The sequence below is a fragment of the Nicotiana sylvestris genome, chromosome 6, assembly GCF_000393655.2.
Source record: "Nicotiana sylvestris chromosome 6, ASM39365v2, whole genome shotgun sequence".
NCBI classification, from domain to species: Eukaryota; Viridiplantae; Streptophyta; class Magnoliopsida; order Solanales; family Solanaceae; genus Nicotiana; species Nicotiana sylvestris.
The window spans coordinates 79,076,190-79,148,278 of NC_091062.1; the positions used below are offsets into that span (position 1 = coordinate 79,076,190).

At 40.6% G+C, this 72,089-nt stretch overlaps 3 protein-coding genes, 1 long non-coding RNA gene and 1 other non-coding gene across 7 annotated transcripts; 4 read left to right on the forward strand and 1 right to left on the reverse strand.

Moving 5' to 3' along the window:
* The first annotated feature begins 7,477 nt into the window (after window positions 1-7,477).
* On the forward strand, window positions 7,478-8,341 carry LOC138870819 (uncharacterized). The gene has a single exon (XM_070148659.1). The coding sequence runs from the start codon at window positions 7,478-7,480 to the stop codon at window positions 8,339-8,341; it is 864 nt and encodes a 287-aa protein (XP_070004760.1).
* A 20,593-nt stretch (window positions 8,342-28,934) lies between these two features.
* On the forward strand, window positions 28,935-35,893 carry LOC104240010 (CBS domain-containing protein CBSCBSPB5-like). Of its 2 annotated transcripts, none has more exons than XM_009794788.2 (14): window positions 28,935-29,219; window positions 31,195-31,363; window positions 31,526-31,658; window positions 31,735-31,905; window positions 32,061-32,142; window positions 32,234-32,347; window positions 32,456-32,522; window positions 32,729-32,834; window positions 32,919-32,977; window positions 33,967-34,073; window positions 34,161-34,294; window positions 34,867-34,952; window positions 35,061-35,150; window positions 35,323-35,893. In XM_009794788.2, exons 1-14 carry the CDS (start codon window positions 29,068-29,070, stop codon window positions 35,503-35,505), a joined length of 1,653 nt encoding a protein of 550 aa, XP_009793090.1. In that variant the 5' UTR covers window positions 28,935-29,067; the 3' UTR covers window positions 35,506-35,893. The 2 variants fall into 2 exon arrangements, with proteins under 2 accessions (XP_009793090.1, XP_009793091.1); XM_009794789.2 differs by lacking the exon at window positions 28,935-29,219 and adding an exon at window positions 30,804-30,908.
* A 2,227-nt stretch (window positions 35,894-38,120) lies between these two features.
* On the forward strand, window positions 38,121-39,080 carry LOC138870820 (uncharacterized). The gene has a single exon (XM_070148661.1). It carries the CDS (start codon window positions 38,121-38,123, stop codon window positions 39,078-39,080), a length of 960 nt encoding a protein of 319 aa, XP_070004762.1.
* A 3,059-nt stretch (window positions 39,081-42,139) lies between these two features.
* LOC104240011 (uncharacterized) lies at window positions 42,140-47,006 on the forward strand. 2 transcript variants are annotated; one of them, XR_714283.2, is made up of 2 exons: window positions 42,140-42,657; window positions 42,838-43,300. It is a non-coding gene; the product is annotated as an uncharacterized lncRNA (long non-coding RNA). The 2 variants fall into 2 exon arrangements; XR_011400403.1 differs by lacking the exon at window positions 42,838-43,300 and adding an exon at window positions 46,730-47,006 and having other exon boundaries at window positions 42,146-42,657.
* An 18,930-nt stretch (window positions 47,007-65,936) lies between these two features.
* Window positions 65,937-66,018, reverse strand: TRNAS-UGA (transfer RNA serine (anticodon UGA)). The gene has a single exon. It is a non-coding gene; the product is annotated as a tRNA-Ser (tRNA).
* Window positions 66,019-72,089: the final 6,071 nt, after the last annotated feature.

Sequence of the window (72,089 nt, forward strand, 5' to 3'; positions counted from 1 at the left end):
TATCTGAACTGTATATAAACTGTGCCGAAACCCATCTCTTCTTTCCTCCGGGGAAAGGCTCGCTGGTCGAGACTCCCTATTCTGTTAGTGTCAATACCCGAAATAAGAAAGAGGACGGATAAGTTACGAAGCCGGACGGCCTTTTGGTTCCCGGTAAGTTGCCCCTCCTCGGCTCGAGTTGTCCGCTCGGGTACACTGTCTAGAACACTGACCCAGGTTTTGAACATAGAATAACGTGACTTCATGCCGGATCCCTAGTAGGAACGCTTATTTGCATCATGTTGCATATGACTTAGGGGACTCAACACAGGGGTTGGGTCCGTCTAGGACTAGCAACCTGATATGAAAGGACCATCCTAATGCATCCCATTTGTTTTCCGTGCATTTATTTGTCTCGAGCCCGCATGCTGACCAGTGTTTGAATAATGTGAAATTGAAAAAAAAAAGAAAAAAAAGGAAGGAATAGCGGTTAAGGAGTTAATTGTTTATTTTTGAAAAAAAGGCCAATGCCAAAATACCGTCAAAACTCTGCCGAAATTTTGAGAAAATGAAAAGAAAATGTCTTATTAGTTTTGTTTTATTAAATGCAAAGGAAAAATAGAAAAGAAGAGAAAAAAAGGGGTCGTCGTTCTGCTTTTATATACTTTTTATAAAAATATATATATATATATATATATATATATATATATATATATATATAGTTTGTCCTGTCACAAAAATGAAGATGGAAAAGAGTCTTATTTTTGATATATACATATATATATATAAATATATGTCTTTATTTGTGGCAAAAAATACTTGTTTTGCCAAAAGTCATGAAAGTTTTTAGACCCTTAATTTTCAAAAAAAAAAGTAATAAATGTGCAGGATGAGCACAGTAATAAATGTGCAGGGTTTTTCATAAAGTTTTATAAAAAGTATACGTCTAAATAAAGTTTTATTTTTTATTCACTTGGCATAATCACCCTAATAAATGTGCAGGATGAGCACGGTACAAAACGAACCTTTTTCAGTAATGACCAAGATCCCGTTTGAGTTGCGGTTATGGTGGAACGACTTAGGCAAAGAAGGGCAAGACAAAGTAAGGAAATATCTGAAAGGTCTCCCGGACCTACTAAACGTTCAGCCTCGGGGTGATATCATCAGATCATTGGTCACTTGTTGGGATTCCGCACACAACGTGTTCCATTTTTCGGACTTCGAGCTCACCCCGACGTTGGAAGAAATAGCAGGGTACATCGGGATTGATGAAGCCCCTTTTAGGTTCAAATACTTGATTGCACCTAGAGCTGTCACGGTACACAGGTTTCTGGATTTCCTAAAAATACCTCGGACATTCCACCATCCAGATCTTGCCAAAGGATTCTGCAGTCTCCACCTCATATATGCTAGATACGGCCACGTGGGCGGGTTCAATAAGCCGGATTTCAAACTATGCAGTAGAGGCAACCGACAAAAGTGGGACGAACACAGGCTAGTGGCTTTTATGACAGCCTTTCTGGGTCTTATAGTGTTCCCTAGGAAAGATGGAAACATTGATCTAAAGATAACCGGGGTCGTCAATACTTTGCTTACCCAAGATAAAAGTACTCTGGCGCCTATGATTATGGCTGACATTTTCCGGGCTCTCACTGCTTGTCGAGCCAGGGGCGACTTTTTCGAAGGATGTAACCTACTGTTGCAAATGTGGATGACCGATCATTTATGCCATCGCTCCTCACTTTTGGGTTATGGTTCGCCAGAGAAAACTTGTATTGGAGAATTCTACACGAGAATCAAAGGGCTCAATTTACCTGAGGGAGTCACATCATGGACCGCATTTCTCCGAACTCTCACTGCCAGCCAAATCCAATGGACACTCGGATGGTCACCTATCGAGGAAATCATATACATGCCGGCAACCCGGCCTCACTTTCTGTTGATGGGACTGAAAAGTATCCAACCCTATGCACCGTATCGGGTTTTGAGGCAACTTGGGAGGTACCAAGTGGTACCGAAAGATGAAGATTTGAGTACCCAAGTGATTGAAATCAGTCCGAACGGTCATTTCCCTGAAGAAGAAGTTCGCCAAATCTGGAGTGAATGCCAACATCTGACAGCAAACACTTGTGTGATTAATACGGCACAAGGGGAAGTCGCCCCAGAATATCACGCTTGGTTTAGAGGTAGCCTGTCCTACGAAAGACCGGCTAAGAGGCCGCATCTCAAAGATTTCGTAGAATCATCCCAAGGGCAATGGAACTGGTTAGCAAAAGAGAAGGGTTATCGGGCAGAGATTGGCGATTTGAAGCTACAAATGGACAGTCTGAAATTCGATAACAGCGTACAAATCGCGGCGGATCGAAGCGAAAAGAATAGATTGATCCAAGAGAATGAAGAGCTTAAGGCCCAAGTCCAAAAATTGAGATTGTCTCTCGATGAGCAGCCCAGAAGTCGATCAGACCAGCGGTTGATAAAGGGTTTGAAAAGAGAGATCACGGAATGGCGAGACAGGTTAGAAGAATCCGAAAAGGTCATGACAGAGTTCAAGGCACGGTGGGGAACAAGAGTAGATAAGCATCGCCGATGTTTGAACCAATTGAAACGTGACCACGAGAAGACTGTGGCCAAAATAAAGAGGGAGATGGCTACACTTGAGTTTAAAGCAGTTAAGCAGGCCGGGGATTTCCAATCGGAGAGTAGATACTGTTACGACTTGTTGGCCCAAATGAAGGAAGAAGTGCGGCAGCTGAGGGATCAGCATATACAGGACTCACAGGTATTCAAGACGTGCAGTGATCAGATAAGACACCTACTCATAGAGAAGAAAAAAACCAGAGACAAGATCAGGGCCATTGCCCATGCCATCATCAGAAGGTGTCGACGGTGTGAAAACATGACCTGCGTTACCGTTCTCCCAGTAGTGATGGGTTATGTCAAACAGACCATGCACGAGTTGGAGCAGCTCGAAAGGGATCTCGCACCTAGAACCGCGAAAAGGCCGAACGATGCCTCGCGGGTCCCTAAGTTGGAAAATTAACCTCTGGTCGAGTCTTGTTTTAGTTGAGCTTTGATGTTTTCCCATATGTTGTTTTCCATTTTTCCTTCAATCAAATAGGGTCAAAGAACCGTGGAGTCTGTACTGTTGCTATTTTGTTTGAAGCAATGTGTAATAGCAAATTTTGATAATGAAATTAAGTGACTCCGGAAGAATTTCTATGTGTCTTTACTTTGAGGCAGAACTACGCCTGGTCTGATTCACGCGGGGACGTGATACGTAGGCAATCCCCATAAGATTCGACCGCTTTTAATAAATAAAGAAAAGAAAATGTAAATAAAATAAAACGCAGAGTTTCGCAAAATACTTTAAAAGAGACGAATGAACAAGCCGGGATGACGCATGTGGTTTGAAGCAAAGCATGTAGAAACGGTTAACTGCCTAGGTGCATTGCATCCTCTATGTGTTATGATCAAATCTGTTAAGCTCTAACACTAACAAAGTTTATGGTTGTCTGATACCAGACAGTTAGTTGTTAAAGAATTCTGGCAACACATTCATACCAAACCAGATCCAAAGGACCGATAGCATCAAGCATGACTACTTCGGAGAATAGCAATGAAGAAGAAAGGCCGATGAGCCAATTGCTAAAACTTCATACCTATCAGTGAGTCTTATTCCAGCATTTTCCCAAACTTGTTTAGATGGGTTTGTTGCAGCTTGTACCCCAAACCAGGTAGAACCCAGCATCACCCGCTTACAGAGCTGGTACTCGATGTGCCTACCATTCAGGGGCAGAAGGGCATGATACAGACGACTGTTGGACCCTGAAGAGGACTGTGGAAAATTTGATAGAAGAAAAAAGAATAGTGTTAAAGTACGAAGACGTTCCTAATGTAACCAACAATCCATTACCGGCCCACAACAACGGACTAGTTATTGGAATGATCTGTGAAGACAGAGAGTTTGACCCAGCTCTAAAATCCATCATTGCCATAGCTGATGTGGAAAAGAAGCCAAGGGCTGTCACAAAACAAGACAAGGGGAATAAGAAGAGCAAATCTACCCCCTGGAATACAGAAAAGAAAATGGAAATTGAAACTGAGGCAGCGCCCTCCAAAGATACCGTTCTCTATGTTCCTCGAGGCCACAAGAAAGAGCATATGTCATTGAGTCCTCCTAGAATATTTGAGCTAAACAAGGGAGCTAAAATGTATGTGCCCAAGGGGACCTACGTGGTGCGGGGGTCAATAATTCCACCAAGGCTGAGTGGGCCCGTGGTTATTGGTCGCGCACCGCAAAGGCCCATGACAGATCCCACTGTCATTCCATGGAACTATAATAAAGCGGTAGTAACTTACAAAGGCAAAGAAATCTCGGGAGAAGTTAAGAAATATAACCATGTCCGAGAAGTACCTCAATCTAGAGGAAGTGAATAATGCCACAAAGAAGCGTTTCTCGCCTAAGAAGCGAGTGAGTGCTGAAGAAGCGGAAATATTCTTCTAGAAAATGAAAATGGCAGACTACAAGATAATCGACCAGCTCCGAAAGTCTCCTGCCAAAGTTTCCCTACTGTCTTTGCTAATTGAATTCAACTGAACATCAAAAAGTGTTGATCAAAACTCTCAACGAAGCATATGTACCCATTGAAACCACTGTAGAACAGTTGGAGAGGATGGCAGAAAGGTTTTTTGCAATCAATCAAATCTCTTTCAGCAAGAATGATTTGCCCTCGGAAGGAGCCATACATAACAAAGCTCTTCACCTGATAGTTTAATGCGAAGGGTATTATGTGAAAAGGGTCATGCTAGATGGTGGTTCTGGGGTAGATATTTGCCCACTCTCAACTCTGCAACGTATGGAAATTGGTACTATGAGAATAAGACCCAACAACGTCTGTGTGCGTGCTTTTGACGGCATAAAGAGAGATACAATAGGCGAGATTGATCTGATTTTGACTATCGGTCTGGTGGACTTCGAAGTGACCTTCCAGGTTTTGGTCATGGATACTTCCTATAATTTCCTCTTAGGAAGGTCGTGGATTCACGCAGCAGGGGCTGTGCCTTCTACTCTCCACCAGATAGTGAAGTTCGAACATGAAGATCAGGAGATTGTAGTTCACGGGGAAGATGAGCAGTCGATTTATCAAGACCCGTCAGTATCTTGTCTTGAAGCTAGAGAAGGAAGTGAACATATTGTCTATCAAGCTTTCGAGATTGTGGTTGTGGACCAATGTGAAGAAGGAAACCCTTGCCCTCAACTCTTTCTTTCAAATGCATCGATTATGGTGGCCATAGAAATGATCAGGCATGGTTACAAACCCAGGAAGGGGCTCGGGAAGTCATTGCAAGGGATCGCCGAACCTATCACTCTGGCTGCTAGTGAGAAGTTCTTTGGGGTAGGTTTCCAACCCACCTCAACTGATGGAAAATGGGCGGACGAAAGAAAGAACAATGGTTGGGTCTTGCCTCAACTGATTCCACATCTTTATAGAACATTTGTCAAGCCTAAATACAATGAGGAAGAGGAAGATGAGGCCTTCACGGCCGAAAAAATCGAAGAAATTTGTGGGACCGTGAGGCAGATGTTGTATGAAACCCACATGGTCCAACCAGGGGAAAGCTCAAGCACCGCTGAGGTGCTATACATAGGACCTAGTGCCAAACTACAAAATTGGAAGGCTACTCCATTCCCAATCAGGAGGGAGTCCCGGTAGACCAGTTCTTCCACTTTCTCTGCATCACGAGTTATTCCAGGGTGTAATTCGGATGTTTTCTTTAGTTTTCTATCTTTAATTTCCAATGTAAACCCTGATATCTTCAAATTCAATGAAATAAAATCAATATTTCATCATTTATCTCTCTATTCTTTCTAATTTTGTTACTTTTTCTTATTTTCTTCTTTTCAATTCTAATAATGAGGCTTTAAATAACATGACATACTTGCGGACTTCATGCTCAGATCCAAACATGTTGTATAACTGTGAAATAATGAACCAAGAACCGGAATATGATAAAGAAGAGGCTTTTAGGGAAATAAATCGAGAATTGGAGAAATTTAAGAATAAACCTAAGCCAAACTTAAATGAAACCGAGCTGGTAAATTTGGGTAATTCAGAAGAGGCCCAAGAGACCATGATAAGCATTCACATAGATGAAAGAACTAGGGATGCTTTGGTCCAACTTTTGTTTGAGTTCAAAGATGTGTTTGCTTGGTCCTACAATGACATGCCAGGATTGAGTGTTGATTTGGTGGTCCACAAGTGGCCGACTTACCCTGATTATCCTCCTGTCCAGCAAAAGCAAAGAAAGTTCAAAATTGATATTAGTGATAAGATCAAAGAAGAAGTTACAAAACAGTTGAAAGCAGGGGTAATCCGAGTAGTCTGATACACCACATGGCTGGCTAATGTGGTGCCCGTACCAAAGAAAGATGGGAAAACTCGGGTGTGAATTGATTATCGAGACCTGAACAAAGCAAGTCCCAAAGATAGTTTCCCTTTGCCAAACATCCACATCCTCGTTGACAACTGCGCCAAACATGAGATACAGTCTTTTGTGGATTGTTATGCTGGGTATCATCAGGTCTTAATGGACAAGGAAGATGCAGAAAAGACAGCTTTTACCACACTCTGGGGCACGTACTGTTATAGGGTCATGCCTTTTGGTCTGAAGAATACCGAGGCAACCTACATAATGGCCATGACTACCATTTTTTATGATATGATGCACCAAGAGATAGAGGTGTATGTGGACGATGTGATCATCAAGTCCAAGACCTAGGATGACCATGTTCGGGATTTGAGAAAATTCTTTGAGCGACAGCGTAAATATGATATGAAGCTAAACCCAGCCAAATGTGCATTTGGGGTTCCATCTGGCAAACCTTTGGGATTCATAGTTAGTCAGAGGGGCATCGAGTTAGACCCAACAAAGATAAAGTCCATTCAAGATCTGCCTTCTCCAAGAAAGATGTTATGAGTTTGCTGGGAAGATTGAACAACATCAGCCGATTCATTGCCCAGTTGACATCTACATGTGAACCCATTTTCAAGCTGTTAAATAAAGACGCAGCAATTAAATGGACAGACGAGTGCTAAGAAGCTTTTGAGAAAATCAAAGAATATCTGTCGAATCCGCCAGTTTTGGTCCCACCTGAACCGGGAAGGCCTCTGTAACTGTATTTGACAGTCTTGGAAAACTCTTTTGGCTGTGTCCTCAGACAACATGACGTGATCGGGAGGAAAGAGCAGGCAATCTACTATTTGAGTAAAAAGTTCACAAGCTATGAAGCCAAACATACCCTGTTGGAAAAACTTATTGCGCTTTAACTTGGGCTGCTCAGAAGCTGAGGCATTACTTGTTGGCCTACACCACATACCTCATTACCAGGTTGGACCCTTTAAAGTACATATTCCAGAAGCCAATGTCCACAGGGAGGTTAGCAAAGTGGAAGATCCTGCTCACAGAATTTGACATAGTCTACGTCACTCACACGGCAATGAAAGCCCAAGCGCTAGCAGATCATTTGGCTGAAAATCCGGTCGACGATGAATACCAACCTTTGAGCACCTACTTCCCGAATAAAGAGGTAAATTCAGTTGAGGCAATATCTGAAGACACCAATGCTTGGAAAATGTTCTTTAATGGAGCGGTAAATGCAAAAGGTGTTGGAATTAGGGCAATCTTGATCTCACCCACTGGTCAGCATTATCCAGCCACAACCCGACTTCGATTTTTCTGCACAAACAACACTGCTGAGTATGAAGCCTGCATTATGGGTATGAACATGGCAATTGACCAAGATATCGAGGAATTGTTAATCATGGGAGATTCGGATCTGATTATCCAACAAGCCCAAGGAGAATGGGAGACTCGAGATGTCAAACTTATTCCCTACAGGAAGCATGTGAAATATCTTAGCAAACGGTTCAAGTCAATAGAGTTCAGGTACATCCCTCGTTGTCATAATGAACTGGCCGATGCACTTGCTACTTTGGCCTCGATGCTGCCATACCCAGGCAATGCCCATATTGACCCTTTGGAAATTCAAATTCGGGAAAGGCACGGGTATTGTAATACGGTTGGGGTAGAACCGAATATTCAACCATGGTATCATGACATCAAAAGATTTCTGAAAACTAAAGAATACCCTGAGCAAGCCAGTGGGGACCAAAAGAGAACCATTAGACGCCACGCAAGTGGTTTCTTCATGAGCGGTGATGTCTTGTACAAAAGGACTCTGGACCTCAATTTGTTAAGATGTATTGACGCCGAAGAGGCCGGAAGAATCATGTATGAAGTGCATGCGGGAGTGTGTGGACCCCACATGAACGGGTATGTTTTGGCAAATAAAATCCTTTGAGCATGCTATTACTGGATGACTATGGAGAAAGATTGCTTCAGTTTCGTCCGGAAATGTCATCAATATCAGGTGCACGGTGATTTGATTCATGCACCGCCTACAGAACTATATCCCATGTCAGCACCTTGGCCATTTGTTGCCTGGGGCATGGACATCATTGGGCCGATCGAGCCGAAAGCTTCAAATGGGCATAGATTATATTGGTCGCTATCGACTACTTCACAAAGTGGGTTGAAGCAATTACTCTCAAGTCTGTCACCAAGAAAGCTGTAGTAGACTTTGTGCATTCTAATCTCATCTGCCGTTTTGGTATTCCTGCAACTATCATTACGGATAATGCGGCAAATTTGAATAGTCATTTGATGAGGGATATATGCGAACAATTCCAGATAACGCATCGGAACTCTACCCCTTATCGTCCCAAAGCCAACGGTGCCGTTGAAGCAGCAAATAATAACATCAAAAAGATTTTGAGAAAGATGATTCAAAGTTCCAGGCAGTGGCAGAAAAAGTTGTCGTTTGCATTATTGGGGTATCGCACTACTATGTGCACATCGGTCGGAGCAACCCCGTACCTTTTGGTTTATGGCACTGAAGTTATAATACCCGCGGAAGTTGAAATCCCTTCTCTCCGGATCATTGTTGAAACTGAAATTGAAGCCAGTGAGTGGGTCAAAACCCGTCTGGAACAGTTAACCCTAATTGATGAAACCAAATGGCCGCAGTCTGCTACGGGCAGTTGTACCAACAAAGAATGGCCCGGCCTACAACAAGAAAGTACGGCCCAGAAATTTTGAAGTGGGGCAACTTGTTTTAAGGCGTATTCTTCCCCATCATCAAGAAGCAAAAGGGAAATTTGCTCCTAACTGGAAAGTCCCATACATTATCCGAAAGATATTACCAAGAGGAGCGTTATATCTGGGAGATATCGAAGGAAATGACCCCGAGGCAGCTGTGAACGCAGACGCGGTCAAACGGTACTATGTCTAGTCCTTCTACAGCAATAGCACTATCTGATTGGGATGACGAAGGCTTTCATTCTCGCTACCCCAAACACTCCAATCCTTTTGCTAACCCTTTGAGCCAGTTACCTTTCTTTCATTACCCTCTTTGGAACTCGAAGATGTTTGTAATAAAAAAATGAAATGATAAAAAAAATGTTTTCCTGAACTACGTTCGACTTGATTACAAAAGGATACGTAGGCAGCCTCTCTCTAGGGTTCAGTCACACCAAAATAAAAATTCAATTTCCCCCAAAAATGAAACTAGGGTAGATATTATAATGGTTCGGCGATGATCCCGCCCGAACGGCTCCAAAGTTGTAATTCGATCCAATTCTTTTTACCCAAACCTTGTTCAAGTCCTTCCGACCAATCGGCAAAACGTGTTCAAAATTGGAGAACGCAGTTGTTTGGATTCGATGTAATCAAGATGAGAGAAATAAAATGAGAGAGTCTTATTGGTGAAAACCTATGGGCACCGTAAGGCGATGATGAGCAGAGAAATTAAAAATGAGAGAGTTTTGTTAGTGAAAACTTGTAAAAGAGCACTATAAGGCGATGGTAAGAAGAGAAATGAGAGAGGCCGATTGGCGAAAACCCGCCAAGGGTGCCGTTGATCGAAAAGAAGAAACCCCTCACCACCATTGGTATTGAAAGAGTCCTGGTAAGGTTCCTCGGTTTTGAAACACAGGTCGCAATGGGTTTATGAGAAGTTGGGATAGTTGTGCGGATCGGGTATCTAGTCCAAGAAGCATGTCATGTCTATTGAAGTTTGCATGCACCCTAGATAAGTCTGTCCTTCCTCCCCGAAAGGGACACTTCTCCATAAACTCATTTTCTTGTCCTTTGTTTACTTTTCCTAGAATCCATTTCGGTCTAACTCTGTTCCGAAACTAATGCAAAGAAAAGGTGGCAAGATTGGTTTTACAGGGTTCCGCCTAATAAAAGCCAAGTCCAAAGAAAAGTACCCAGCCTCAGCATATGCATCAAGTCGATCCCGACTGGCCATGATAGCCGATGCTCTGAAATCAGAGTTACTGAAAATGAAAAGAAATCCGAAGTCAAAAGCCCTTAGAGGCAGGATAAAGTGAAAAGGACAAAGCCCCGCACGGTTGAACCGTCATCTGGAAGGTTTGAAAAGTTGAGTTCCTCGGTTTTAGGAGAGAGACCAATCTTCAGAAAGCTAGCAAGCAGCAGAGGTTCTCACCAAAAGAGTTGGGCCGAAATCAAGTGATCAAAAACAATGAAGGCCACAAAACCGGCCACCGTTTCAAACTAACAATTGTTCTTTGTTTAAAAAAATTGAAACAAGTGCAATCCAAAGCAACCGTGCAAGAAGCAGGTGCAACCAAAAGAGAAAAATAAATGCGCAAGTTCTAGAAATAGCTTTGCATCAATAGTCAATCCAAGAGGGAAGTCTCCTCCAAATTATTTCCTGTATTTTATGCTAAAATGTGAAAAAAAAATGATGAAAAAAGAGATAAAAAGAAAATTAAAAAAAATGATGATAGTTTAGAATCCCCAAAATCAATCTTTTACGCTTTTCCAACATTAGGGCTCCAATCCCTGAGTTCAGATTGAGACATAGGGCCTCCATTTCCTAGTCGCCTTTTGCCAACATTAGGGCTCCAATCCCTGAGTTGAGATTTTTTAGACATAGGGCCTCCATTCCCTAGTCGCCTTTTGCCAACATTAGGGCTCCAATCCTTGAGTTGAGATTTTTAGACATAGGGCCTCCATTCCCTAGTCACCCTTTTGCCAACATTAGGGCTCCAATCTCTGAGTTGAGATTTTTAGACATAGGGCCTCCATTCCCTAGTCGCTTTTTTTGCCAACATTAGGGCTCTAATCCCTGAGTTGAGAATTTTTAGAAATAGGCCCTCCATTCCCTAGTCGCCTCTTTTGCCAACAGTAGGGCTCCAATCCCTAAGTTGAGAATTTTTAGACATATAGCCTCCATTCCCTAGTCGCCTTTTGTTGCCAACATTAGGGCTCCAATCCATGAGTTGAGATTTTTTAGACATAGGGCCTCCATTCCCTAGTCGCGTTTTGCCAACATTAGGGCTCCAATCCCTGAGTTGAGATTTTTTAGACATAGGGCCTCCATTCCCTAGTCGCCTTTTGCCAACATTAGGGCTCCAATCCCTGAGTTGAGATTTTTAGACATAGGGCCTCCATTCCCTAGTCGCCTTTTGCCAACATTAAGGCTTCAATCCCTGAGTTGAGATTTTTAGACATAAGGCCTCTATTCCCTTGTCGCCTTTTTTCCAACATTAGGGCTCCAATCCCTGAGTTGAGATTTTTAGACATAGGGTCTCCATTCCGTAGTCGCCTTTTTTGCCAACATTAGGGCTTCAATCCCTGAGTTGAAAATTTTTAGACATAGAGACTCTATTCCCTAATCGCCTTTTTTGCCAACATTAGGGCTCCAATCCCTGATTTGAGCTTCTAGACATAGGGCCTCCATTCCCTAGTTAGGATCTTAGACATAGGGTCTCCATCCCCTAGTCGCATTTTGCCAACATAGGGCTCCAATCCCTAGTTGCGATTTTAGATATAGGGCCTCATTCCCTACTCTATTCCTCCTAAAGACACACAATCTTTATTTTATCGCTTTCAAAAAAAATCTCTAGATTTTAGTTACAATTAACTCACGAAATTTGCCTAGTGAAAATTGGGGCGGAAAATTTCATTCGTTGGTTTGTTTTGGTGTCTGAGCAGGTTTGACCTCGAGGCACAGGATTCGAGATGACCAAAAGAATGAGTCTCGATCCAGAATAAAGAAAAGAAGAAAAGAACAAAAAAGAAGTAAACTCAAAGTGCTGAAGCGGAGAAAGATGCGGACTGCTCAAGATATGATTGAAGTCACAAGCTTCACATGTCCAGCCTTAATCCAAAGCTGAAGAAAGAACCAGCACCTACAGTTGACGAGCATCAAGATTCAGATCGGAGTCTGCAGCGAGAATCAGTCAAGACTCAAGATCAAGCTTCAAAAGATTTATAGATAGGAATCTTGTAACTCGTAGTTGATAGATTTAGCTAGCTTAGCTCTTTATTTTCCATTTCTGGTGTAATAGGAGCTCAGCAAGCAGAAACAGCAGCAATAACAGTGAAATCGCAGCTTCCCGGTAGTCCCAGCTACCAAAACTTCCAGAACTACACTGACCTGATTCCTTTATAGCCAAGGATATGTAGGAAACCTCTGAAGCAAGGTTCGGTCAGACTCCTTAAAAAAAATGCTTCTCATGGAGTTTCAAACGGGCAAAAATCTCTCGTAATTGCTCATTTTATCTTTTCCCGAAAACCCTTCGTGTCTTTGAGCAAAGAGGGGCAGCTGTGAACACGTGATTTTTGCCATACATGAAATACTCCTACAAAATCTAAGAAAATAGATTTTTTTTTATTAATTATTTGCCATTTTTAGGATTTTTTGTAGATTTTAATTAATTGTTTACATTTTTCTTGCTCGTTTAATTTTTATTTAAATCATGAAAAATACCACAAAATATCATGCATTGCATTTAGGATTTGTTTTTACACTTTTAGAATTAATCAGTAATTATTTGTTTTATAAAATTTGAAAATCACAAAAATAGCTCATTTTACATTTTTTGTCTTTTATTTTTAGTTTATTGATTTTCCACTTTTAATATAGATTTAAGTAATGTTTATAATTTTTATAATTAGTTAATTACTTCAATTTCACATTTTTAGATGATTTAGGATTTTTAATCAATAAGATTTTAATTTAAAAAGGGGGAAAAGAAAAGGGCATTATAATTAAGCAGAATTGGAAGAAGAGTTCATTTGGTGAAATTGGGTCATCCACAAATTCGACCCAAATATTTTCCCTTAAACCACCCCAAACATTAACATCTTCAGCCCAAAGAACCCTTTCCCCACCGGTTCGACCCAGTCCAAGAAACCGGATTGACCCATTAATTGACCCGCCCCGTTCTTCTTAATATAAAACCCTCCTTATAATATTTCCCCCATATTCCCTAACCCTAAGAGAAATCAGAGAAGCGGCGCTACTATGCTTATTCTTCACTGAGCTTGGCTTCAACTCGCCTGAGTTTCGAGCGAGCTCACTCAAAACGGTCCCCCTCTCCACGTCACCTCTATTTCCCAATGGATTTGTCAGAGAAGAGTACAATTATTCACTCAAAACCGCGGATTTTTGTACAAAAGGACAACTATTGGATGAATGGAGTCGTGGATAGATGTGAATCAATCCACGCCCTCAATTTGTCCTAAAATTGTTCAAAAGCTTGAGGGATTTTTGGATTTTTTTTGGGCAGATTTTTCGAAATTTTTGAGGGATATATATTGGAGGTAAGTCTTCTGTGCTAATTAGAGAGAAAATTAGGAGGAAAAATCTTCACAACTTAGCCGAAAATTTCTAGGATTTTTAGTCGTCACTCTTTCTTCGAGCCCTTTTTCTTCAATCTGCTCCTTTTCATTTCAAAACACATACCAAAAAATGGTTTGAGTTCATTTCTTTGCTGAGGTTTCGATTTTGTTTACAAATTTAGGTACACATCTCATTTATGTGTTTCTGTTTTAAAATGAAGTGTTGGCTCTTCTTTTGAGTCATTTGATGAAAAAGTATAAAATGGTTGTTTGCTCTGTTTTAAACGTGAATGGATGTGAGTTTTGGCTAGTTTAAGGCTGAAAATCTACTATGGATTTGCCTGCTAAGAATCACTGTAGTTGCCTGTTTCTTTTGCTGATTGCATACATGCACACTTGTCGCATTTAAATCGTTCATATGGTTCGTTAAAATCAGCATGTGATTTGCTAAAAAATAAATAAGATGAAGCCATATAAAAGTAGAATGTTGGAGCTGTTGAATCTTGATGAGGGGTTTAAATTATTTTACTCTCCTTATCGGGGCATGGCAAAATCTGTGTATGTTTTGAATTGGGTTAATCACTTCTTCTCCATTCATATGTTAAGGGAATGACTTGGAGGATGATGAGATCGAGTCTGTTTTGTTGAAGAAATTCGAAGAGACCTTGTCAAAGGGAACTATGATATGGTATCATAACTTACCTCTTAATTCTATTGACTCATTTGCTATGCTTGCAGACTCTTTCGTGAAAGCACACGCCGGGGTATCAAGGTCGAGACCAGAAAGTCGGACCTCTTCAAAGTAAGACATAAGGATAATGAGATGCTCAGAGAGTTCGTGTCCCGATTTCAAATGGAACAGATGGACCTGCCACCAGTTATTAATGATTGGGTCGTTCAAGCTTTCACCCAGGAACTCAATGTTCAAAGCTCGGTGGCTTCACAATACTTAAAGCAAAATCTGATAGAATATCCGGTTGTTATTTGGGCTGACATACATAACTGATATCAATCAAAATTCAGAGTCGAAGATGACCAACTCGGGGATCCTTCGGGGTTCGTTTATCCCGTCAGAACCGTTGACAGAGTCAATAGAGATATCAATCATGAACCAAGGTCGAACAGGGATCGGTATCACCCTTACAATGGAGATCAAAGAAGTAGTGGGTCCGAGCGGAATTCTATACGAAGTGAAAGGAGAAGTGATCGATGTCAGAACAACCGGGGACTCATGAGCAAGAACAGCTTTGACAGGCCAACCGGATCTAAGGAAGCACCGAGGTTATTGGAATATAACTTTAATGTCGACGCTGTCGCTATTTTATCAGCTATCCAATGCATCAAAGACACCAAATGGCCTCGACCCCTATAATCCGATCTTGACCAAAGGGATCCTAACCATATGTGAAAATATCACGACACTCACGGCCATAGAACAAAATATTGTTGACAATTGAGAGAAGACGTAGCCCGGCTATTCAACAACGGGCATCTTCGAGAATTCTTGAGCGACCGAGCCAATAATCATTTCAAAAATAGGGATTCTAATAAATAGACCGAGCAAGAATAACCTCAACACGTCATTAACATGATCATCAGTGGGGTCAATATTCCCCAAGGGCTGATGCTAAAACGCACCAAATTATCCATCACAAGGGAAAAATGAACTCGAGATTACATACCAGAAGGGACTTTGTCTTTCAACGACGAGGATGCAGAAGGGATCGTGCAACCCAACAACGATGCACTGATAATATCTGTACTTATAAATAAATCTCGAGTTAAGCATGTGTTAATTGATCTAGGAAGCTCAGCTAATATTATTTGATCGAGGGTTGTAGAATAGATCGGCCTACAAGATCAAATCATGCCTGCAGTCCGAGTTTTAAACGGATTCAACATGGCATGTGAAACCACTAAGGGAGAGATAACATTATTAGTGAATGTCGTTGGGACCATCCAGAAAACCAAGTTTTACATGATCGAAGGAGAAATGAGGTACAACGCCCTGTTCGAGAGCCATGGATCCACAACATGAGGGCAGTGCCCTCGACTCTCCACCAAGTGTTAAAATTCTCAATGCCAGAAGGGATCAAAACAATCTACGGGGAGCAACCAGCCATAAAGAAAATATTTGCAGTCGAAGATGTGACTCTAATATCAACACTAGCAACATTAAAGGAACCAAGTTCGGATACAAAGCAAGAGGATAAATAACAATTATCGACACCGACCACGATCCAATTGGATAAGTTGGGGACTGATGAAGACGATGATTATGGGGTTCCCAAATCTTTTACAGTTCCCGATAATTCCGACACCACTAAATCAACGGTCGAGGGGCTGGAACAAGTCAAATTAATCAAACATCTACCCGATTGAAAGGTATACCTGGGCACAGGGTTGACCCCCAAGCTTAGGAAAAAACTCATTCAATTTCTTATAGTTAACATAGATTGTTTCGCTTGCTCCTATCTTGATATGACAGGGATCCCACCGGATATTACCACTCACAAGCTAAGCCTGGACCCCAAATTCCATCTGGTCAAGCAGAAGAGGAGACTCCAGTCCAAAATCAAACATGTTTTTATCAAAGACGAGGTATCTAAACTCCTTAAAATAGGGTCCATTCAGGAGGTGAAATACCCGAAATGGTTAGCAAACATAGTGGTAGTCCCTAAAAAGGGGGGAAAAGTAAGAATATGTGTAGAATATAAGGATTTAAATAAGGCATGTCCCAAGGACTCTTTCCCTTTGCCCAACATCGATCGCATGGTCGATGCCATAACCGGCCACGAGATCCTCAGTTTTCTCTACGCCTATTCCGGGTACAGCCAAATATGGATGAACCCGGATGATCAGGAAAAGAACCTCCTTCATCACTAAGTACAACACGTACTGCTATAACGTAATGCCATTCGGATTAAATAATGCTAGTGCCCCTAATCAACGCCTAGTAAACCGGATGTTCGAAGAACAAATAGGGAAATCCATGGAAGTTTACATTGACGATATGTTGGTTAAGTCCTTGCGAGCATAGGACCATTTGAAGCATTTGCAGGAAACCTTTATCATATTAAAGAAGTACAATATGAAGCTGAATCCGGAGAAATATGTGTTTGGAGTCGATTCAGGCAAATTTCTTGGTTCATGGTATCCAACCAGGGAATTAAGATCAACCCCTACAAGATTAAAGCCACCAAGGATATCACGGTGGTGGATAACGTGAAGGTTGTGCAAAAGCTAACCAAGCGTATTGCTGCCCTGGGGTGATTCAACTCAAGGTCCTTATATAAAAGCCACCGATTTTTCTCGCTACTGAAAAAGAAAAACAACTTCTCATGGACCCCGGAATGCCAACGGGCCTTAAAAGAACTCAAGAGATATTTGTCGAGCCTACCACTGTTTCACATGCTGAAGGCAGACGAACAACTATACATGTACTTGGCAGTATCTTAGATAGCGGTAAGTGGAGTCTTGGTTCGGGAAGAGAAAGGTACGAAATTTCCTATTTACTATGTTAGCAGGACCCTGGGTGAGGACGGAACTAGGTACCCTCACCAAGAAAAATTGGCGCTTGCTTTGTTAAGCGCCTCTAGGAAACTGAAACCATATTTTCGGTGCCATCCTATATGTGTTGTGACTACTTACCCATTGCGAAATATAATGCATAAACCCGAACTCTCGGGACGATTGGCCAAATGGGCTATGAAAATCAGCAGGTACGATATTGAGTATCGACCTCGGACATCCATTAAATCTTAAATTTTGGCAGATTTCATGGCCGACTTTACACCATCCCTAATACCCAAGGTCAAAAGAGAGTTGTTGGTAAACTCGGGGACATCTTTGGGAATCTGAACCCTCTTTACGGACGACACGTAGAAGGGTCTGGACTTGGCATCGTATTGAAGCCACCCACAGGCAATGTAGTTAGACAATCTACTAAACTGTGAAAGTGATGAACAACGAGACCGAATATGAGGCCATGATTGTAGGTCTCGAACTAGCCAAAAGCTTGGGGGCGGAGGTGATCGAAGCCAAGTGTGACTCCCTCCTTGTGGTGAACCAAGTTAATGGGACATTCGAAGTCAGAGAAAAATGAATGTAAATATACCAAGATAAGTTGTAGGTAACATTACATCGGTTCAAAAAGTGGACTTTGCAGAACGTACCTGGGGATCAAAATAGTGAGGCCGATGCCCTTGCAAACTTAGGGTTGTCGGTCGAGGAAGACAAGCTTAACTCGTGGGCAGTCATAAAACTCATGAGATCAGTAGTGGAAGAAGGTCACGCCGAAATAAACTCTACAAGATTGACTTGGGATTGGAGAAACAAATATGTAGAATATTTGAAAACCAGGAAACTACCCTCGAATCCAAAAGAATCGAGGACGTTGTGCACAAAGGCAGTCTGAGTTAGCTTGTCCGAAGACGAAACCTTGTTCATAAGAATGCTCGCTGGCCCACTAGCAATATGTCTAGGACTAGGAGATACCGAATACGTTTTGAGGGAAGTCCACGAAGGCACCTGTGGAAATCATTAAGGCACCAAATCATTGGTTTGAAAGGTAATCTGAGACGGCTATTACTGGATCGACATGGAAAAAGACGCGAAGGAATTCATACGAAAATGTGATGAATGCCAAAGACATGCTATGATGATTCACCAACCCGGGGAGCCGTTGCATTCGGTTGTATCACCATGGTCGTTCATGAAATAGGTAATGGACATCGTTGGCCCTCTTCCATGGGCACCCGACAAGGCTCAATTTATTTTGTTTATGACTGACTATTTTTTTAAGTGGGTGGAAGCCCAGGCATATGAGAAGGTTAAGGAGAAGGAAGTCATTGACTTCATTTGGGACCACATCATATGTCGGTTCGAAATGCCGTCCGAAATCGTGTGCGACAACGGGAAACAATTTATCTGCAGTAAAGTAACCAAATTTCTTGAAGACTATAAGATAAAAAGGATCATGTCAACACCTTATCACCCTAGTGGGAGTGGGAACGGTCAAGCAGAATCGACCAACAAAACCATACTCCAAAACCTCAAAAAGAGGTTAACCGAAGCCAAAGAAAAATGGAAGGAATCCTACCCGAAGTCCTATGGGCATACCGTACGACCTCGAAGTCCAGTACTGGGACACCCTGTTCTTGCTGGTTTACGGTGCCGAAGCTCTAATACCAGTCGAAGTCGGTGAACCAAGTATCAGATTTTGATATGCGACAAAGGAATTGAATGATGAGGCCATGAGTACGAGCCTGGAGCTATTAGATGAAAGGCGCGAAGCCACCCTCGTCCAGTTGGCCGCCTAAAAATTGCAGATTGAGAGATATTACAATCAAAGGGCCAACCTTCGACACTTCAATATCGGGGACTTAGTACTAAGGAAGGTCACACTGAACACCTGAAACCCGAACGAAGGGAAGTTGGGGCTGAACTAGGAAGGACCGCAAATTCTCGAGATCATCGAAGAAGAATCATACAAACTCGGGGAAAGGAATGGTGAACGGCTACCAAATAACTGGAACATAACTCATTTGAAGCGAAACTACTGCTATGGTACAACCCCATTCATTTCCTTTTTACTTATTTTTGAACTAACACTTGTAAGTAACCAACAAGAAGCGGTACAGATTTTTAGGTCTGAAAGCACGCGTTCCACTCTTTTTTCCTTGAACTGGTTTTGTCCCAAATGGGTTTTCCGGCAAGATTTTTAACAAGGAAATAGTGGATCGTGCTAACTTAGAATAGAAGGTCGATCATGAACTAGTGTCAAAGATTGCATCAATAGTATCCGAGGTTTCTCTCTATGATCAACTTAGAATACTGGGGGGGGGGCATTACCCTCGGATGTCGACTTTAGCAAGGAAAGAAACTTCGTAGTTGAAGGGTCTTGATAGATAGGATTTACTGTAAGGGCCAAACGGTCAAATGAACCGTGCTCGCATAGACTTCTCAAGCCCTGGCACAAAGCATGCACATATGTATAACTATTTTGCATAAGAATAAAAACAACTCTCTTCCTTGCAGATAAATATTTTGTCCTTTTAATTTTTTTTTTTTTGCATTTCTCAAGGAATTTCCTACATCCGATCCCCTAAAGGTATCGAACCCAAGGTCCACCTTAATCTGAGTTAGAACAATCACTCTCACTCGGGGACTACCGTCCGAAAACAAACTCGGACGGTCCTACCTATCGGAGTTCGGGGGCATAAGACCTATCAGGCAACCCCCGAATCTTAAAGGCCACGGCCATCCCCACTCGGGGACTATTATCTTAGGCAATTCTGGATAACTTAGGGTGACAAGCCCACTAAGCATCACCCGAACTAAAAAGGCTACGACCAAATTAAAACTGCTCGGAGACGTCCGAGACCTATAACAAAAACAACAAGGCCTTAAAATTTCTTAATCGGTTCTAAAGGCTACCCCTAGCAGACTATGAAGGCCTTAAGTTGGGGAAGAATATTTCAGTCACACTGAAGCCCTACGAAGCCATAAAACAAAATAAATTTGAAGTCATGGTTTGTTCGGACCTCCGAACATAATCTAACTATTTCATGCTAAGGCATTTAGATCTTTGCAAATATAAGTAAATAAAGCAAAGAGAAAATTCAAAAGTTGTTGAAGGGAAAGAGCCTTATATACATAATAAAAAATTCTTTTTACAAGGGCCAAACAACCCTGATGCAAATTTTTACAAAGGCCAAGCAGCCTCAACAAAAAGATAATACAAAAAACAAAAACATCTAAAAATACCTAAGTGGCCTAGTCTTCGTCGGGAGAAACATTATCACCTTGGGGGTCTCCGCCACCCTCGGACTCGCCCAAATCTTCGGACTCCTCGTTGTCTTCGGGATAGGCCACTTTTTTGGCCTCAGATTTGAGCTCTTTGGCACTCTCAATCTCAGCGGATAAGTCAAAACCCCGAGCATGAATTTCCTCAAGGTCCTTCCTTCGAGATTGTCATTTCGCATGCTCGATGATATCTTTTGCTTGAACCTGAGCCGCCTCGGTATCAGCTTTATAAACGGCCACCATCTCGTCGACATCAGTTTTAATTATTTTGGCCTCCGACTTGACCGTTTCAAGCTCCTTGGAAAGATTTTCTAGATCAGAGACGGCCAAATTCAACTGGGATTGGAGCTCCTCGGTCTTTTTTGCCTGCACATAGGACTTCTCCTTTACAGCTCGAAGCTGAACCTCATCCGAAGCCAGTTGTGCCTAGGAGGTCTCCTTTTGTGAGGTCAGGCGGTCCATGTTCTTTTTTTATTCTTCGGCCTCAGCCTTTACCGCATCCACATCTGCCCGGAGTTGTCCAATCTGGTCATGTTTCTGTTGGACCTGCGATTTCAGACCATTAGCCACCGTATCTGACTCATCGTCACTAAACTCAAATACTCTACCTACTCAACCAGGTTGGCATGCTCCTTCCGAGCCACTAACTTAGCTTAGAGTTTCTTGACCTCCCCCTCATGTTGCTCACGGAGAAGTTTGTAAACATCCCTCTTCTCAATGAGCCCTCGAGTCTCGGCCTCATGTTGGGTTAACTCTTCTTAATATCGGAGAAAAGTTTTGTGATGAAGCACCGAGGCCTACAAACACAAAGGAAAAAATATTACGATTATTTATAACTTAATCTAAGTACATAATAAAAGTTGTCAAGTGGCATTCGAAGTAACCCGGTTTAACACCTATTGAGCTTTGTTTAATATGTAGGGTACCGTCCACCTCGTTCATATTTGCTTGATCATCTTCAGTCACCAGGTACCGAAGATAACTTGCAACCCCCGTGAGGGCAAAGAGAACCCTAGCATCTTCCGGAACAGACATAATAATTGACCAATTCTAATCAGGATCTACACTCGGAGCTGGGAACCGGTTAACTAGTTTTGGACTTGAAGAAGGCTCGCTGGTTCCCGAAGATGGACTCTTCTTTGGTACCGGTAAGTCACCCAACCCGGTGACGTCCTCCGAGGCGGTAGAATCTAAACCATCAAAAAAGTTATGAAAAGGGGTATGCCACCCCTTAGGGCCCCTTATTTAGGCGTCATTTCAGCGTCTGGGCCTCATTGATCATGGAATCAGTAAATAAAGGCGACTCGGAGAGATCTATCACCCTAAGTGCATCCTTTAGGGCATTTTCCTCTGCCTAAAAAGCATCGGCCACAGTCACTTTGTCGGCGTCCCTAGCTTGGGGCAAAATGGCCTTGCCCTTCTCTGGTTCAGAGGCCTCAGCCACTGCCCCCTCATCACCCCTTGGTTTGAGTCAGTTTGGTGTCGCCTCGCACGCGGGCCACTAGTTGGGAAGCTTCTTCTTCTTCGAACCCATCCGTCAGCCGGTGGATTGAGTCCGATGGGAGCTCTCGGGTGCTGATGCTTTCCTTGAATTTGCGCACCAGCCTCCTTTTTAGATTTATCTTCTCCGAGTTTGGAGAACTCGGGGCCCTTGTCCTTTTCTTCTCCTCACCAGATGGAGGCCTCATGGCGACATTCTTGGAAAGACCCATAAAGAAAAGGAAATAAGTAAGAACTTAGCAGCACAAGGAAACCCAAGTATTGTTCACTCAAGAAAGTAATCTCACCATGAGAACGGGCCTCCCACCGACCATTCGAAAGTTCGCGCCATGCACGCTCAAAATACGGTTTCTGTGAGACAATGTTCTTGACCCACTCCTTGAGTCGAGGGACTGCATCTGGAACCCGAGCAACAACTGCATCATCACCAAATGTCGATAAGAAAGGAGAAAAAGAGAGTAAAAATAAAATTCTGGGGAAAACAAAACTTTACTTACGTTTTTGTGTTCCACTCCTCGGGGAACGACATGTACTTAGCCGGAATCAGGTTCGAGGTCCTCACTCGGATAAATCGGCCTAGCCAACCTCGGTCTCGATCTTCATCGATGCTCGAGAATGGGGCTTTAGTGGCCCGACGCGCAAGTTCAATCAAACCCCCCTCCCCCCGGAAGAATCGAGGACTGTATAGGCACATCAGATGGTCAACGGTGAATGGACAGCGTTAATCTTGCTCACGAAAAATCAGAGAAGAATGACTATCTTCCAGAATGAGGGGTGGATCTGACCAAGGCACACCTCGAACCTTTTACAGAATTCAATGATCACCGGGTCCAACGCAAAGGGATAAGTGTAAACACTTAAGTATCATTTAACGTGGGTAGTGATATCTTCTTTGCGCCCGGGAACCACCACGTCTTTTCCGACCCAGTTACAGTCCTTTTTGACTGTAGAGGGGATCTCTTCAGTCATCGTGCAAATATACCTCGAGATTTTCTCTCCCCTCCGCGGAATAAGTGAAGGTTTTTCAACCTTGAAGTCAGAGTTCTCCGAGCACCCCCAGGAATAAACGCGCCAAGAAAAGGTTCCGTCGTTGGTTCCTCACCAGTCGGCCATGATGAAGAAGAAGTTTCTTTTTGAGGAACTGTCTTAGAAGTCTTTGCCATTTTCTTATAAATAAAGATGAGGTAGAGGTAGTTAAAGGGGTAAGATTAGTGGTTTGGAGTGAAGACAAGCAAGAGTTCTTACAAAGATCTCAAGAAATCTGGGTACAAGTGCTACAAAATACAAAGATTTTTAAGAACAAGAGTAGAGAAGGTTTAGATGTAAAGTTTGAATGAATGAAGAAGAGGGTATTTATAATTTTCAAACGACGATTCAAAACCAGGAGTGGTCGACCAGCAACTGATGAACATTTAATGCCATTAAGACATGATTGACGAGATGTTTCGTTCACTTTGTTGTTTCCGATGCAGAACATCGAGGCAAAAATTGGGAGCTCATATCGTTTCTCGTCGTTTAATATCCGAAAATGAGGGGACTATTTGTATACGGTTGAAACAGACTCGTCTATTGCATGACGGATCGAGATAGAAATGTGAAGGGTTGAAGATCGACCCCGGACTCCATCAAACTAGGATACGAAGTCAGGATGCCCATCCTCGAGAACCTCGAGTCCATGACCCCGAAATTAACCCTGACCGCGAATGAGCTCGAGGAAACATTGCCAGACCGAATAACGGAAGGCCAAAATATCCGTAATCGGTCGGGTATCACAGAGGGAATCTCGACATGTATCAATGAGAAACCGGCTAATCAGTAAATCTTGGGATTTTTACCTTTTATAGAATTGTACCTAAAGTAGGATTCCCTTACTATATAAAGGAGGTCTAATTACTTGTAAAATAGATTGTTACATGCATCCTAAAGCAATATAATATTATTTTCTTTCTATAAGCTACTATTCTTCTATGTCTGATATAGTTTGAATTGTATCCAGTTCAAGTGAGACTCACTTTTCAAGGCTATAACTTTTCAAGTCGCACGGTTTGAATTATGTTATTATTGTTCACTTTAATTACAATTCAATTTATCGCTTTGTGTCAAATTAATCCACGTATCCTTAAAACTACTTACAAATTCAATTGTTATCCGATTTTGAGGGTAAATAGGGTGTGTTTGGTATAACGGAAAATGATTTCCGCGGAAAATATTGTTTTGGTAAACAAATAGTAATCTTACTCATTTTTTGATGTTTGGTACGCAAATTAAGGAAAATAACTTTGTAAGAGTATTCATAAAAATTAAGATACAATAAACATGAAACCATAAATTTTCGAACCAACAACCTTCCGAACGCACAAATTTCATAAACTTCTGAACCGCTAAACTTTCGAACCCATAAATTCTAGAATTTTTAAACCCGCTAACTTCCAAACATATAAACCTCCAAACTCATAACTTTGGAACTCGTAAAATTTTGAGCATGTAAACTAGGGTTGTGCACGGATCAGATCAGATTTCGCATATTTCGGATTCGAATTACGGATTCTAGAAAGTGCAATTCGAATCCGATCCGAATTTTATCGGATCAGATCAGATTTTAAAGTTTGGATCAGATCGGATTTTGGATCGCATTATTATGCCTCAAAGTTGCAAACTAATATGTATATTTTCTTTGTAAAAGAGGCAATGCATTAAGAAAATTCATGTTTATGCAATTATGAGAGTACTATAGTGCCAATATAGTTAAATCTAGCAATTGTAAAGGTAATAACTTGGAGGAAGATGTAAAAGAACTACTGACTATCCGAAATTAAAGTGTAGTATTTATACATTGCCTAATAATTTCGGATTTTGGATCGGATTAAAATATACCAATCCGAAATTCAAAATTTTAATAAACACAATCCGAAATCCGAAATTGAATGGATTGGTTCGGATTTTGGATATCCGATCCGAGTGAACAACCCTAATGTAAACTAAAAAAATGAAAAAACAGAAAACAAAAAATTAAAATACAAAAAAAAAAGTATAAAAAAAATTATGGGGTGGTGGTGGTGGTGAGGGGGTTGTGCGTAGGTGGTTCTAAAAAACAGAAAATAAAAATACAAAAAAATCAATAATAATAATAATAATAATAATTCTTTATTGCGCGGGGGGGGGGGGGAGGTTGACACGGGGTTGGAGTGGTTGGGTGGTGCAGAAAAACGAAAAAGAACAGAAAATTGAAGTTGGAGGGGGTTGGGGGTTAGATATGAGGATAGGTGGAGTTTTTGAAAAAAAATTCCGAACTTTTTCTAGGGAAGTCATTTTTCTCCAATTTCAGGAAAATGTGATATCTAGGAAAATATTTTTCAAATTATTTTGTGTAACCAACCAGTGGAAAATGAGAAAATATTTTCAGGAAAATATATTCCGTCATACCAAACACACCCTAAGTGTTTGCTCGATTTTCATGGTATTATTAAGTTATTTCTTATATAGTTTTACATAACGGATACAAGCATTCATATATCTCACTACTGTTCAAGTAATGTGACAAAAGTCAGCAGGCATGCAACTTTACAACAACTAGATGTACAACAACAATAATATACCCAGTATAATCTCACATTGTGGGGTTTGGGAAGGGTAATGTGTACGCAGACCTTATCCTTACCTGAAGAGGTAGAGAGGTTATTTTCGATAGATCCTCGGCTTAAAAAATGTGAAAAGAAAGAGAAGGAAGAAGAAGGCGAAGAAATAGGGGGAAGAAAGAAAGAAGGAGACAAAGGACGATAAGGCGGGGGGGGAGGTGGAGGTGGAGAAGGAGCATCAAATAGTATCAATCAGAGAGCAGCAATTCTAGTGAAAGACGAGAAAAAAGTAGCATCAAATAGTAACAATCAGGAAACAACAATTTCCAGTAGCAATTTACAAAAATTAGTACAACAGATAGATGTGTTTACCCTAAAAAATGAGGAACAATAAAATTTATACACTGTTTCAAGGATATGTGATTTAATTTAATACGAATGAACTAAGAACAACAAGTAATTAAGTTAAAAAAAATGAACGATCAAACCAATTGTAATGTGATGATCAAGCATGATCTTAAGTTGAACACTGAAATTCGGCCTTGATCAGACCCGCGATATAAGCTCAATTGCGATTAAAGAAAAGAATAACTGAAGAACACTTTTAATAATAGCTAGAAGACAAAAATGAACTTTTATTACTTTGATTTGCCTATCAATAATGTGACAAAATAAAAGAAGGTCTCCCTCTATATAATAGGGGAATTTCAGTCCTAGTACAAGTTTAAATAAGGTAATAATCTTCTTTTTCTGGTAAATGCCGATCCGCAGTTGATATCGGACGGGATTCGCGCCATAATATCCGGTTGAGAGCTAACATTACGTCTCCTTACTTGTCATGCCTAACTGTTTCTCTTTTTCCCCATAGTCCCGATACTTTACTTGGTCTGGGTCCGTTATTTTGCCGTGCCTGATCCCAGATACATCGTTCACTCCTCTTGGTTCCGATACGAGGGGTCCTTCGGCTTTGCTTGTAGTTGTGTCGAACCGTGCTTCCCTCTTGTTCCCTTATCGGGGAATCGGGAAAAACCTTTACCCCCGATTTTATCCGTACACAAGATGCAAATATGGCACAATCAGAACTATTCCAGTCTCAACGCGATGAACGTGCCACCTTCAATATGCAAGACTTTATGATTAGAGACACATTACTCGAAGCAAATGCAATCCTTATATGGAGTAAATTGCAGTGAGTCAACTGCAGTTTAAAGACTCTTATCAAAGTTTAGAGTAACTTCATACAAACTATTTCGAATTCACTAATCTGGTCGGATGTATTTTGTTAGGAGAAAAGGAGAAACAGTGATTTTTTTTATTGAAACCCATTAGGTTATGGGTCAAATCAAATTTAAAGACAAACGGATTTAAAGTGGGTATGATCCATTTAAGGTGATGTGGTATTTATTTTTCGATTTTTCTCATTAAATTTAATGTCATGTAAGATTTATGGTAAGGGTTTGAGTCAAAGTGACTTTTAAGTGACAATGGTATACTTTAGTTACTTTTAAGTGACAAAAAATAGTTGAATTTCTTTTGTGAAATTTAGAGATAGTTGAATGACCTCCAGTGAAATTTTACCACTAGAATATTAATTTTAGTATATATTTAATGCATATTTAATAGTAATATGTATTAAAAGTCATCTTTCCAATACTGCCAAACAAATTTAGATTCATAATTTGTTTTTGAGGACATCATAAGTTTTTAGTTCCCCATAAAGGGGAGACATTGGCTTAAGAGAAATCCATTTGTCTGTTGGAAAGAGTGACATGGATGGAGAGCAGCTGAAAAGAGAGAACTTTTGTGATGGTCAGCATGTTGTATTGTTGTTTGTTTTGTTTTTCTTTTCCTTTTTTTTTAGATTAACGTCCTTTCTAATTTTTAATAACTACGAATTACTCTAATGTTTGTAGTTATTAGAAATTAGAAAGGATGTTAATCTAAGAAAAAAAAAGAAAAATAAAACAAACAACAATACAACATGCTGACCATCATCTCTAATTTAAAAAATCACATTTACCACCTCATAATTGATCATTTTGTTATAAGAATGATGTCGTGGCATATGCTTTTCGACGTGAATGATAGCCGACTTCGGAGTTTAGTGTGGCTTATATGTTTTTTTTTGTCATAAAAGATTACTTAGCTTCATTATTGATTTGCAAAAGATACAGGGGCAAGGTGCACTGGGCACCAAAATGGCTGATGTTACATGATTATCTACTACTGAACTACGATCCATAGTTGGATCAGTACTAACACGACCTGCTACGGCAAAGCTAGGATCCATAGAGAGAGCCTCCAACTTGACCTTGAAGTAGCTAGCTATCAAAGGAATCTATCTAGGAAGAAAACGCAAAATTATCCCACATGGGTTACGTTGAAAGGAGGCAAGAGGAGGGGAGAAAGAATTGATTCTAAAGTAGCTGTTATCTATTTTCCATTAAATCATTTCTACCGACAATTAAAGTTCCTTCTTTACATGATTAACACTGTCAAATAATCAAAATTTTATCGACAATTGCTATTTTCTCTATTTTGAAAAGAATAAAGAGGTTTAGAGTATGAGGATCAAATTCTTCCAATTCGACCTTTTAATTTTACAATTAAATATATATTTTTCAACTAACATAAAATATTGATATTACTTAGAAATTACATTGAACCTATGATGTCACGACCCAAGTCTATGATGCGTATTATACACGTTGGGTCTAGGCCCGCACGAATTTGTCTTTTAGGTTATGTCACATCGAGCTCCAAAAGCGCACGTACCATGTGAACTTGTATCATGTCTTATAAAACTCTTCACTTTTCTTCCATCCTATGTTGTATTCGCCTAAGATGATATGTACACCATTTTTTCAAAAGCTACAAGCTTAGAAGTATGTCATTCCTGCTTGACCCGCACTCTTTGATCCGCCCTCCGTCATATATGAATTAGAATTTTTATAATTAAAAAATCTGACAAAAATGAAAATTTATTTGTAATAGTGTTAGATAAATTGTGAGTGGAAAAAGAAAGTTGAGGACTCCAAGGACTAGCAGTAAAATCCAAAATTGAATTCAGTGTCTCAATTCCAACCTCATGGCCTCCAGTGAAATAGGAATCCTTGTCATTGGTTAACGTGGTACAATCTTATTGGCCAAGGCCCACTCAGCACACGCGTCCTCAACAAATTATTCAATTCAATTCAGAGCTCAAACGCTAATCCTCTCTTTCCCTCTCCCATTTCGTAGGGTTTCCCTCCATCTCTTCCTTTTCCTCGCCGGAATATTCTTCTCGGAAACCCTATTCTCCGCCGTTGACTCCACTTTTTTATTTAATTTCATTTTGTTTTGGCTCCAATTTTTAACAGCAAAGCCTTCTTTGTCATTATTTGACCGTTGAAAACTATCCATTACGTGATTACACGATTTTTGGTTGTTCAATTTTGAAATCTTAAATTCAAAGTTATTTGTGGATAATTTTGATTGCTGTTGAGTTCAGATGCCGACGAGTCAAGGAGGAGGATCATCGTCGAGGAGAAGCATGTCGTTGACGAGCTCTTCGTCTCTCGTTAAGAAGAAAGCAGCCACCGAAAATGGAGGAGCGCAACCTGATTCCGCTCACCGGAAGTCCATTTCTTCATCTCGTAACATGTACGCTTCATTCTTTTATTTGAACTGATGCTTAATTTGTATGTGTAAAATTTTTGTGGCCATCAACATCAGTCAGTGACGGAGGGGGAGTCAAAATATAAATAAGTAAGTATATGGAGAAATTAAGGGGAGTCAACACATAGTGTATATACATAAAAATAAAATATTTAACCTATCTATGCGGTGTAATTTCCGGACAAAAGGGTGTCAATTGACTCCCCTTGCCAATGAGTGGCTCCGCCATTGACATCAGTACTGTTTGATTTTGTCTTGCCACTGACTCGAAATGATTACAATGTGAAATTTAAGCTTTATTTGATGCTTTCACTGCTTATTTGTTCCCCAACTTGAACACGGGAGATGGATATGAGCTCGGGTTGGGGGATATTGAATATTTATTTGCTGCTTATTTATAGCAAGATGAAGGAAAAGAAAAGAGTTTATACTTTATAGTTAGAATATTGGCAATGTGGAAAAGAGGTTTTGTAATTGGGATCTCAGCTTAATGATTGTCATTCTCACTGTGCTGCCGAAGTCTAATTTAAAGTTACAAAACTGCATCATGGAAGTGCTTAATCGCGTGTACTGCAAGTGTTTGTCATTGTTGTCAAAGGCTCATTTGAGGCACGCTTAAGCCCTGAAGCTCATACAAGCTCAGGGTAGGTGATTCGCCTCACTTACGCTGTGCTTCAGTGTGTGCAAGGCAGTAAGGTGTGCACTCCTAATTGCCCATAGTTTCTATCTTGAATAGAGCGGTACTAAAGAATAAATATGCTTGGCAAAAAGATATTTTACTTGTTAGGAGGTGTGAGTGGTTGGCTTTGGCAAGTACGAGAAGAGGTAGAGGGCGGCCTAAGAAGTATTGGGGCGAGGTGATTAGGTAGGACATGATGCGGCTTCAAATTTCCGAGGACATGGCTCTTGATAGGAAGGTTTGGAGGTCGGGCATTAGGATTGTAGGTTAGGGGGTAGTCGAGCGTTTTTTCTCTTTGTACCGGTTAGTCTGATAGAGTTGTGTCTAGGATTGCTAGTGGATTATATTGTGTGCACACTATTTTTCTCGTTTTGCATAGTATTGGGTTATTAGCCTTCCACTTATTTGCTGTCTCATTCGATGCTAATTATTATTTATCTAGTTTCTTTGGTTGTTACAGATTTATTCTTTTATTCTTTTCTGATATTATTGTCTCGTATGTTGAGCCGTGGGTTTCCCGGAAACAGCCTCCCTACCCCCGGGGTAGGGGTAAGGGTAAGGTATGTTGCGTACACTCTACCCTTCCCAGACCCCACTAGTAAGATTCTACTGGGTTGTTGTTGTTGTGCATATGTATGTTTATTTTTTTCTTCGTTGTGCCTTTTTAAAATAGAGCCCACACTTTAATTGCGCTTTGCGCTTAAAGCCCCCGAAAGACCTGGGGAGCTTTTAAATGCTTTTCGCCTTTGACAACACTGTTGTCTGTAGATGATCTGCAACTAACAAATGCTACTTCGGGGGTCATTTTACTTGGTTATTTGTCTTGATTCACCTATGTACAGCTCTTTTAATAGCATGTTGTTGGCCATACACCAGTGTCCAATACTCAAATGCTCCCATCATACTTTTTGAGTGGTTCAGTAGGCTGCAGTGTGCAGGCTTCCTTGAGGCTCTGTTGTTCAGATTTTTGGTTTGAGTTCGCTCTGCCCTTTTAGGTTGGTTGATTTTTTTAATTTTTTTTTGGTTTCTGATGCAGCTTTTGGAGGTTGCTTAGCAATTTAAAGTCTTTGATTTTTTATTATATTCTTGGCACATGCTGTGAAATTTGATTTAAGTAACAAATTGTAGCTAAGAGATTCCTTTGCTAGTAAGGATAAGTAATATTTTAAAAACTTGTTTAGATCATAGTTGGGATCATTAATGGTCACTCTGAGTTGAAATCATCATTTTGTGTGATTATTTTGAGTTTTGATAGTTTGTTCTCTCACACATTTGGAACAGGGGACTGACTGGAGAGCGCACAGTGAAGAGACTGCGGCTATCAAAAGCCCTAACAGTACCTGATACTACAAGTATTTATGAAGCTTGCCGCAAGATGGCTGCTCGCCGAGTTGATGCTTTATTGTTGACTGATTCAAATGCATTACTATGTGGTATCCTGACGGATAAGGTTTGACTTGAATTATGCAAAAATGCTGTAAAAAACATTTAGTAAATAGAAGTCTGTAGAGCTGCCTATTTCACCGATGCTTTTCCTATACCTACTAACGGTGATGGCTTTAACTAACTCTTCATGCATCCTTTTCTTTTACTTCCTTTGGGCATATTGAAGGATATAGCAACAAGGGTTATTGCTCAAGAAGTTAATATACAGGAAACACCTGTTTCAAAGATTATGACGAAAAATCCTGTTTTTGTGCTTTCTGACACACTTGCTGTGGAGGCTTTGCAGAAAATGGTGCTAGGTTGGTTTATCTGAAATAACTCAAGTTGTTCACTTTTGAAAGCCTATTCAACATCTTATTTTTGTCCTGACGACAGGAAAATTTAGACATTTGCCAGTTGTAGAAAATGGAGAGGTCGTTGCTTTGCTTGATATAGCAAAATGCCTTTATGATGCAATTGCTCGCCTCGAAAGGGCAGCTGAGAAAGGAAAGGCCATTGCAGCTGCTGTTGAGGGAGTTGAAAAACACTGGGGGACATCTGGTTCTGGTTGGTTTAGAATTTTGTGTTGCTACTAATCTTCACTAGTATAGTGTAGGACTGTCTATGTACTGACTGTTTGCCCAGTTCCTGTTATTGGATGATGCTATTTGACTGGGCTTGCAAGTATATTTATTGACCTTTTCATATTTTCTTGTTTATAGCAAGTTCTAATACATTTATAGAAACACTTCGGGAGCAAATGTTCAGGCCTTCACTGTCTACCATCATTTCTGAAAATTCAAAGTAGGTAATATCTTCACTTTTTAGAATAATTTAATCTTCTAAGTAGTCTGCAGGTTAGTCACTATTTGTTGTGGATCTGTGGTGTTTCTAGGATTGTTACAGTTGAACCAAGTGATACTGTGTTAGCCACAGCAAAAAAAATGCTCGAATGTCGAACAAGCTCTGCAATTGTAACAGTTGACAACAAACCACGAGGGATTTTAACGTGAGCAGTTTTCCATTGCATCCACTTGTTTACATTCATAGATTCTGTGCTATGGTGTAATAGCATATTAATCATCTCATGACAAGATATGCCTCATGGACTGTGCAGTTCAAAGGACTTATTGATGCGAGTCATGGCACAAGATCTTTCCCCTGAGTCCACTCTCGTAGAGAAGGTAATCTCTCCTCTTGATAACTGAGGGGATATCTTTGTTTGAATAGCTCTCTGTTCATTATCAAAGTAAAAGGTTTAAATAATAGTTCTTTAAATAATTAGAAATTATATTTTCTTTCATTATCTTTTTCCTTCCTTTCTTGAGATGTGGTAGGTAAGTTATCTGATCTCTGATAGCTTTCATCTTATTTTGCATCTAACATCCAGGTAATGACGCCCAATCCAGAATGTGCTTCAATAGATATGCCAATTGTTGATGCTTTACATACAATGCATGATGGGAAATTTTTGCACCTTCCTGTAGTTGATAAAGGTATCATTCACCTCCAGTTACACTTTGAGACTGGTTATATTCTTTTCTAGATTTGCTTAAATTTGTAATTCTTTTTTGTGGCAGAGGGAATTGTTGTTGCTGTTCTTGATGTGCTTCATATCACTCATGCAGCTGTAGCCACGGTAAGGCAGCACACACAAACATGTTAATTTCTCCCTTCTCAACTCATCATAAGCAACTGATATCTTTTGAGCTACCATTTTGGTGGTCAATTCACCTTCTGAATTCTGCCTTGTAAGTAATTACCTCATTCAGGTAAAAACCTTCTAAGGGTTCTAACTACATTGATGAGCTTTACATTTGTCTGTGTATATTCAGAAACATATAAATTCTTGTCTGGATCTATCAAGTTGAAATCTTGGTTACCATTTTGCTAAGACTGACTTCTTAAGGAAAGTAAAATATGTTGTCAATTTACCAAATATTAAAAAAATTACAACTTTGTTGAATGTTTTAACAGAATACCGAAGGAGGTTTATTTTATATTTTGTTGCATTTTAAAATTAACTTCGGTCACGATCCACAAAAGCAATCTGCTCGAGGATGTTCCAAAGATTCTTGCATTTGATTTTGACCTCCACTGCCAGTATTAATATTCAACCTTTTATTTTAGTTCTGATCAATGATTTCAACCAATCCTTTAGCCGTTACCGCTTCTGTTTGTGCTTTCTGTACAGTGTGCTTCCTGGCAGATATGTTTATGTTCCTGAGTCCTTTGTATATCATACTGACAGTTAAATATTAATTGGTTAAGTTGTCGTATTTGCTTTGAGTTGAAAGCTACTCAATATTCACATATGCTATTTTAAATGTTTATTGTTTCCCCAGACCTCACTAGTGGGATTTCACTGGGTGGTTGTTGTTGTTTATTGTTTCAGTAATTGACTAGAAACTTAACATGAGCATTACCTTTTTGAGGCACTCTTCAACTATTAATATGTCAAAATTAAGGTATTCTAGGATGTAATTATTGTTAAAGTAGCAAACAATCTTTTGGAATGCTGAAACTCTTGTCGCACAGTATTTAATCTTAGTTTCTATATTTAATATGTCAAGTCCTTTTTCTCAAAGTTTGTGGAGATTTACTTCTGGACTGTTACTCACTAACCAGGTGGGAAATACTGCTGGAATAAATAATGAAGCTGCAAACTCTATGATGCAAAGATTTTGGGATTCAGCTATGGCATTGACTCCGGATGATGATGAAGAGACGCGGAGGTTAAGGCCTTAATCTCCGTATCTGTGAACTCATATTTTCTTTTCCTTTTTTTTATTATGCCTCACTTTGTTTATTCGACATTCCAGTGACAGTTCCTTGAAATTGGCTTCTGAAGGGGCAGAAACAGGAAGATCTATTCCCTATCCTTCATCGAGCCAGCCAAATAGTTTTTCATTCAAGATTGAAGACAAAAAGGGAAGAATGCACAGATTCAATTGTGGTATGTTTAAAGAATATGTTTTTAGTTGATAAAAGTAAGCAAGCACTTGTTAGTGTTGTCATTTATGACCAAGTTTATCTTTTAACTGGAAATTCTTGTTGCATTGGACAAATTATTTTATATATGCAATCAGGAATCAGGATACTGAATCATGCAGTACCGTTGATATCATGTGAACAGAGCTAAAAATGCAAACCCCTATTTTCTCTTTTTCAGGCATCTTGAAACTTGCCTTCTGAACTGTCATACTTTCCCCAAGGCTCCTGACTCCTATCAAATTTATGGAGTTATGTCCTTGCAACTGTTTTCATATCACTTGTGTTTTGCTTTTGCTCTTTGTGTTGGTACTCTTGAATTTCCACATCATGCATTGTATATTTAGCAATGCTGTTGCTTATTCATATTTTATTATTAGAGCGACATACTGTTGTTTTCCCATTACTTGTTTGTATATATTGTCTGCTGAAACTAATTCTAGGAAATTGATATGATGTCTGCTTTGTTCTCCCTCATAATTCAATCGTTATGATAATTTTGACTCCCATGATGGCCCTAATATTTCTATATTTCAGATATTCGGAACATGACAGATCTTATAGCTGCAATCATTCAGAGAGTGGGGGATGACATTGACCGGGACAATCTTCCTCAGATTCTGGTTGGAATTTTCTAATTGTTCCTCGTACATTTGAATGTTTCTCCTCCCCTTGGTTTTCCTTGTTTGAGCAAGTTAACTATTATATTCAAGGCAATTACTCTCTTGCAGTATGAAGATGAAGATCATGACAAGGTTGTATTAGCATCAGATAGTGATCTTACAGCAGCTGTTGACCATGCAAGATCTGCAGGTTGGAAGGTATGATTGGCTTTCCTCTGGCCCTGGGTTTTGATGCATGATTTAGTTGATGTGAATGAGCATATAGCCTAATAACAGAAAAGAAGATTGAGTTAGAATTAGTTATTAGATGTTGTTTCCATCTTATCTTGAATACGATGTAAGGACTGATGACAGAAATCAACCTGAACAGGGGCTGAAATTGCATTTAGACTATTCAGGAATAACTGGCCATCGAAGGGGTTCAAGCTCCAGTAGTTTGGATTATGCTCATACAGAATCTGCTTGGGCTTCAGCCTACAGCACTGTAGCAGCCGGTGCTGCATTAGTTGCAGGTTTAGGCGTACTAGCATTCTTAAGGAGATCTGGTAACTGATTATTTGAAAGAAGTTTACCACTTGATAGACTGAGGAATGGTAGTAGCACATCGATTCATGTGAGCTCAATCAGTCAATTTGATTTGAATGGATGTTGGTGCTATGGTTGGATGGTTGCTCTATACGGGAATCGTTTTACTTTTACCTTTTGCCTGGCATCCAGATTTGCAGGTTTTGCTGTATACTTTATACTGATGTAAATTACGCCCTAGAACTCCCTTACCTTGAAGTTGTCTTCAATAATGAACTGGCAAAAGGAATGCAATTTATTGTGCCAAGAATGTCAGGAATTAAAATGTGGGCTGCGATACTTTCAGAAATAAAAGAGAAAGGAAGAAGAAACATAAGGAATGCACTTCTCCTTCCTGTTTGGTCTCTCTTCCCAAATTCTAACTAACCGCATGGCACCCTTTAATTAACTATGTTTTCTATCCTTTGCAACCGGTGGTTGACGAGGTACTTTCATATGATTTTGTAAAAGAAGATGCACCAAATAATTGCATTAGATAACAATAAGGGTAAATTAAGAGTGTTATTCTGCAGAAATCGAGCAACGTTAAGCTATTGAAGCTTGTGTATAAGTTATAAAAATAAGTTAATAACCAAACAACTTTTGTTTTTTCGGTGCTTGTTGTAGTTTGCAGTGATGTAAGGCTGCGGTTTCTGTTCAGACGGGATCGAGGATTACTAGCCAATTGGGTTGAAGTACCATGATAACTGTCATGAGCGGCTTTTCAGCCATACCCCATGACCCCTTGGGCGCGCCCCGTGGCGTCCTAGCAAGCCTCCTAATGCCTAGCGTCACGGACGGCCCTGTGGTCTTGGCCGCGCCAAGTGATAAGCGCGCATGTGCCTCTGTCGCCCCATTGATATCTCTTGCCAGCGCCCAGCCGCAGGCAGATGCCAATAGCGCCGCGTGCGCAGACCGTGATGCCAAAGACAATGCTGCTGACAACGGACTTGTTTCTGCCTTGTAGAAAACTAAGTACTTTTCTTTGTAAACATAAAGTAGTTTTATTTCATTTACTTCCATTATGTTTCTCTAGCTTAATCAAGTCTAGTCTTGTAGCTTTGGTTTATTTTTTTTTAAGCATTATTAGGGGGATCAAGCATTCAAAACTTTCTAGCAAGCAAACAATTCTCTTTACTGGTGTCTCTCCCCCTCGATACCGCGTTGCCTTTCTGTAATAGCTTTCATTAATGCAATCAAGCTTTCTTTCATTCTCAATTCTCATTTCTGTTCTCTCAATTGCTCTTGACATTGATTTTTTCGTACAACACTGACAATCTCGTCTAGCGTACGGAGGGGACCTCAGTTGGCGGACAGTAACTGCACTGACATCAGTTGCTTAGCCTTAAGTCGCCCTTCCAAGGAATCTCAGGAAGGCGCCGCGTAAAAGTTGGTATCAGAGCCTAGGCTCGACATCGGACGAGGGAACGCATTGCCATTACCACCATTTCTGACCATGGTGAATCATGAGGACCGCATTGCGGCCCTTGAAGAGACAGTTGACGTATTACGGCCCATCGTGGATACGGTGCCCGAACTAAGAACTAGCCTAGTGCAAAGGTTGGACAACTTAGACCGCAGAGTGCTCCAGGCCGAAGTTGACATAGAAAACATCAGTCGTGACTCCGAGGGAGACCGGCAAACGGCAGCCACAGAGGCAACCGAAATTTTTGGCAAATTCGAGGGACTCCAACATGAGCATGTCGAGGATTTAGCCTATAGGGCACAAGAGGCAGACATGGTGACTGCCATGCAACAAACTATTGACAACTTGACAAACCAGCTCAATGTTGTCAATGTTGCTTTACTGGGCCTACTTCGAGGAGGTGGAAACCAAATCGGGGGCGCTGTGAACCCCGACACAAAAACTGAAAACTCCTGAGCCAAAGCCATACAGTGGAGCTAGGAATGCCATGGAAGTGAAAAATTTCATCTTTGACATCGAACAGTGCTTCGATGCTGTTGGGGGCCTAGAAGAAGCTAAGAAGGTAGCAACTGCTGCCATGTATCTTCAGGGTGATGCTAAACTCTGGTGGCGGGTGAAGTACGAAGCCATCAGGGCCGGTAAACATGCTCTCGAGACATGGGCGGAACTGAAGGCAGCCATACGCCTACAGTTCTTCCTCGAAAATGTTAAATACAACACAAGGAGAAAGCTACGCGAGCTCCACCAGACCAAATCAGTGCGGGACTACGTGCGGGAATTCTCCGCGCTCATGTTAAACATACGTGACATGGGGGGACAAAGACAAGCTCTTCACCTTCTTGGAAGGGTAGAAACCTTATACCCGTATGGAGCTACAAAGACAAAGGGTAGATACCCTACCCAAGGCGATCCAAGCAGCTGAATGCCTTGGGGACTATCAAGTGGAAGCTCGGAAGGATAGGCCTCAACCGCCTACCCGAGCAGGATCCAAAGGGGGCCAGCCTAGCAATGGTGGCCCTAGCAGAAGTGGGGGAGATCAAAGTGCAACTAAATCTAAGGCTCCCTCCTTAGGCATCAATAGTTCTGCGTCAAACAACAATAACCGGGGGAGAAAGCCTCCTTCAGGATGCCATCATTGCGGCAGACTACATTGGAAGAATGAATTTCCACATGCACAGATGAACGCCCATCAAGCTTGTGATGATGGGACTGATGATGACTCAGATGATGCGGACCATACTGAACCAGTAGGTGCCTTCAATGTAATTGTTGGCTCTATTTCTGAGGCATTAGCGGAGACCAGTGCTAGTATCCGTAAGAAGAAGGACCCATGTCCCATCACCAAGAAAGGGAAAAAGAAGGCGGATGAGGGGACTCCTCTTAAACAAGAGAGGGCCTTAATGTTCGTCAAGATGAAGGTGAATGGCAAACCCATTCGGGCGATGATAGACACGGGTGCTACCCACAACTACTTAGCCTTGACTCAGGTGGAGCACCTTGGTCTAGTTGTAGGAAAAGGTAGAGGTCGTGTCAAGGCTATTAACTCACCTTCTCAGCCAGTGGGTGGAATAGCCAAAGAGGTACTGCTGAAGCTTGGCCCTTACAAAGGAAAATTCAACCTACGAGTGGTGATCATAGATGACTTCGAGTTGATAGTTTGGTTGGAATTCCTAAGGCAAACCAACACCATGGCCGTACCATATGCAGACATGCTACTGATGATGGGAACAAATGGGGCCAAGCCCTGCATTATCCCGTGCATGCCCATGAAGATGGCCGTTGAGAACATCTCGGCCTTGCAGTTGAAGAAGGGGGTCAAAAGACATGAACCTACGTTCCTGGCAACCCTCAACATTGAAGATATAGAACGCTCCTTAGGTCCCATTCCTGAACCCGTGAAGGAGCTACTACTGGAGTTTGAAGATGTCATGCCACAAGACATGCCAAAGCGACTCCCGCCTAGGCACACTATGGACCATGAAATTGAGTTAGTGTTGGGCGCGAAGCCACCCGCCTGGGCGCCTTACAAACTGTCACAATCCAAACTCACTGAGCTTCGGAGACAATTGACGAAAATGCTAGATACAGGGATCATTGTGCCCTCCAAGTCCCCATACAGGTCCCTTGTTCTATTCTAAAAGAAACATGATGGCAGCCTGCGACTCTGTGTGGATTATTGGGCTCTAAATAAAATCACATTGAAGAACAAGTACCCTATTCCGCTAATGGCGAACTTGTTCGATAGATTGGGTGGTGCGACGGTGTTCACCAAGATAGACCTGAAGACAAGTTATTGGCAAGTTCGGATTGCAGAGGGTGATGAACACAAGACGACCTGTGTGACAAGATATGGGTCGTACGACTTCCTGGTTATGCCGTTCGGCTTGACTAATGCCCTAGCTATATTTTGCACCCTGATGAACCAAGTCTTCCGAGAGTACATTAACGAATTCATGGTGGTCTACTTGGATGCCATTGTGGTCTATAGCCAAACATTTGGTTCACTTGCAGAAGGTCCCAACTCGATTGGGGGAGCATGAACTATATGCGAAGCTATCCAAGTGCTCCTTTGCTCAAAAGCAAATTGACTTCCTCGAACATGTCATCGAAGAAGGGCGGATCAAAATGGACCAACAGAAGATTCAGGCAATCACAGATTGGCTGCCGCCTAAGGATATCCACGACTTGAGGGCGTTCCTTGGCCTATGCAATTTCTACCGGCTATTTGTGAAAAAAACTACTTCCTCATCGCAGTGCCATTGACAGAACTCCTCAAGAAGGTCATGCCCTGGGATTGGGGACCCAGGCGAGCGGAGTCCTTCAATGCATTAAAAACGGCTATGTTTAGTAGCCCCATCTTGACCCTCCCTGATTTGGCCAAACCGTTCTAGGTACAAACGGATGCATCTGACTATGCCCTCGGCGGAGTCTTGCTACTAGAAGGGCATCCTGTAGCGTATGAGAGCCGTAAGCTGAAGGATGCAGAATGGTACTATGCCTCCCATGAGAAAGAATTATTGGTTGTCGTCCACTGCTTGCGCCTTTGGAGGCACTATCTGCTGGGGACCCCGTTCGTGGTCAAGACAGACAACACAGCTGTTAGCCATTTCATGACCCAGCCGAAGCTGAATCGTCGACAGGCCAGGTGGAAGGAACTCCTAGCTGAATTCCACTTCAACCTGGAGTACCGAAGTAGGAAGACCAATCATGTTGCTGATGCACTCAGTCGTTGAGCTGATCTAGCATCGGTGTGCCTACTCGCCACCCTAAGGGGGAGCGAAGTAGCCACCTCCATCAAGGACCAGATACATGATCTACTCATCAAGGGTCCTGCTGCACAGTATTTGGTTGATTTGGTATGACATGGCAAGACTCGCCAGTTCTACATGGAAGATGGTTTCCTGAAAGTGAAAGGGAACTGACTTTATGTTCCTAAAAGAGGAGATCTGCGAAGGACTCTTCTAGCGAAATGTCATGATACTCTGTGGGCCGACCATCCCAGTGAGGAATGCACCATGGCATTACTTCGTCGTGCATATTATTGGCCTCAAATGGCCGATGACATCGCTCAGTATGTGAAGACTTGTCTAGTATGCCAGAAGGACAAGTAGGACCGCTTGACACAAGTGGGACTCTTGGAACCACCAGCTGTCCCAAAGAGACCTTGGGAAAGCGTTTCCATGGATTTCATCACCGGATTGCCCAAGGTCGGAGATCTTACAACTATCTTGGTTGTGGTAGATCGGTTTTCCAAGTATGCTACCTTTATTGCCACCCCACAATATATATCAGCAGAAGATACAACTCTACTCTTCTTATCTCATGTCGTCAAATATTGAGGCCTGCCCAAAGACATTGTTAGTGATCGCGAAACACACTTGACTAGAAACTTTTGGACCCAACTCTTTAAGTGCCTTGGGTCAAAGTTGAATCACAACTCAAGTTTTCATCAGCAATCTGATGGCCAGACAGAGCGGTTCAATGGTATGTTGGAGGAATATCTCTGCCACTTTGTAACCGGATTGCAGAAGAATTGGGTGAAACCTCTAGATGCTGCTCAACTGTGTTTCAATTCACAAAGGAGCTCTAGTACAAACAAAAGCGCTTTTGAAATTTTTGCCGGACAACAACCGCTACTCCCACACACAGTGAATGCACCAAACATGTCTAAATCTCCTCGAGCTGCTAGCTTCTCAAAAGAGTGGAAGCAAAATTTGGAGATAGTGTGGAGATATCTTGTCAAAGCTCAAAAGCGGATGAAGAGACATGCTGATCAAAATCGTCGCTTTGTTGAATACCAAGTAGGAGACAAAGTGATGGTCAAAATCCCAAAGAGGTACTTATTTGCGGGGGTCCATAACCCTCGCCTGTTGAAAAAATGCATTGGACCCTTGTCCATTGAAAGGTGCATTGGGAAAGTTTCATACCGGGTGGATACCCCAGCTTGGTGGAAAATTCATCCTGTCTTCCATGTCAGCCTCCTGAAACCTTTTCAGGAAGACACAGAGGATCCTTCACGGAGCCATCTCACAATACCCAGTATTCGAGGTCCCAATTCAATCGGGAAAAGGCGTGTTGAAGCTATCCTTGATTGTGACTACGTGATTTTTGCCCTATATGAAATACTCCTATAAAATCAAAGAAAATAGAAATTTTCCAATTATTTGCCATTTTATAGGATTTTTTGTAGGATTTTTATTAATTTCTTGCATTCTGTGCACGTTTAATTTTTATTAAAATCATAAATAATGTCAAAAATACCATGCATTGCATTTAGATTTTTAGTTTTTATATTTTTAGGATTAATTAGTTGATTAATTGCTTTGTTAAAAATAAAAATCATAAAAATGGCTTATTTTTACATTTTTACCGTTTAATTTTTAGATTAATGTTTTTTCCCTTTTAATTTAGGATCAAGTAATTGTTATAAATATTATAATTAGATAATTAGCTTACTTTTACAATTTAGACTAATTTAGGAATTTGATTTAGGTCTTTTCTTAATTAAAAAAAAAGAGAAAAAAAAGAAAAAGGAAATAAGAAAAATAAAATTGAAGAAAAGATTTAATTGGATATTAAGATAGTTCTTGTACCCAAATCAGGCCTAAATTTTCCTACCCAGCCCAAAAACCAGCCCCGACCCGCCTGATCCCAAACCCTTACCCCTTTAATTAAAACCTAGAAGCTAATCTAGACCTGGAGAAGAACGAGACCTTCCCTTCTGAAAATACACAGAAGAAATGGCGCAGCCTCCATGGCCATTCTCTGAGAACAACAACCTCACCATCCTTCATCACCCCAAAAGTTCTCTCATCTCACTCTCCTCTCTTGAACACCAAAAATAATCCGAACCCATCTTCTTTTTCCTAGAAAAAACGAAATTGGTGATTCCCATCTCTCACCTTCATCACTGATACACACTCACACGAAGATGAAGGCTCACCCACTCACGATTTGAAAATAAAAGGCTGAAACAAAGCCGAGAAAATTCAAAAAAATAAAGCTCTGAAAAATGACTGAAAAAGGGAAAACGAAAAAAAATTAGAATTTCGAATCAGATTTGGAGAATTGATTGATTGCTGAATTTTCAAAGTCCAAATTCCTCTTGCATGGATCCATAAAAAGATGTTGAAGCTCAAATCCGTTGTTGCTTTGTTATTTGTTTGTTGCCGCTCTGTATCGAAGACTGTTCCTATTGCTTTATTTGTTTAAGAGGTAAATTCAAAAGAACCCCTTTGTATTTTGTTATATTTAGTGACGAATGAATTCATGCCTCCTATTTAAAATCATGTTTAAATGCTGATTCTGTTTGAATTTTATAGTAAGTTTTTTTTCCTTATGGACCTTTCTGTATTGCTATATTTTTGTTTGAAAAATGCCGTGAGTTTGGTGCAGGTGTTTCACTGTTTGGACTTTGTTTCTGTCAATTTGAGCATATGTCACTGAAGTGTTATTTTCTTACAAATTCCTCTTGTACCTACCTATTTTCTAAAAGGCGTTGACGGAGGAGTTCAATTAACAAAAGTAGTAGTAGAAGCTGATAAGTTTGATTGTGTTCTTTCCATCTTAAGAATTGTCTTTGGACAGAACAAGACGTATGGCCTTTAAATATTCAATTACATACATAGAAGTAAGTAGGAAAAAGGTCCTCGAATCCATTTTTCTTTGAACTGGACAAGCCCATTGATGAAGAATATTGAGGGACAATGCTCACGGTAAAGCTGGAAAGATACTTATGCCAAAAAACATGTACTACTAGGCATTTGAATGGTGCTTTAGTCTTATTGTAGATATGCAAAGAACATATGTCTACTGCTCCATTTTTGGTTGAAGTAATATATTTCAAAATTTTGGTCCAGATGCTCTAGTTTTTTGAAGTTAATGACTTGTTGTTTGTAACAGAATTCATTGCTAGATTACTCCAACTAGCTTAAAATTCTTGCACTCCAAATGCTTCCATATCCATAATCTATGACCTTTCACAAAAAGCCCTGAACTTAGAAAAAAATGAACAAATCATGAACATCGTAGCTTGTTTTAGGCGCGATTAATAAATCATCACAACAACGGGTACGGTTCCCGTGGCGTAGTTGTGATACCTAATTTCAAATTAGATTTAAATAGGAGCATCCTTAGCTTGCTTTAGTGAAATATAAACCTTGTTAAAATATAATTGAGGTGTGCCATACATAAACAAAATCCATAGCCATGGCCCTCACATTAATATTTACTTAGTATAGAAAAGCACATTTTAAAACATTTTTAGCTTGCTTTAGGTGCGTTTATAATAAATTATCATAGCTACGGGTACGATTCCCGTGACGTAGTGGTGATACCTAATTTTCAAATCTGGGGGTACATTTATGTGACCCGGCCAAAACTTCTAATAACTTTAATAAATTAAACGTGTTGTAGATCGTGGGTACGGTTCCCTGACATGATTCGCAATATGTATTAAACAAATAAGTGTACGACAATCGTAACTTGTTCCAGAATAATTCCATAAATTAATTAAAAGCGGTTATAAAATTAAAAATGCACAATAGGTTTAAAATATGTAGTAAAACAAATAATAGGCCAATTGATAATAGTTAAAGCGACCGTGCTTGAACCACGGAACCCGGGAATGCCTAACACCTTCTTCCGGGTTAACAGAATTCCTTACTTAGAATTTCTGGTTCGCAGACTCTTAAAATAAAGTCGAAATTTCCTCGATTCGAGATTTTAAAATAAACCGGTGGCTTGGGACACCAAATAAACTATTCCAAGTGGCAACTCTGATAAATTAATTAATCCCAGTTCGGTTAATATCACTTTAATTGAAAAAACTCCTTTATATACACCCCTCGGATGGTAAAAAGGAGGTGTGACATTGATGATAGAGTGATTCATGCCTCAAGGAAAGATCACCAAGAGTTCTTGGTGAAATGATAGGGGTGTGATGCAGAGGAGAATAATTGGGAGAGGGGAACAAACCTCAAAGCATACAAGAGCCTAATTGAAGATTATCTTGCAAGTAAGGCATCGAGGATGTCGCCAACTTAGGTGGGGGAGAATGTCATGGGCGGCTTTCCAACCATGCCCCATGACCCCTTGGGCGCGCCCCGTGGCGTCCTAGTAAGCCTCCCAATGCCTAGCACCACAGACGGCCCCGTGGTCTTGGCCGCGCCAAGTGAAAAGCGCGCATGTGCCTATGTCGCTCCACTGATATCCCTCGCCAGCGACCAGCCGCATGTTACGCCCTGCAATATTACGCCAATATTACGTCCCGCAGTATTATATAACGACGATGTTATGCTCGCAGTAATATGTTACGATGGTGTTACCCTCTACATTAATATATTACGGTGATATTACGCTTCGCATTAATAAGTTACGACGATGTTGCACCCTACAGTATTTTACGTTAAATTTGTCGCAAGGTAATTGACATCAGTCCAAGGAAAAGATTACTAGGAGATTATAAGGATTATGCTATTTCACAAGTAATTAGTAAATTCATGAAGGTGAAAGGGGGAGCAAGTCTAAGAAAATGATTTTTTGTCAAAGTTTGGCATTTTGGGATAAAATACTGCCCGAGCTAAAATACCCAATATTTATGGACTTGTGCCATACAAAGTACTACATGGCCATGATAGTAAGGTGTATAAAGTGTGTTAAAAGTGAGTAGTATTTGAGTAACTTGAGATAATTCTTGATTATGTGGGTAATTGATTAATTATTGATTTAGTGGGAGATTAACCAAATTAATTAAAGGTCGTGGATAATTATTTAAGCAAGATTTTGATAATTATTAGGGGGGACAACAATCCACATGGGATTATGAAGATATGACACCAAATTGCCAACTAATCTTATACTTAAGGAGGAGGTGGCACTATCCATGTGCACTTTATCTTATTTTGAATTCAAAGATTCTATTAAGGCTTCACTAAATTGACAAAGTGAAAGGCTTACGAGTTTGCAAACCTACAATAACAATACGGATGGAAACTTTTGACAAAGTGGGATGTATTAATTCATTTTGGGGGAAAGTTGAACAAGGACTTTATTGCTAAGCTACTATAGTATCTTTTGCTAAAGGAGCAGCAAATTAATCTACAATGGCAAGATGAACAACGTGATATTAAGGGCAAACACGTTTTCTATTCAAGCGGATCAAAGTTAGCTCGTAGTAATGCAAAAGGGAAGGAAGTTTAAAAAAAGGGAAACAAAAGTACACTCCATCATCAACGACCTTCTACAAGCTTGCCGCTAATTCATTGTTGTTGCGTTATTGTCATCTCTCGTAGATTAACATGTGTTGGAAGGGTTGTCGTTGTGGTTACTAAAGAAGTCCAACAAAGGTATGTTAAGGCTATCCCTTCTTTCTTTTGGCATGATCCATACGATATGAACGAAACGTGCAAATGCACAAATTCCATAAGTGACTCTACTCATAGAAGTAATAGAAATATCTATGTTCTTTAATTCTCATGTGTCATAATATTTTATCATCTGTTCATGGGTCTCAGAAAAATACGAAAGTTGAAAAGATGTTACTTTATGATATTGCTCAAGAGGCAAAGTGGTCTTATGACCTTCCGAATGATTTTATTGACGTACTTTTCATGCATTGCATTCATGTGCATTGACCCATGACCAGATGGCGTTATATACGCGTATATATGTAAATATATGTATATGGAATGAGAAAAGGTTATGGCGTTATATACGCGCTACCACCTGATCAACTGGTATATGATGATGATGTTGCCTACAGTGGCCAAAATATGATTCAAACAGCATTATATACGCATATATATGTAAGTATGATTCAAACACCGTTATATACGCGTATATATATATATATATATATATATATATATATATATATATATATATATATATATATATATATATATATATATATATATGTATGTATGTATGTATGTATATATGTATATGGGATATGCGAAAGGTTATGACGTTATATACGCACCACCACCTGATCAGCTGGTATACGATGATGATTTTGCCCACAGTGGCCGATATGATATGATGGGATGCCCTCAGAGGCTGATGATATTATGAAATATGTACCTATGCACGACATGACATTCATACGCATATGCATGACGTTAAAAGTAATTTATGATTTACAAATTTATTCAGACTTACAGGTTGAGTCATGTACTCTATATGTCTTCCATATCTCTCATATATTTATTTATGTGCCTTACATACTCAGTACATTATTCGTACTGACATCCCTTTTGCCTGGGGACGCTGCGTTTCATGCCCGCAGGTCCCGATAGACAGGTCGAGAGCCCTCCAAGTAGGCTATCAGCTCAGCGAAGGATGTTGGTGCGCTCCATTTGCTTCGGAGTTGCTCGTTTGGTTAGTATGATTTAGTCGTGTATTGTTTGGTATGGCGGGACTCTGTCCTGACCCTTATGACATTTATGTATTCTTAGAGGCTTGTAGACATATGTCGTGTACATAAAAGATTGTACGGCCTTGTCGGCCTATGTTTTGAGTTTATAAAGGATCATGTTGGCCTATTAGGCCCGTATGCATATGTATATGATGATGTATTAAGAAAGATATGTTACGTTGGTACTCAGTTGAGTAAGGTACCGGGTACCCGTCCCGGCCCATCGGTTTGGGTTGTGACAAAAGTTGTATCAGAGCAGTTCTGTCCTAGGAAGTCTACAAGCCGTGTCTAGTAGAGTCTTGTTTATGGGTGTGTCGTGCACCACACTTATAAGCAGGAGGCTACAAGCCATTTAGGATTGTCACTCTTTCTTCTTACTCTAGATCGTGTGGTAGAGCTCACTTATAAGAATTCAAATTTCGAAAATCTATTTTATTTTAATAAGACGATGCCTACATCCGGAAAGAAGGTTGGAAAGAGAGATAGTTGTGGAAGAGCCGAGTCAGAGGAATCGGATTTTTGTATGATGCCTACGATAAGTAAATGAGGTTTTTAGCAGATCATTGGTGTAATGAAAGGTGTAAGCTTCCTGATAAGAAGCCTTAAGGCAAGAATGTCTATCCATCTTTATGGTAAAGGACAATGAGAGATTAAGAAGATAAGTACAAGTTTCAGCAAGTAAAAGGAGCAAGGTGAAAAAAGGGTACGAGATACCCAGTTGATGAAGGTTAACAACGCTTATAATTGAGGCAGAGGGACATAAGCTTTTTGAGTTATATTCAATAGTAACAGAAGTATATACAATTGGTCAAACCCTTCTAGATATGCCCTATGGGAGTTAGCAAAAGTAGTATAAGAAGATATGATGGATGAATTGATTGCGTCAGTTGACATTTTCGAAGGATATTGCAAATGTGCTAATAGATTTCTTTATGAGACACCTAGATAGTGTACTCTAAAATAGTGCAACCAGATATGTGTACTACAAAGACATGCACTATAAGCCTTGAAGTGATACATATTACCTTAGTGTTGCTCGCGTCCCTAGTAAAGCAAAAACGTCAAGCAACTTGAAGAGCCACTGGATGGAGTAAAGGAAAACTAAAAGCAAAAGAATGTCTTGTTCGAGTTTTCATAATAAAGTGATAGACATAAATGTTAGCGAGAAATAAGAAAAGAGTTAATGAAGCATTATGAGTAAGATGCGGTACATGGATGACACCGGTAGATCAAAAGATGACAATATTACAAAATCCATAGTCAAGTGAAGGAAGAGACGAGGGGTGACAGGCCTTAGGACAACAAAAGAGTATAGGCCATGCAATCATGTCCTCATTTCGAGAAATAAGTTCGCAACTCTAGCGCGATTACCAAGAGGAAAAGTTAGACCCCAGAGTAATAGAAATCAGTATGGGCTGGTGAATAAGAAAAACTAAATATGAACTAGGGACTGAGTAATTTGGTAATAGTCAGCATCATGAGAATTTCAGATCGCATTCCGCCAATAATAGGAAGGACAACAGAAGAAGGTTCGTGAGAAATTCATAGAATGATCATTCAGGAAGACGCTTCCCTAAAGAAAGCAATGTTAGCAAAGTTAAACTTAAGGGACTGTATATACCAGTTACATTAAGTGTCACCCTCGCGAGTAAGGGGATTTGTTAAGGCGAGTAAGGATCACTAATGTGGAGAAACAACGCCAAATATGAAGAGGTAAAACATCTATAGGTAGATCCTCGTGGATTCAGCTCTTAGTACACCCCTAAAGGGGGGAATATGGAGTGATGTGGCATTAAGTCAGAATTAAGTGGTTCTAGTGACTATAGAATGGTAAAGGAAGAATGCAATAAATGAAAGAGGAATGAGATGACACTTATCCAAATCTTACAAATACGCTACGATTCAAGAATATTGTGCAAGCACGACATCAAGGAGAGGAAGTAAAGGTTCCTACCCGAGCTGTTACTAATAAATAAGGAGCCAATGCGAGATGTAAGTTAAGACAAAGGAAATAACCCAAGAAAGATTACGAGGAATATTGATATGAGAACGAGCCAACAAGTAGTTAGTAATTGGTTAGGAAAATCCCAGTTATGGCTAAACAGGAGGTTACAGACGAGTCATCAGATCGTGTAAGATAAACATAGTAGAACCCAACATGGAGAGTTCAGCCTCGAAGAATATCATTATAATACTTGAGATATATTCAAGCAAGAGTCGGGGTAGTTAAAGATACCGTATGAGTGTTACAGGGATAAAAGAAAGTGCCATTGGGAAGGCAGTCAAAATATCAGTTCAGAAGCAACCATACAAGCACAAAGGCATGGAAGTAAGCAAATACGGATGATTATAGGCAAGTAAGGACATCAAAAAGGTCCGTAATAAGCTCACAACTTTACGAGAGTCAATGGTTCTCCCTAAGTACTACAACAAAAGACTAAATGAGGAGATAGGAAAGAAGGCTTAAACCTAAGCACAACGACCTAAAGAGGAAATGGTCGTGTAACAACAATCTCGCAACAACATTGTAAGCATTCCAAAGAAAGGTGGCACCTACCGTGGCTAATGAACGGGAAGTAAGAATTAAAAGTAGTATTCGAGATCATATGAGTTGTATGAAAACTCTGGCAAGTGTGGGCACTAAGATAAGCTAAGATAGAATGAAAGAATTATTTGATCAATGATCCAGAGTTAGTACGTTATGGATACACTCAAGATTTTGGAGCATTATCCAGGCAGCATATTTGTTGACAATCATACAGCCATAGAAGACTCAGGTATAAGTTAAAAGAAAGAATTGAGCTCAGGTCATAAACAAAATATTGTATCATGGATATTCCATAACGCCCATGGAAAGCTAAGGTAATAACTGATACCATGAGCCACAGATCGGAAGACACCTTAAGCCTACGTAAAGGCTGATCGGAAGGAAGAGGAAACTAAAGAATTACATCACCCAAGTAAATTAGGAGTCTGATTATTGGACCCAGAAAAATTATAGAAGTTTTGCTTGAGAACATGATAGAATCACTCTTAATATCAGATGTTCAAGAGAAATAACACAACAACCATAATCTATAATGGCTCTACAAGGAAGCCAGTTAGAAGAAGTACCATCCTCATAAAAAGTCACTACGAAGCTCCCACCGAATTGTGTATGCTCCAGAGGTGCGAGTATTATAATAGAGCTTCAAGTTATGGACGTGAATTACACCTAGGTGGAAAAGAGGTCAGGAAAGAGATAGAAGATATGATGCGAGATTTTAAGGTAAGTAAGGTAAATGTACACAATGTACGAGATACTCAAAGGCAGAAGATCGTGAATAGTCCTTACTTCGGATAGAGGGCTATAAACATGGGGATCCATAACCGGGAATGATAGCGGCATCGTCGGCGGCATGTCTTCCAGCCTATGGTTCTAAGTACTGAGAGATCTAGTTAAGAGAATAGAGAAAAGTTGGAGACGATGTGATGTCTCGTTTGACGTTCCAGAATAACATAAGAAAATCTATGGTGCAAACAAGTTGAAGGAAAGTTTATAAATGGATATGTATAGGTCGCAAGCTAAAGTATGGTAGAGCGATAAAGTTTTAAGGAAACATGAGTAAGGATGATGAAAGGCAAGTGAAAAGGGTGACGAGAATGGATAAGTCTTTAGGATTAAGCCCATGAAAACAAGAAGAGCAGACCATTTCTCTATGTTATACAAAGCTCACTATAGCCTTAATAAACTCAAAGGAGTCTAAGATTAATAACATTTAGAAGGAATGAAATGCTGACCTAGTAATAAAATGAGGGTATAATTGTGACAGATAAAGGATGACGTTTGGGCCTTCGTTTGAATAGTGATTTGAGAAAAAAAAAGAAAATAGAAGAAGAGAAGGAGAAAATATTTCGTTCGCGGCACGAAATTAGGATACTCCATAAGGTGAATCACATTGAAACACTATGAAATAAGATATGGTCATATTCGCAAGTTCTACAAAATATCGAGCAAAGGATTTCAATATACCTATAGAGTCCCGGAGAGGCATCCTATTAAGCCTTGTATATACAAAGTAAGGCCTACAGATTGACTAAAAGATAAAAGGAAAAAAAAAGGAAAGATGAATCGCATAAATGCACCTACAAAACCAGGGTCATACATGCCGCATGACAAGAGGTAACAGAAGTTGCAAGATTAGGAAGATTTCGACCACAGGTCATGATATGAGCAAAAAGACTAAAGGGGGAATACCCTAGACTTTGGATTTATTCACAGAGCAACTGCTTGAATGGCAAGAAGAGTATTAATGTATTCACAAGAGCATCAGTCAACATTCGAGGACGAATGTTCCAAAGGGGGAAATGATGTTACACCCTGCAATATTACGCCAATATTACGTCCCGCATTATTATATAACGACGATGTTATGCTCGCAGTAATATGTTACGATGGTGTTACCCTCTACAGTAATATATTACGGTGATATTACGCTTCGCATTAATAAGTTAAGACGATGTTGCACCCTACAGTATTTTACGTTAAATTTGTCGCAAGGTAATTGACATCAGTCCAAGGAAAAGATTACTAGGAGATTATAAGGATTATGCTATTTCACAAGTAATTAGTAAATTCATGAAGGTGAAAGGGGGAGCAAGTCTAAGAAAATGAATATTTGTCAAAGTTTGGTATTTTGGGATAAAATACTTCCCGAGCTAAAATACCCAATATTTATGGACTTGCGCCATACAAGGTACTACATGGCCATGATAGTAAGGTGTATAAAGTGTGTTAAAAGTGAGTAGTATTTGAGTAACTTGAGATAATTCTTTATTATGTAGGTAATTGATTAATTATTGATTTAGTGGGAGATTAACCAAATTAATTAAAGGTCGTGGATAATTATTTAAGCAAGATTTTGATAATTATTAGGGGGGACAACAATCCACATGGGATTATGAAGATATGACACCAAATTGCCAACTAATCTTATACTTAAGGAGGAGGTGGCACTATCCATGTGCACCTTATCTTATTTTGGATTCAAAGAATCTATTAAGGCTTCACTAAATTGACAAAGTGAAAGGCTTACGAGTTTGCAAACCTACAACAACAATACAGATGGAAACTTTTGACAAAGTGGGATGTATTAATTCATTTTGGGGGAAAGTTGAACAAGGACTTTATTGCTAAGCTACTATAGTATCTTTTGCTAAAGGAGCAGCAAATTAATGTACAATGGCAAGATGAACAACGTGATATTAAGGGCAGACATATTTTCTATTCAAGCGGATCAAAGTTAGCTCGTAGTAATGCAAAAGGGAAGGAAGTTTAAAAAAAGGGAAACAAAAGTACACTCCATCATCAACGACCTTCTACAAGCTTGCCGCTAATTCATTGTTGTTGCGTTATTGTCGTCTCTCGTAGATTAACATGTGTTGGAAGGGTTGTCGTTGTGGTTACTAAAGAAGTTCAACAAAGGAATGTTAAGGCTATCCCTTCTTTCTTTTGGCATGATCCATACGATATGAACGAAACGTGCAAATGCACAAATTCCATAAGTGACTCTACTCATAGAAGAAATATCTATGTTCTTTAATTCTCATGTGTCATAATATTTTATCATTTGTTCATAGGTCTAAAAAAAATACGAAAGTTGAAAAGATGTTACTTTATGATATTGCTCAAGAGGCAAAGTGGTCTTATGACCTTCCGAATGATTTTATTGACATACTTTTCATGCATTGCATTCATGTGCATTGACCCATGACCAGATGACGTTATATACGCGTATATATGTAAATATATGGAATGGGAAAAGGTTATGGTGTTATATACGCACCATCACCTGATCAGCTGGTATATGATGATGATGTTGCCTACAGTGGCCGAAATATGATTCAAACGGCGTTATATACGGATATATATGTAAGTATGATTCAAACGGTGTTATATACCCGTATATATGTAAGTATATATGTATATGGGATATGGAAAAGGTTATGGCGTTATATACGCACCACCACCTGATCAGCTGGTATACGATGATGATTTTGCCCACAGTGGCCGATATGATATGATGGGATGTCCTCAGAGGCTGATGATATTATGAAATATGTACCTATGCACGAAATGACATTCATACGCATATGCATGACGTTAAAAGTAATTTATGATTTATAAAGTTATTCAGACTTACAGGTTGAGTCATGTACTCTATATGTCTTTCATATCTCTCATATATTTATTTATGTGCCTTACATACTCAGTACATTATTCGTACTGATATCCCTTTTGCCTGGGGACGCTGCGTTTCATGCCCGCAGGTCCCGATAGACAGGTCGAGAGCCCTCCAAGTAGGCTATCAGCTCAGCGAAAGATGTTGGTGCGCTCCATTTGCTTCGGAGTTTCTCGTTTGGTTAGTATGATTTAGACGTGTATTGTTTGGTATGGCGGGACTCTATCCCAACCCTTATGACATTTATGTATTCTTAGAGGCTTGTAGACATATGTCGTGTAAATAAAAGATTGTACGGCCTTGTCGGTCTATGTTTTGAGTTTATAAAGGATCATGTTGGCCTATTAGGCCCGTATGCATGTGTATATGATGATGTATTAAGAAAGATATGTTACGTTGGTACTCAGTTGAGTAAGGTACCGAGTACCCGTCCCGACCTATCGGTTTGGGTCGTGACACCGCAGGAAGATGCGAACAGCACTGCGCGTGCAGACCGTGATGCTAAAGACAATGCTGTTGACAACGGACCTGTTTCTGCCTTGTAGAAAACTAAGTACTTTTCTTTTTAAATATAGAGTAGTTTTATTTCATGTACTTCCATTATGTTTCTCTAGCTTAATCAAGTCTAGTCTTGTAGCTTTGGTTTATTTTTTTAAGCATTATTAGGGGGGATCAAACATTCAAAACTTTCTAGCAAGCAAACAATTCTCTGTACTGGTGTCTCTCCCCATCGACACCGCGTTGCCTTTCTGTAATAGCTTTCATTAATGCAATCAAGCTTTCTTTCATTCTCAATTCTCATTTTTGTCTCTCAATTGCTCTTGACATTGGTTTTCCCGTACGTCACTGACAATCTCGTCTAGCGTATGAAGGGGACCCCAGTTGGCGGACAGTAACTGCACTGACATCTGTTGCTTAGCCTTATGTCTCCCTTCCAAGGAATCTTAGGAACGCGCCACGTAACATAACACACGCCTAGTTAAGTCATTGTTAACCTTGAAAATGGTAATTACAATTAAATTTGATTTTGTGGTTCTAAAAATACGTGATTTATTTTAATGCTAGTTGCTAGGCAATAGATGCTAAGTGTGAGTTAGAGGAATGAGAAAAGAGCTTCAGGATAGTATGTTATGCAAACCAAATAGCCGTAAATCGGGGCCTCGGACTGGCCTAAGCTGGGCCTCGAGGTCGAGCTGATGAGCTTCACTGGGGATGATTGATGAGGGACTAACAGTTCCAAGGGCCTCAATAATGGCTCTTTATGATCAATGCTGAATAATAAATGAGGAACAATCAATGAAACACAATAAATGTAAGCAATAAATCAAAGGAAAGACAATGGAGAATGTTTAAGTTAGAGAACAGAGAATGTTCTTGTTCTTGTATTGAATATCATCAGTTTTACAAAATGATAAGGGTCCTCTTTATATAGGAGGGAGAATCCCAGTATAGTACAGGTGCATTTATTACAAAGATATGTGGTTGGTACATCCATTTAATGTCACGGTACAGACTTGTACTATTCTTGTAGGGAACCCTCAGGGTCGAACCCTGAGCTGTGCCTCGAGGCTTCTGGAGACGGGCCATGAAGCGTCATAATGATCATAAAATTGGGCTCTCCGATTTTAGCCATATACAGATAGTCCTCGCGTTTCTTAGATTAAAAATGATAAGAAACGGTCTTGAATTCTTGCCTTTTCGATACTTCCATCATGACGTCAGCCCGTCAAAGCATTAAATGACATGACTTAAAGGCTGCGCAGAGGTCGTTGTCAGCACAATTATCGAGAAGCCCACGAACTATTATTGGTTCGACTCTTCCGCTTCTCAAACGTTGCCCAAACAACTTCTATAAATACCTCAACTATTTGTCATTCATACTTTTACAATATCTTCAAGTTTTCAGTGCTAAGTTACCATCTTCTGCATTCATCTCCTCTCTGTGCTTGCCTCTCCATTTTCTTTCTTAGAAACTTTGTTATAGTTATGGCTAAAACCTCCAAAACAGTACCTCAGAAAGAGGGGGCACCACTTCTTCATCACACCCGTCCAAGGGTGAACCAAAAATACCTCCAAGTATTGAGCAATGTACTCCTGGCCACTTCGATACGGTCTCTGATTTTACCATTGAAAACCCCCCTTCTACACCGGGCCGATGCGAGCCCATGTCTCGGTACATCAGTGTGGTGACCGATACAAAGAGAGTACAGATGGACAGCCGATGGGGGGAGGCAGTGCAAGTAGAGATCCCCAAAGCTGAGGAAAGCATAGTAGCACACAAAGCTGGCTTCCTCAGCGTATACACATGCCCCTTCACCCTAGGCCTTGTAAATTCTTCTTCCCCACCTATAAATCCGGTGATTCTTGACTTTTGTTATCAGTACCGGGTGATACTAAGTCAGATCTATCCTTCTTTCTGTAAGATTGTTTTACATGCTCAAATATTTCTCCAATCGGATCGAGGGAATGACCTTCACCCTCAACCACTTAATCAGATTGTGTATCCCCCGTCTCTTTCGAGGGTGTTTAATCAAGCTTTACCATCGATCTGCCAAGACATTCTTTGCGAACACTGATGAGGACAAAGACCGGGGATAGATGGGCCGGTTTGTCAGAGTAAGAACCTCGGACATCGTCCCTTCTTATAGGATGCCATTCCCGGAGGAATGGAACGTGAAGCGTAAATGTCTCTACGTCGAGCACATTTTATTGCCCATTCTCCTTCTGAAACGATCTTCTTTTGATTATGTAGCCACCGTTTGGTTCCCCGACACGGTTCAGAACCTTCCGGGATGGATCAAACTATTAGACTCTTCTTTTCCATACATCGAGCATGTTTGGCCAAAATGCAGTGGGCAGGACAAGAACCACAGTATGCTTTCGTTGATGTCATTACCAAGTTTCTCATGAGTATTCTTTATGGCGGTAAGTTTAACACATCATGCCTGTGCAGGCCTCGAGGACGACGTGTCGATGAGACCACCTCCTCCTGGTGAAGAAGAAGCCTCGAAACCCGGCAAGGGTAAGAAGAGGAAGAAGGAGGCGTCGACCGAGTCTCCAGAATCAAAGAAACCCAAGGTCCGCAAGCCTAAGACTGACGCCACGGTCTTGACTTCAACTGCTGCGACAAGTCTTTGTGAAGATGATGATGATGGCGATTGTCCTTTGGTACAAAGGGTAAGATGGAGCGCTGATGCTTCACAAGCTGTTGGGCAGAAAGCCGCTGAGACATGGGTGGCCGATGTGGACCAAACGCATGCTGAGGAGACCCTCGAGGAGGGTTTGGGCGTAGTCCCCGAGCCTCAAGTTGGACATGGAACAGTCCGTGCCGGTGAATCCTTGGTTGGCGAGCTCGGAGGGCCTGAATCCGAAATTTTTCGGGGTCGAGAAAAAACCCCTATAGAAATTGATACCATGGGCGTCTTTGAATCGGGCACTTCATTCTCTCCGGGGGAAATAAGGGACACCCAGAATAGGGGCGCTACCGATGTGGGGACCTCTCAATGAGAGGATAATGCGTTCAAGGACTACTTCGTCGGTGTTGACGAAGACACAGATCTCGATGCCCCCGTCGCTCTCGAGGAGGCTGAGAGGCTTCAAAAGTAGCTAATATTCTTGACATACCATTTGCGCTTTAAATTTTTACCCTTGCTTTTCTAACTTTTTTGTTGAAGGTCAAGAAATTGTATGACAACACCTTTTCTAAGCTTCAAGATGAGCTCACATGCCGTGAGGAGGAGCTCGAGAAGCTCACCTCGGAGCTAAATGAGTTGAAGGCTTCCTCTGCCCAAAAGGAAGAGGAGCTGAGTGAGCTTCGGGAAAGTCTGGAGGGAGTGCACCACGAACGAACTAGCTTTGCTGAACAGGTAACACGACATTCATGTGTTCATTTCTTTATTCTTATAGCTTGATGCTCACTATCTTGTTTCGGCTTTGTAGATTGGGCAAAAGGATGCCCTGGTGGGGCAGCTTCAGGAAGAGTTTGCAACCAAGGATATAGAGATTCTCGAGCTGAAGAGGCAGAATGAGGCCGTGACCTTGTAGAAAGACCTTTTGCGGGGAGAGTTGGCCTCAACCCAGGATCTTCTTTGAAGTGTTCAGAAGGAGGCCACTGCATTATCTGTGGCCAAGTCTGAGGCTGATGAGCATGCGTCCTCATATAAGAGAGATGCCACCACCGTAAACGATCGGGCTAGAGAGATATCCTAGAAGGCCGAGCAGAAGCTGACTCGGGCCGTTGCTCATGCTCGTTTGCAAGCTAAGAGGCAGGCCTTCGAGGAAGCAAGCGCCAAAGGTGTCGATCTCTCTATTGAGATCGAGAAAGATAGAACCTTGGAGGAAGAATCAACACTTTCAACTACTTCAGATGAGGATTCCGGAAGTGATTCAGACGGTAGTGAGGGTGAGGAATAGACTCGTGCAGTCATTTCTGCTTCTCCTTTTCTTTATTTTTGTGTATGGGCTCCTCGGGGGGAGTTTTGTAAAGGCACATTTTGTAAATGTATTTTTGAGAATGCAAAGAGACCCTTTTGTTTCAAGTCCGCAAATTTTATTTTTTAGTGCTTATGAAAAGCTAGTCTCTTGAGTTTTGATGTCGGCTCTTTGGAGCCCATACTTGGGATAATAGAGACCCTCGAGATCGGGCACCATCCCGAAGCTAGATTGATAGACCTTTTAGAGCCCATTTTGTAGTAACAGATATCTTCGAGACCGGGCACCATCTCGAGGCCTGTTTGATGTGGGTAGCTCCTTAGAGCCCATTTTTATATTAATAGAGATCCTCGAGACCGGGAACCATCTCGAGGCTAGATTGATATTGATGACTCCTTAAAGCCCATAGTTATAGTAACAGAGATCCTCGAGATCGGGCACCATCTCGAGACTAGATTGATACGGGAATCTTGACCCCTCGAACGCTGTATGACAACATCATTCGTATGACATGGCCATGAAGTGACCAAGGTGGTCCCGCCGGTACATTTTCCCAAAAGTGATAATGGCCTAGTCAGAACTAATTGTCCTTTAGAGTAGGCTAACAGTCGCCGCTTGCTCTATATATGAGCTTGCTTTCCTCTCATTTAAGGACTTTGCTATTTTGATCAACTATCCTTCTTGTAGAGCTTTTCTTCCTTGCATCAGTGCTTCCATCGTTTTAATTCAAAGCTTTCGTTTAAGTTTTTATCTCCTTCTTCTTGTTTCACCATAGTCGTGGCTACTATGCCCAAATCCGTTCATCAAGAAGAGGAGAGTTCCGCCTCTACTTCCCGCTCGATCGGTGGTACACCGCTGGCATACGGTGAGCTAACCTCGAGATGCTTTGTCTCGAGGAGGGACTTTACGTTAGAGAGACCACCCAATGTTCAGGGCCGTTGGGAGCATGCATCGAGGTTCATCTCATCAATAGAAGAGGAACATCTCGAGGCGGTTAGGAGAGACTGCGGATGGGCAGAAAAGGTGGTACTACAGGTACCTTCCATGGAAGAGAGCATCATGGCTCATGTAGAGGGGTTTTTGAATGTATACACGTACCCCTTTACATTGGGCCCTCTTGATAGAGTCGTGCTCGAGTTTTGTAGAAGATATCGGGTTACCTTGGCACAGGTTCACCCGTCGTTTTGGAGGATAGTGTTGATGATAAGGTTCTTTGCAAATAAAGCCGGGCTCGAGTTCACACTCAGCCATCTGATTAGATTGTACTGGCCCTTGCATTACCGAGACCTGATTACTCTGTGACGTTGATCCACCTGGCCCTTTGTTGCCAGTAATGAAGAAGACGGGGATTGAGGGTGGATGAGTCAATTTTTCCGAGTGCGGACTATTGATATATCCCTATAGAGTTCCTACCATTCCCTGAGAAATGGAATTTCACACGTAAGTGGTACACTGGTGCTTTTATCATTTTTTGTTCATAGTGGAGGTAGACTTTGTAAAGGTGTTTTCTTTCCCTTTCCGCAGCAATCCCGTGGTTTCCATATGAGGTCCCCGATATGGCGAATTGGACTCGAAAACTGGTAGCTTGCTCAACCTACGATGAGCGTAAGTGGCGAGACCTGTCCAAGGGTAGATGGGAGGCAAAATACCACGGTACGGGTTGTGTGGTTTATTTTCTTTGAAAGGTACTTTCTTTTATGTGTATTAACTCCGTCACCGCATGCATTGTAGAATTTTTTGAGATGAGATCGTTCCCCCTCGGGGAGGAGGAAGGATCGTCGGCTTCAGGGCCGAGGAATGATAACAAACGGAAGGAATCCTCGAAGGACGAGGGTGCTCATAGCGAGGCAAGCCCTGCTCGGAGGGTCAAAGAAGATGTATCAGCTGAGCCTGTAACACCTGAGGCTTCTAGCCTCAGAAAAATGGTTCCTCCTTTGTCGCCATCTTCTTTTCCCGTCGAAGTTACTTCGAGGGATAAAGATTTTCTGCTGCCATCTTCTTTTCCCGTCGAAGGTACTTCGAGGCTAGGGCCGCCTAAATCAAGCAGGGTCTCCAACAATCATATCCCCACCGAGAGCGGTTCGACTGGGGCTGATGAGACCAGGCTAGTAGATATATGCTCAACTTTTGAGGAGGCTCAGCGGCTCTGTTCTATGTTGAGTTTTGGTTGACTTTGTTGGTTTTTCGGTTTTGCATTTTCATTTTCTCACTGAGCTTCTTTTTCATAGGCCTTTGATAAGCTCAAGTCCGAGCTGGTCCGTCGTGAAGCCAGGTTGTAAAAAGCCTTGGATAGGGAGAAATCCCTCAGGCTTCTTTGTGATAAAAGGGCAAAGGAGTTGATACACATTAGGTACGAGATGAATCGAAGCCTGAACTATGAAGGCCACCTCGAGAGACAAGTAAGCTTTGTTTCGAGGGGATGCATGTTTCTTCTTCTATCCTCGAAGGTTAATATTTTGATTCTTCAGTTGTAAAGTAAGATGAAGGACTTGGAACGCCTTTGGGGCGAAGTTGGCCAGGCTAAGTATGAGTGTAATGAGCTAAGGGCTTAGATAGATGCCCAAATTGTGGCCAAGAAGAATGCTTTGGCTAAGGCTTTTGCCCTTGAGGTGCAACTCCAGAATGCTCGTGAAAGCAGCTCGGTCCAGACGAGCAGGATTGCAAGGCTCGAGTTTGACCTTTTGAAGATGAAGGCTGAGGTCGTGGACGCTCGGGCTGAAGCTGAAGAGATTTGAGTGAAGGCTGATAAGAAAGTGGCCGTCTATTTAAAAGATGTTGCCGACGCTCGAGCTGAGTTGAGAGGGGCTTCTAATCGAGAGAGCAGAGGCAATGAATATGCCCGGTGCAGATCCTGGATGGAAACCCTCAAGGATATCCACGCTAGGGGCTTCGATCTCTCGGAAGAGATAGAGCAGGCCAAGGCGAATGAATACGATGCCAAGTTCCTCGTATCCGATGCCGAAGATAATGAGAAAGAGGCCAATGGAGCCGCAGTCCCCGAGGGGAAAGTAGATTAGGCCTTTCTTTTCTGATTCTTCGTATAATGCTCTTAGAGAACATTGTAAATGAAGCCTTGTATTATTTCACATATACATATAAAAAGAAGCTTTTCGATTTCCCCTTTCATGAATTTCCCTTTGCTTGTGTATGTCTTTATTTTATTTTGAATTTTGACGTTTGTCAATGATTAGCTAGATGAATTGGACTTCGAGGTAAAACCCTTAAGTTTACAAATCGGCCCTGAGGCTTGTTGGGCTGGCCCGTAGGCTCTTACGCATTTGCCCTTAGGCGCTTTTTAGTTAACTGCTTCGAGCTCATTGAACCTTAAGTTTTTGAATTTTAAACTAGCTCTTAGGCTTTTACGCGTTGGGTCGGCATGACATCTAATATAGGCTGGCGCTTAGGCTCTTACGCATTGGGTCGACACAACCTCTAATATAGGCTGGCGCTTAGGCTCTTATACATTGGGTCGGTACGACCTCTAATATAGGCTGGTGCTTAGGCTCTTACGTGATGGGTCGATACGACCTCTAATATAGGCTTTATTTTTCCCTTGTCAAAGACTTTTTTGAAGTTTTTGTGTTCGTCCGACTCTTTGATGGTTTGATAAGAACCTCGATTGTGAGCCGTTATGTGATGATAAATGAGCACCTTGGTAGGTTTCACTTGATGTCTGAATTATTTCGAAGCCTTTTCATTGTTTGGAGCTGACATGATTGAAGCTCTTTTGCTTAGGCCGAGGGTAGCCTGATTAACCGATTCTTTTCAAAGTATTTTCGAAGTAATTGAAGGTCTGTGATATTATGGCGATGGTCGGGCGTCCCCGAGTTGCGTTAGTTTGGCCGGAGCCTTATGACCGTAGTCATTGTGTTTGGTCGTAGCCTTTTAGTCCCCGAATGAGGTAGCCTCAACGTTTATATCGAGGGTATGCCTTTTTAGGGTATTACAAGTTCAAATATATAGCCTTGACTTTAAGATCGGGATTATGCCCTTCGTAAGGTCTTATAATTTTGAACATGCCTTACTTAAGGTCTTACAGATTCTTTGGTTACTTGGCACAAGTATAATTTATGCCTTGTTTGAGGTCTTGCAGATTTGGTATTGCATTATGGAAGTCATATGAGCTCGAGGTCGATAGCTCGATGGGGTGACAGTCGGCGACAGTCCCCGACGCATCGAAAGTTTTTGGCTCTGGGTCGTTCTTTGTAAACTTGACAGTGCCTCATTGAGGGCTTATGAGCTTGAAGTTTCCGGCCCGGAGGTCTTACTACTTCGAGTTTTTGATGTCAGTTCCCGAATGTTCGGGAAATTTCTGGCCCTGGGGCTATTTCTTGTAAAAGTAGCAAATTTCTTTGAAGCGCGAAGCATTTTGATGGTAAAAGATACTCCTTTGATTATTTGGTACAAGTATACATAGCGTGAAGCGTTTTGATGGTAAAAGATACTCGTTTGATTACTTGGTACAAATATACATGTTTTCGTCGTCGAGGGTTCGACTATTCTATGCGGGTATGGTTCATTTGACCGTTTGGCCTGATACATCATTTTTCTATCGAGACCTTCTTTGGTTCATCTTGGTTTCTCTAGAGAGGTGATCTTCTGGGGGGATGCCACCTAGTATTCGAGGTTGATTGAAGAGAAGCCTTGAATACTTGTTAAGTTATCCTTAGGTAGCATATAGATGTTGCCTCGTTAAAAACCTTACCCGTAAAACCCTTCTTGGGATAAAATCCGATCGAAGGAAAAGAGTGCAATGCATGCTTTAAAATCTAAGGTCTTCAAGCTGGAAGGTGCTTCGATTTTTCTAACTGGACACCTGCACACAAGTTAGTGTAAGACGTAAATAAAAAGGGAGACGGTTATACCTTAGTAGTGATGGCGTTTTGAGCCTCGATATGCTTTAACTGCTTGCTCCGGGGATGTGGTACGGTCCTTTGCTCATTAACTCGGGTGCAGCCGAGAATGTAGCTTGTGATTTCTACTTCGCTGTTTGCTTATGTTTTGGCTCCTTCGATGTTGAAGGGGTCGATGTCAGTGCTATGTCGTGTACCACGAACATCTCTCTTGCTGCATACTGCTCCCTGTATACCATTTTTATTCCGTCCTTCATTGGAAACTTCATCATTTGATGAAGAGTTGATGGTACTGCTCTCATGCAGTGTATCCATGGCCTCCCGAGCAAGGCATTGTACCTCATGTCTCCTTCGATGAAATGAAACTTGACGTTTTGGGTTGTGCCGGCCATGCTGACCAGGAGGGTGATCTCTTTTTTTGTTGTCTTGCTTGCCATGTTGAATCCGTTAAGGACTCCAGAGGCGGGCATGATCTGGTCAAGCAGTCCGAGCTGCTTCACCACCCTCGACCTGATAATGTTGGTCGAGCTGCTTGGATCCACAAGTACACGTTTAATTTGAAATATATTCACAAGAAAAGAAATTACCAATGCATCATTATGAGGCTGAGACAGGGCCTCGATGTCCTCTTCGCTGAATGTGAGAGCGTCCTCGGGTATGTAACCTCGAGTTCGCTTTTCCCTGGTGATGGATATTTTTGTTTGTTTTACAATGGGTTCCTATAGGATTCGATCCCTCCAACGATCATGTGGATGGCATGTTGTGGCTCTTCTGTTTCATTTTTCCTATTCGCTTCTCTTTCCCGAAATTGATTTTTGGCTCGATCGTTGAGGAACTCTCGGAGGTGCCCTTTGTTGATCAGTCAGGCTACTTCTTCTCGGAGCTGTCTGCAATCTTCGTTCCTATGACCGTGTGTGCCGTGAAATTCGCACACCAGGTTAGGGTTCCTTTGCGACAGAGTTGATAGTATGGGTTTTGACCACCTGGTGTCTTTGATTTTACCTATGGCTGATACGATGTCCGAAACATCAATGTTGAAGTTGTACTCAAAAAATCAAGGTGCCTCTGTCGGTCCTGCGTGTCTGTTGAACTCGGCTCTGCTCACGAGTCCCTGAGGATTCTGACCTCGATCTGCCCTTCAGTTATTTCGGGGTATGTTACGCCTAGGGGCGTTTCTTCTATCTTTAGTGTATGGTTGGTACCTTTCCTTGTTTGGCCTTGGTTTCTTTTCCAGGAGCCTGCTAGGATATACTGAGCTCGAGGGGGCTCCTAGTTGGTCGTTCTCGACCCTAATCTTTGATTGATACCGGTTGTGGACATCTGCCCAAGTCACGGCGGGATATTCAACCAAGTTCTGATTTAGCTGCTTCGAAGCTATCGAGCTTCGTTCGTTCAAACCTTGGGTGAAGTCCTGCACTGTGCAGTCATCGGAGACTGGTGATAATTCAATTCACTCCATTTGAAAGCGAGATACAAACTCCCATAACATCTCGTTTTCTCTTTGTTTGATTTTGAAGACGTCGGATTTCCTTGTAGCAACCTTGATGGCACCAACATGCGCCTTTATAAAAGAATCTGCCAGCATGGCAAATGAGACTATTGAATTCGGAAATAGATTGTGATACCACATCATGGCCCCCTTTGAAAGTGTTTCTCTGAATTTTTTTAACAGGACGAATTCAATTTTGTCATCCTACAAGTCATTTCCCTTTACAGTACAAGTGTTAGCAGTGATGCGCTCATTGGGGTCCGAGGTTCCGTTGTACTTTGGGAGATCGGACATTCTAAATTTTTAGGGATGGGTTTTGGAGTAGCACTCGACGGGAATGGCTTTTGTACGAATTTCTTTGAATCTACACCCTTCAGAATTGGAGGTGGGCCCGGGATCTGATCGACCCTTGAATTGCAGGTCGATACCTTTTTGTCATTGGCTTTTATCTTCTTTTCGCCCGATTTAATCCTCTTTGTGAGGTCCTCGAGCATCTTCATAATAGCGAGGTCAGTTGCTGACCCATTGTTGCTCGATCTTTCCGGTGCCTGTTCGGCTCGAGGAGCCGTTTCCGGTGCCGCTGTGCTTGGAGTTTTTTTGTGGATTTGCAGTTGAGAAATCGCTAGCTGTTGTGCCTGCAAAATTTCAAAAATGACGTGAAGGCTAACCTCTCGTTCCTCCCGAGCTGAGGTTTTCTGAGCTTCTTGTTGATTTTCTTGGCGCATACTCTCGTTAGTGTGGGAGCTTATATCGATGTGTTGGGCGTTGCGTGAGCCCACATCTACGGGGATTGGCTCTGGTGCATCCTCAGGCTTTCGCAGTGGTACACCGGCGCCTAGAACAGCTACACCATTCTCTCCATGGTCCTCACGACCGTTGTTTTTAGGTGCAGTCACTGAGTTAGACATTTTGACCTGAAATCAAAGATTCTTGGACAAGAAAAAGTGTGAAGAATAATTTGTGCTTTCAGTAAACCAACACCAAAACAATCATTATTATTTTTAGCCCCACGGTGGGCGCCAAACTGTTTACCTTAAAAATGGTAATTACAATTAAATTTGATTTTGTAGTTCTAAAAATACGTGATTTATTTTAATGCTAGTTGCTAGGCAATAGATGCTAAGTGTGAGTTAGAGGAATGAGAAAAGAGCTTCAGGACAGTATGTTATGCAAACCAAATAGCCGTAAATCGGGGTCTCAGACTGGCCTAAGCTGGGCCTTGAGATCGAGCTGATGAGCTTGACTTGGGATGATTGATGAAGGACTAACAGTTCCAAGGGCCTCAATAATGGCTCTTTATGATCAATGATGAATAATAAATGAGGAACAATCAATGAAACACAATAAATGTAAGCAATAAATCAAAGGAAAGATAATGGAGAATGTTTAAGTTAGAGAGCAGAGAATGTTCTTGTATTGAATATCATCCGTCTTACAAAATGACAAGGGACCCCTTTATATAGGATGAAGAATCCCAACATAGTATATGTGCATTTATTACAAAGATATGCGGCTGGTACATCCATTTAATGTCACGGTACAGACTTGTACTATTCTTGTAGACCTGGTAAACTCTAATCACGTGCCTTGGGAATCTCCCGCTTGTCCATCATAGCCACTGATTTGCACTGCCCGAGGTCGAACATAGGAAACCCTCAGGGTCGAATCCCGAGCTGTGCCTCGAGGGTTCTGGAGACGGGCCATGGAGCGTCATAATGATCATAAAATTGGACTCTCCGATTTTAGCCGTATACAGTCATAAGTGTGTGTGTTATAAATTTTCTGCTATATATAGTTCGAGTTTACATAGCAAGTGCGGACACATCAGCTGCTGAAAGGCTGTGCCCGTCCTATATTGTTTTATTCTTCATTGTCGCTCAGTGGATACCGGATGTGAATCTGTCGTTTGTTCAATGTTAGGAAGAGAAAAAGATGCACCTTCCTGCTGTGAACTTACCTACTAACCTTGAGAACCGATCGAGTATAAAATGGAGAGGCAGCAATTAAGGCAAGCAAAACGTGCTTAAAACAATACTAATACGGATAAATGAAAAGGTAGAAAAGGAAAATTCAATTTGCAGCAGCGTGGACAGCAGGGTTCGAACCTGCACGGGAGAAGCCCAACAGATTTCAAGTCTGTCTCCTTAACCACTCGGACATATCGACTTATCGCTCTTACGCAGGGGCATATATTTATATTAACGGAATCAGGTTTGAAAAGTCTTTGCAGGATTCTTAATGAGGAGACGGACTTGAAATCCCCACCCATTTTTTCAAGAAACAGTACGTTAGTCAAAAAATTTAAATTGAAATCAAAATATCAGCGACTTTGACTATCATCTTGCCTCTTTATTTTGCTAATTTCTAAATTGAATGCATGATAATTTACATACGTACAGATTACTTTGTAAATCATGTTCAGCTTGTGAGTTTTGTTAATGGACTAACGAAATCTCATTGGCGTAGGATCATTATCACCGTTAATTGTTACTTTATTGAGTTTAACTTTCGTACATTAATAAAGTAATTTTTTTTTTTACAATTTACATTATGTGTCACCTTAAAGGTAATAAAAGGAATAAGGGATTTTAATGCAAATAGCCGGTCTACTTTTTCTAGCCGGTATATATATATTATACATTAATTATATAGAATTATATACATATGATACATGAATTATATATTTATATATTATAATCACCGGCTATTTTTAATTTAAACGATTTGGTGGACAACTATTTGAATTATTTTTTCAAGGAATATATATGGAATTAGTAACCTGAAAAATAAAACAACATCATACATTAGGTTAAGTTGCTAAAAAGTTATTCAAAGTTGTCAATAAATATATAAAATCAATCTTATTTTATAATCATATTGTACTAGTATAAAACCAGCACGATGTGCAATCAATGTTAAAGAATATTAATCATGTCAAAGTGTGATCTAATTTGTTGGAGCAAATTAGAGATAATATTGCTTTAACAAAAAAAATATTATTCATGACCAATTGTGCTCTTACTCATTTGAGCAAATTAGAGAAAATGTTGCGTCAATAAAATTTCAATGGACATATTATTTATTTATGTAATGTAGGCAATAACATAATCTCTATAAATTAAAGAAAACAAATCAAATAATCGTCGAATAATTTATATGTTCTTTGTTTTTCTTGATTAGATTATCAACTACTTAGTATTATTACCTTACACTATGACTTTTTATTAGCTCGTCCCTTTGCTTAATATCCTTTTTCACCACTTCTTTTGATATAATATAAATATACATTTTTTCCTAAAATATTTTTTTGTTTTTAAACTTCTAGTCTATAGTTCACAATTATTGATTGGTCTAAGTTATGAATAGTATTGTTAGTGCCATTTATCTAATCTATTTTATCTTTAAAGATAATTCAAATATAAATATTCTCATATTATCTCTATCCCTTTTTTTTAAGGTAACAATTAGTTTTATTAACCACCAGTATAAAATTATACAAAGCCACATCTTAGTTACAACCCAACTAGCTATTTAAGTATCACAAACTAAGAAAATAAATTCCTCAAGCAAAACTAAGGGAAGTATGCACACCTCCTAGTGAGGGATTCCATGCATTCTCTATGAAACAGGAGAGTACTATTAAACAAAAGGCGGAATACCTAAAAAAAAAAAAAACCTAAACTTGGTATGGATTATTAGTTACAACTCTAAACTATTCGTGGTCTTAATTACCCCCCTGAACTTGGCCTTTTGAAAAACATTACCCCCCTGAACGCTTATGTGGCAAAGAGTGTGGGTGCACTCTCTTTTAAATGTGTGGGAATGAAGAAAAATTGAAAAATTGAAAAATCATATTCTAAATAGGTTATTTTTTAACTTTTAATTGCCATATAGTCATATAAAATAATTTATTTATTACAACTATGTATTTCTTCTTGCTTAATCTTAATATACAATGTGGACTTTACTCTAACTTTTATCCTTTTTAATTTCTTCTAAGATATAATGCCTATTTGTTCCAAGTGCATATTTCTATTTTTGTTTTTCGCCGAATTTGTAAAACGTTTGGTAGGAACTCCATTATTTTAGCCAAATAAATTTTTTTAGCAAAAATAATGGAATACCAGTTGTGTATATTTCATATTTTTGTTTCTTTATATATAATATCTATTTATTTTAATTGTGTATTTTTATTTTCGAGTCAAATCAATAAAAAATGGCTACATCTTCATTATTTTTTTTTCAAATAAAAAAAGTATAGCAAAAATAATGAACTTGCAATTGTACACTCTTTTTATTTCTTCTTTTGATGCAATGACTTTATTTCAACTGTGTATATTTACTTTTTCAGGTAAAATCTATAAAAAAAAATATTTTTAGAGCACCATAATTTAGATAAAAAATTATAGCCAAAATAATAAAGTTCACACTATATATTTTTTATAACTTTTTAAATTACCTGACTATTTATTTCAATTGTATAAATCTTTATTTTTAGGTCAATTCAAACAAGAATAACTAAAACTTTATTATTTTTAGCATAAAAAAATTAGCCTAAATAATGTAGTTATAGCCAAGTTTTATTATAAATTTTATTCAAAAAAAAATATCTAAAAAAGTAACATACTTAAAATGGTAAAAAAAATATATTTTATTTTTCAAAAAATGCCACATAGATAGAAAAACATCCACGTGGCAGACGAGTGTATGCCACTTTCTTGGGATGAGATTGTCCAAGAGGGTAACAACTATCGAATAACCAAGTATATGGGGGTAATTAAGACCATAGATAGTTTAAGGATATAACCAATAATGCGTGCCAAGTTTAGTGGGTTTTATGGTATTTTACCTAAACAAAATTACTACAGAAGTTTATCTCTATAAGACTAGAAGGGATAGAACTAAAGCATTCTTCTGATTTGTGACGATCCGGCCGATCGTTTTGAGAGTTAGAGTCCCGATCCCCTATTAACTGATTTTCCCATATCTATTTCTGCTATTGTGACTTGCTGAGAGGGTTCGTTTTGGTTTTTGGGACACCTAGTCCTTAAATGGAGGTTTAAGCCTTAGGATTTGGACCGTAATCGGAACTGTATGAAGAGGACTCCAGAATGGAGTTTTGCCAATTTCGTTAGCTCCGCTGGGTTATCTTGGGCTTAGGGGCGTGTCCGGATTGTATTTTAGAGATCCGTAGCTTATTTAGGCTTGAAATGGCGAAAGTCGAATTTTTGGAGATTTGGATCGGTAATAGAATTTTTGATATCGAGGTTAGATTCCGATTCTGGAAGTTGGAGTTGGTCTGAAATGTTGAATATGACTCATGTGTAAAATTTGAGGTCATTTGGACAGGGTTTAATAGGTTTCGACATCGGTTGTGAAAATTTGAAGTTTCAAGTTCATTAAGTTTGGATTGGAGGGTGATTTGTGCTTTTAGCATTGTTTGATGTGATTTGAGGGCTCGATTAAGTTTGTATGGTGTTTTAGGATGAGTTGGTATGTTTGTTTGAGGTCTGGGGGGCCTCAGGTGTGTTTCGAATGCTCAACGGGTTGAAATTTGGACTTGTGCATATTCTGAAGTTTGTTGGTTCTGGTGTTTTCGCACCTGCAGTGGGAAGTCCGCAGGTGCGGCCCCGCAGAAGCGAGGATAAGGTCGCAGGTGCATTTTTAGTCATGAGGGACAGTGGTCGCAAATGCGACGTGAGAGCCGCATCTGCAGAAGGGTGATCGCAGAAGCAGATTTGGAGAGGAAGCATGGTTCCGCAGAAGCGGACGACTGAGCGCAGAAGCGCATCCGCAGATGCAGATAATTGTGCGTAGGTGCAGAGTCAGGGAAGTTAATGAAATACCACAGGTGCGGAGCTTTAGCCGCAGAAGCGGTACCGTAGAAACGGTTAAGTAATCGCAGATGCGGTTTAACCGACTGAAAAAGGGCAAAATCGCGGGTTTGAATTCATTCTTCATTTCTAGACTTGAGAGCTCGGATTTGGGTGATTCCTTGAAGGATTTTCAGAGAAAGTTATTGGGTAATGATTCCTAACTCATTTTTGGTTGTATTCCATTAATCCATTATTGATTTCATCATTTAATTAGAGATTTGAATTGGAAAATTGGGAAAAATTTGAGAAAAGTTCTTAGGCCGGATTTTAGGGTTTTGATCTAGATTTTGGTATATAAATTGAGTAAATTTGTTATGGTTAGACTCGTGAGCGAATGAGTGTTCATATTTTGTGACTTTTACCCGATTCCGAGACGTGGGCTCAGGGAGGCTTTTTGAGCGATTTTCAATTTCTTGCCTTAGCTTTGATTTCATTAGCTAGATTAACATCTTGTAGTTAAATTTATGTTATGTAATTGGTTTTGGCTAGATTTGGGCCATTCGGAGTCGGATACTCATGGAAAGAGCATTGTTACAGATTGATTGAGCTTGGTTCGAGGTAAGTGGCTTGCCTAACCTTATGTGGGGGAACACCCTTTAGGATTTTGGTACTGTTTTGATATGTGAGCGCCATGTATGTGAGGTGACGAGTACGTACATGGGCTATTTATTGTAAAATGTCACGACCTGGATTTTTCACCCTCGGGAGTCGTGATGGCGCCTACTCGTGAAAGCTAGGCAAGCCGAGTATTATAAATTCATTACCTTTTTTTTATTAAGCATGTTCAATAATTCAAAGTAATAAGTGATTTAAGCAGCGGAATAAACTAAATAACTAGAAATGCGGAAGACAAAAACTTAATCATTCAACCAAACACTGCTACATAATCTGAAGTACAATACTACCCAGAATTTGGTGTCACAAGTCACGGACTATCTAAGAATACTACAAATAAGGTCTGAATGGAAATACATAAATCTGTCTCTGATTAAGTAAAAACAGAAAGAGAAAAAATAGGAGGAGACGCCAAGACCCACGGATGTCTGCAGGACTACCTCGGGTCGCCTGAATGGATTGAAGATAGCACCCTCACTATGGTCCAAACGCTCCGGTATCAATATCTGCACACAGTGCAGAGTGTAGTATCAGCACAACCAACCCCATGTTGTCACGACCGGGAATTCACACTCTCGGGAGTCGTAATGGCACCTACTCGTAGAAGCTAGGCAAGCCATGAACTTAGAAACTATTAACTCATTCATTTCTATATATATTTAGCCAACTAATTTATCCATGATCAAACATTTAAATGACAACAAAAAATAAAATTTAGCGGAAGTCTTAAATAAATATGAAACCCAAATATCTAGAAACCAACACATATTTCTACCCAGAACCTAGTGTCACAACATCTACGGACTACTAAGAATACTACATACATCAGTTTGAAAGAGAGATAATATTGCCTGTCTTGAATACATGAGATAACAGATCATAAAATAGGATAGATGAGACGTCGGGCCTGCGGACATCTGCAAGGATACCTCGGTGTCTCGGTGGTTTGAAGGCTGGCTCCCAAACTACTGTTGCTGATCAAACGCTGCTTCGGTATCTGCACAGAATGCAGAGTGTAGTATCAGCACAACTGACCCCATGTGCTGGTAAATGCCTGGCCTAACCCCAGCAAGGTAGTGACGATGCTAGGACCAGACTCCAGATAAACCTTTGCAGTTATATAATATACAACGGAAATATAAACAGGTAATAACGGTTTAAAAGGGATAGGGAAACATGCTTCGGGGAAACATACCAATTCTATCAGAAACTTAAAAAAGTATGAAAGAACACTCGATGTCTACAATCAATATGATAACAATACTGTTGCGGCGCGCAACCCGATCCCTTATCATTTAACCTTGTTGCGGCGTGCAACCCGATCTAATATAATATCTATTGCGGCGTGCAACCCGATTCAATATAATATCTTTTGCGACTTGCAACCCGATCCACATATATAACTGTTGCGGCGTGCAACCCTATCCAATATAATATCTGTTGCGGCGTGCAACCCGATCCACATATATAGCTGTTGCGGTGTGCAACCCGATCCAACATAATATCTATTGCGGCGTGCAACCCGATCCACATATATAACTGTTGCGGCGTGCAACCCGATCCATTATATACAGTCAACAATATTCATAACTAACCGTCCCGGCAAGGGAGAAACAACCATAACCAAACCTGTTCCAACATCTAACTATCTCCACTATGACTCAACTAGTTTCAACATCTAACACGAAGAATCATCAACGTAAGCATCCGTAATATCAATTCAGAATACAATGCAAGGGAACCTCA

Bases quoted from the DNA above. Each gene is read 5' to 3' on its own strand.
- LOC138870819 (XM_070148659.1), top strand. From the start codon at position 7,478: ATGAAAGCCCAAGCGCTAGCAGATCATTTGGCTGAAAATCCGGTCGAC.
- LOC104240010 (XM_009794788.2), top strand. From the start codon at position 29,068: ATGCCGACGAGTCAAGGAGGAGGATCATCGTCGAGGAGAAGCATGTCG. The intron at 31,659-31,734 runs GTTGGTTTATCT...TCCTGACGACAG, and splicing joins TTTGCAGAAAATGGTGCTAG to GAAAATTTAGACATTTGCCA. The intron at 34,295-34,866 runs GTATGTTTAAAG...TCTATATTTCAG, and splicing joins AATGCACAGATTCAATTGTG to ATATTCGGAACATGACAGAT.
- LOC138870820 (XM_070148661.1), top strand. From the start codon at position 38,121: ATGAACGCCCATCAAGCTTGTGATGATGGGACTGATGATGACTCAGAT.